General features: G+C 42.4%; 2 pseudogenes; both read left to right on the top strand.

The window, feature by feature from the left end:
• The first annotated feature begins 56,998 nt into the window (after positions 1-56,998).
• On the top strand, positions 56,999-59,218 carry LOC132495825 (male-specific lethal 3 homolog; annotated as a pseudogene).
• A 21-nt stretch (positions 59,219-59,239) lies between these two features.
• LOC132495824 (olfactory receptor 6V1-like) lies at positions 59,240-63,668 on the top strand (annotated as a pseudogene).
• Positions 63,669-72,089: the final 8,421 nt, after the last annotated feature.

Raw genomic sequence — 72,089 nt, 5'->3', positions numbered from 1 at the left:
TTCAGTAGTTGTGGCACACAGGCTCAGTAGTTGTGGCTTGCAGGCTCTAGAATGCAGGCTCAGTAGTTGTGGCACATGGGCTTAGTTGCTCCATGGCATGTGGGGTCTTCCTGGACCAGGGCTTGAACCCATGTCCCCTGCCTTGGCAGGCTGATTCTTAACTACTGCACCACCAGGGAAGCCCAAATTTTTAGTCTTTAAAGTTTTGTAAGTTATATAAACTTGCTATGTAAAAATGTTTGCAAAGCTTATCAACTATCAACTGTCTAGCTTCTATTTTGATTGGTGAAGTATCTCAGCTTGTTTGAAAGCTATTTGAGTTATATTTGTACAAAATTACAATTATCTTTCCACTTCACAGATTTCTTAATTTATTGAGAATATTAGTTTTAATGTGACAATGGGCTCCACTAAAATTTGTGTTCGTATTATTGGCTACCAAACACATAGTTTTTCTCTTCAATGTTTTACCTTTTTAAATGAGTTTGAATAGCACACACCAGAATGTCAGCTATTTCACCTTCAACAGAAAGAACTTCCAAAAGCTTTCATTTTATTTCATGGATCAGATGAACACAATCTAACTATTATTTGAAATAACCAAATTTTCTATTTGAAAGACTGATAAAACTGATATAAAACTGAGATCACATTACTGGGAATTTTTTCTTCTACTAATGGACCCAACACGTTAAGTGCTTTCAGTTCCTTTTTGGTACCTGCACATAAAACTTGCAGTTGAAAATGTAAACCTTACTAAAGGAATTTTACTTCTTCCTTTCCCATTTCGATGCCTTTTATTTCTTGCCTAATTGCTCTGGCTAGGACTTCCAGTACTATGTTGACTAGAAGTGGCAGGAGTGAGCATTCTTGTATTATATTATTCCCGATCTCAGAGGAAAGACTTTCAGTTTTTTACCATTGAGCGTGATGTTAGCTGTGAGCTTGTCATATGTGACCTTTATTATGTTGCAGTACATTTTTTCTATACCTAGTTCTTTGAATGTTTTTATCATGAATGAGTGTTGAATTTTGTCAAATGCTTTTTCTGCATCTATTGAGATGACTGTGTGTTTTTATCCTTCACTCTGTTAATGTGGTGTATTTCATTTATTGGTTTGCATATGTTGAACCATCCTTGCATCCCAGGAATAAATCCATTTAAGCATGGTGTATAATCCTTTTACTGTGTTGTTGAATTTGGTTTGCTAGTATTTTGTTGAGGATTTTTGTATCTGTGTTCATCAGAGATACTTCCCTATAGTTTTCTTTTCTGGTGGTGTCTTTGCCTAACTTTAGAGTAATGGCTAGCCTCAGAAAATGAGTTTGGAAGTGTTCCCTCCTCTTAATTTTTTGGAAGAGTTTTAAAAAGATTCTTTAAAAGTGTGGTAGAAATCACCAGTGAAGCCATTTGGTTCTGGCCTTTTCTTTGTTGGGAGGTTTTTGATTACTGATTCAGTCTCTTTATTTATTACTGGTCTGTTCAGATTTTCTATTTCTTCATGTTTCAGTTTTGGTAGATTGTATGGTTCTAGAAATTTATCCATTTTTTCTAGGTTATCCAATTTGTTGGCATATAATTGTTCATGGTAGTCTCTTACGGTCTTTTTAATTTCTTGGTAACAGTTGTAATGCCTCCTCTTTCATTTCTGATTTTAGTTATTTGGTCTTCTCTCCTTTTTTCTTAGTTTAATCTAGCTAAAGGTATATGACCAAAATGAAAGGTCATGGTCTCCTGAGTGCTATGAATGAAATGTACCTTCTCCACGTGTACACTCATGTCATCTTTAAGTATAGTCCTTTCAAAGTAACAACTAACTTTTGTAGTAGTAGATGCTGATGTTCCTGCAGCACATTTAGGTCTGTGGTTTTCATGTGACCAGTGATACTATTATAGCCCCTGCAGTAGTTGGTAAATGACAACAAACATATTCATTATCAACTTTCTTGAGAAATAAAAATTCAGTACTTAGTTTTTTTTTTTTTTTTGCGGTACGCGGGCCTGTCACTGTTGTGGCCCCTCCCGTTGCGGAGCACAGGCTCCAGACGCACAGGCTCCGTACGCGCAGGCTCAGCGGCCATGGCTCACGGGCCTAGCCGCTCCGTGGCATGTGGGATCTTCCCGGATCGGGGCACGAACCTGTGTCCCCTGCATCGGCAGGCGGACTCTCAACCACTGCGTCACCAGGGAAGCCCCAATACTTAACTTTTTATTACCATACACCTTGTTTCCTTGAGCTCATTATGCTAAAACGTTTATTGCAAAAAAAAGTCAAATCATAAAACAAATAAGTACTCGTAGATTTATACTGGACAGAAAAATGACAAAAGTACCATAGCAGGAACATTCAGACGCCTCTCTACTTGCTCCATGGCAGAACGGCTCAGCTTCTGTTTCCTATACACTTTGCACCTAAGCTATAATTTCTCATTGCCCCCCTACTGTTCTCACCAACTGGTGGCCTGAAGCCTGCTTGCAAATCTCATGCCGCAGCATGAACCATGCTCTGCTGGCGGGTGGAGATGCCCAGAGCAGCAGCATTGTTTTCTTTCCTGCCGCCACTCGAGGCTGGAAGAAGCCACTCATTTATGAGTACACTTTGTTTTCGAAGTAAGTTCCCTGGATATTGTCCTTTAAAAAGAGGTATTAGTCCTGCTATTTCTGGAAACTGTAGGGAATAGCCAGCTGGGTTTTCAGTGGAACATCTCACATTCTACTATGACTTAGGCCCAGGAGACCTTGGCAGAAGTCGGAATACAAAGTGAAAGTACTAAGCCCATCCTGGCATGTTTTAATGCAAATAATCAAAAAATTAAAATATGGGACAAATGCTAAATTGGCCAGGGTGCTGGAGCAAAAGGCATACATTGATACACTTACAGAGCTCTTCTCTAGCACTAGATGAATTCTTCAACACTGTCTTTTAATTTACAAATATTTAATTTATTGAGTCAACTTCACAGTTCTTTTACTTGCACTTTGAAAACTTCGGTGAGTACATATAAGTATTTGCAAGGTTTCTAATTGGTTATTTTTCCTGTTTAGCTCTTATTGTTTCATTTCTGCCTCTTTAGAAAACTCTGCCTCTTTCAAGATAGTTCTGTTAGTTTATAATAGGTTGGCATTTGATTTCTTTTTTAAAAAAATTAATTTTATTGTGGCAAGAATGCTTGAGATGTACCCTCTTAACAAATGTTTAAGTGTACAGTGTAGTATTGTTGACTATAGATATAATTTGAACAGAAAGTCTGTAGAGTTTATTCATCTTGCTTAACTGAAACTGTATGCCCGATGATTAGTTTTTGTTTTGTTTTGTTTTTATTTTGGCTGCACCATGCGGCTTGCAGGATCTCAGTTCCCCCACCAGGGACTGAACCTGGGCCTCTGCAGTGAAAGGGCTGAGTCCTAACCACTAGACCACCAGGGAACTCCCTGGTGATTAGTTCCTATATGTGTTTCACAGTTTGAGTTTGGAGTTTCATCTTGATCCTGGGAGTCTCTCCCCCCTCAGTAGTCACCTCTCCCTGTCTAGCAGTTTTATAGCATTTACGTCACCCATTTCCTGGACCTCTGGTTTCCCAGTCCAGAACTAGAATTCTTGCGTGGTTCTGATATTGTTGGGTATTGCAGATATTTTGTTTCTGTGATTTGTGGCCCTTTTAATGTGTACATTTTGGGTGACTATTTGGCTCCAGCTTTTACATAGTTTTTCTTCACCCCATTTCTGACCCTAATAAATGACTAGAATTTTAGTGTTTTATTTTTGTTTTGTTGTTAGGTCCCATAGAAATGTGACCTTAGCTCAAGTGGCTACACCAAAAGAGTCACGTCAAAATGTTTTGGAAGCATTTTATGGCAGAACTATCTGATGTGATGCAACAGTTTTCTTTCTCCTCTCTTCCTTCCTAGGAGTTGTTGTTGGTCTTCTAGTCATCTGTCCGCATCAATCACTGTTCTTTAACACAGTGAAACGTTTACCTTAGTTTGTGTTCCCCCAGGGGCGGACTTTGAGATGAAGATTTGAATGGAAGTATTTTTTAGCTTTCTGGAAAATCCTGGAAAATCCCACAAGGGAGTGTGGTTATTAGTATAGTCAGAGGAATGTAATAAAGGGTCATTAGGAAGCCAGTTACCACAGTGGAAGACAGACGCTTAATCCTGAGGGTGGTCAGTGTAAAACATGCGGCTCATGATTATGATCCCCCAGAGAGACTTAAGAGCACAGGTGATCTGTGTCAGTTTCCATTGGTCACTGGTTGGAGGTTGCTCCTCGGGTTGTTAGACTTCGCATTCCCACCCAGCCCTTCTAGGCTGCCGTGTGTGTGGGCGGAGTGGTCTTCTGTATTTCTGGAAAAACCCTACCAGCACAGAGATACAGATTGTAATACTGCGATTTAGAAGAAAAATATATTTGGTCATTTAGATGAAAATGCATTTCTCATATATAATATATTTGGTCTTCCTCCGTGGTTCTTGCCCTTGCAGTCCCACCTGCCATGACCTCTGGAGAGGGGAGAGGGGTTGGAAGTTGAATCAATAGCCAATGGCCAATGATTTAATCAATTGTGCCCATGTAATGATGCCACCATAAAACCCCACAAAGATAGGGTCTGGAGAGCTTTCAGGTTGGTGATCGCTTGAGGTGCTGGGGGAGTGGTCCCTGGAGAGGGCTCTGCACCCCTTTCCACATACCTTGCTCTGCACATCTCTTGCATCTGGATGTTCATCTGTATCCTTTATCATATCCTTTGTTTGTTTTTTTTTTTTTTGTGGTACGCGGGCATCTCACTGTTGTGGCCTCTCCCGTTGCAGAGCACAGGCTCCGGACGCGCAGGCTCAGTGGCCATGGCTCATGGGCCCAGCCGCTCCACGGCATGTGGGATCTTCCCAGACTGGGGCACGAACCCGTGTCCCCTGCATCGGTAGGCAGACTCTCAACCACTGTGCCACCAAGGAAGCCGTATCATATCCTTTTATAATAAACCAGTAAACATAAGTAAACTGTTTTCCTAAGTTCTGTGAGCTGCTCTAGCAAATTAATTGAACCTCTGATTTATAGAAGATCCGTCAGAAGCACAGGTGGCAACATGGGCTTGTGACTGGCATCTGAAGTTGGGGTGGGAGAATCTTGTGGAACGGATCCCTTAACCTGTGAGATGGGATGCTATCTCTGAGTAGATGGTGTCAGTATTGAGTTGAATTGGAGGACACCCAGCTGGTGTCACAGAGAATTGCTTGGTGTGGGGAAAGCCCAGCACGTTTGGTGACAGAAGCGTTCTTTGTGAGTGTGGTAGTGTAAAAATAAAGGAGACGCGCAGGAGAAAAACAGAGGAGGAAACGTCTGGGTTTTTCCCTACACAGGTGAAAAACTGAGTTTCCCCTACATGTACAGATAATGGTGGATGGAATTGTTCAGCACGTACAAAAATGGTAGGATCCGAGGGATATGGACAAGGCACTGGCAGTCACTCTAAGGCTTCTTGCTGCAGATACCTGCAACTTGACCCTTGGAGGATCTCTTGGAATGCAGGGGCACAGTGTGCCTGGGAGTTAATGCTCTGGGAAAACAGCTATCAACAGTGGAAGGGAGCCAATGGAAAAATACCCCAACTCTTTGTCCTTCAAGTGGGACAACTTCAGTGATTCGAGCATACTTGGGTTCCACTTGTCCACAGTTGAAACCTGTTCATCAGCTCACTCTGTATTTTCTTCCTCCTATTTCATGTCTCATTTCTTCACTTAAGGTGAGATTCCAGAGTTGTATCAATCCACCCGCTATAGGGCAACAAGAACTCCACTGTCAGTATTAAATGAGATGAAGATAGTTCCTGGCAAACTGTAGCATTAAACTATTTGGACTTTAACTTTTGGTAGGTTGGGATGCTGTGTAGGTAGTGTTTGAATAATATGTGGATGAGGATCATTGTAAGGGTGTGGCATTGGATGCCTGTAGTTATTATTTTTTTTAATATTTATTTGGCTGTGTTGGGTCTTAGTTGCGGCACGTGGGCTCTTCATTGTGGTGCACAGGCTTCTCTCTAGTTGTGGTGCATGGGCTCCAGAGCACGTGGGCTCAGTAGTTGCAACACACGGGTTCTCTAGTTGTGGCATGCGGGCTCTAGAGAATGTGGGCTTGGTTGCCCCGCGGCATGCGGGATCCTAGTTCCCCGACCGGGGATCGAACCTGCGTCCCCTGCAGGAAGGTGGATTTTTAACCACTGGACCACCAGGGAAGTCCTGGCCTGTAGTTACTGATCATAGGAACCTAGAAGAAGTGACAGGGTCAAGCAAGTTGATGATTAATTCAGGATATGATTTCAAAGTCAGAAAGTGTTCACAGCAGTTTAAAGAGATCCTCATCTCTTGCAATTTTCAGTACACCTAATGAAAATCAGGTATACTGAAAATCAGGCCCAGGATTTTGTCATGGTTGCAGATTTTAAAAGAACTGGATTCACAACCCTAGCAAGATTCCTATGATAAAGTCAGGATACTCACAAGGAGTAAATGGATTCTAAGACTTGGGATGGAGAGATTTTGGTAGATGCAAATGAGGACATTTACCCCAAGATAACCCTGAACCTCTGAACTTTGCTAGAAAAGAGCAAACTCCTTTTGCCTAGAGACTATGCACCTGAGATGGATGTTTTTGCCTTGTTCCTCTTGAAATCTACCTCTACATCTCTTCATTGCTTTTAGCCAATAACGGTAGAGTCAATATCAGCTTGGCCCAAGCAAAGAAGGACTGTCTCTGTTCTGGGAAGGGAAGGATTACTCGTCAAAGTGCTGACAGTATGTATCAGCAGGAATGAGGAGAACATGTGTGGAAATGGTTTTAACTGTCTTGTACCACAGAAGACAGAGTATAAGGTTAGAGTTTATTGACGCAGAGGGTGTGTTATCTACTGCTGCATTACAAATTACCACACGTGTCGTGGCTTTAAAACACACACACATTTATTATCTCACAGTTTCTGTGGGTCAGGAATCCTGGGCACAGCTTAGGTTGGTCCTCTGCTTTAGGATCTTTCATAGGCTGCAATCAGTGTCAGGATTCAGTTCCTTGTGAGTTGTTGGACAGAGGGCCTTAGTTCCTTCCAGGCTATTGGTTAGAGGTTATGCTCAGTTCCTTGCCATGTGGGCCTTTCCATAATGGCAGCTTGCTTCATCAAATCAGCAAGGGAGAGAGTCTATTAGCAAGGTTGGAATCACTATCTTATGTGACCTTTGTCGATAAATGACATCTCATCGCCTTTGCTATGTTCTACTAGTTAGAAGCAAGACATAGTTCCTGCCCACTCTCAAGTGAAGGGGATTACACAAAGGCATGAATACCACGAGGCGGGGATCTTGGAAGCTGCCTACCATAGAGGCCTTCTGGCAAAGGATTCTTGTAAGCAGTTTGATATTCTGCTGGTATGGCTCCTTGAAGTCTGGAAATGTGGTGACTTAAAGAAGATTATGTGGATATGGTCAAACTGTCTGGCCAGAGTATCTGGAAAGGATTCAGAAGACTCTGGGAGGGGCTTCCCTGGTGGTGCAGTGGTTAAGAATCCGCTTGCCAATGCAGGGGACATGGGTTCAAGCCCTGGTCCAGGCAGGTCCCACATGCAGCGGAGCAACTAAGCCCGTGCACCGCAACTACTGAGCCTGTGCTCTAGAGCCAGCAAGCCACAACTACTGAGCCTGTGTGCCACAGCTACTGAGCCTGGGCTCTAGAGCCCGTGCTCTGCAACAAGAAAAGCCACCACAATGAGAAGCTCGTGCACTGCAACAAAGAGTAGCCCCTGCTCACCACAACTAGAGAAAGCCCGCGTGCAGCAGTGAAGACCCAATGCAGCCAAAAAAAAAAAAAAAAAAAAAAAAGACTCCGGGAGGTGGACATGTCAGAATGGATATATTATATAAGGCCAGAGAATCAGGAGACATGGTTGCTTGAGAAAGCCCAGAAGACATACCCTTCAGTAAAACAGTGAAAAAAAAATGTGCTAGTGGGAAGGCGGCTGCAGTGCAGGAAGAGAGCCCTCACTAGAACCTGGTCATGCTGGCACCCCGATCTCAGACTTCTAGCCTCCAGAAATGTGAGAAAATAAATTTCTGTCGTTTCACCCACTCAGTTTATGGTATTTTGTTATGGCCGCCTGAGCTAATATAAATCCTTTATTTTGGCCATACTGCTTGGTAGAACCTATGGTGCTAGAGAGATCCATGGTAGATTAAGGACTCTGAGTGTAGTCTCTGCTAAGCCTCAGGAGGAGAGTTGCAGAGCAGACCAGTAGCATTCTGGAGCAAACCTATACCCTCTGCAGCAGAAAACTAATTTTTTTAAAAGGTGCACTTGGGCACTTATAGAGACCCCATACCTGATCAGGAAACACCAAGAAACCAGAGTTCCCTATTATGACTCAGGTATTGGGAGGCCCACAAGTTATATACTTGAGTGGGTACAGCAGCAATCCTTCATACAATGGAAATAGCACAGTTGAAATCGGACCCAACTGGGTCCAGAGGGCTTATGGTACAGAAAAACGTGGTTCATACCCTATGTCAACTACTTTGGCTGCACTAACACCCCCCTTCAGATTGGACCTACAGCCGCACGGGTGGGGGAGTTCCTATATCTAGGTTTCGGAGGAAGTAAACCCAGCTGTGCTTCACAGATTAGTTGGCTCGGTTTGTTTTCGTGAGCTAAAGGTAGATGGTTGGCACACCTGAACTTCACTCAGGGGTGCTGTAGAAAAACAGCTGGGGGAGAATATTCTCAGTGGGCAAAGCTACAAGCAGTATACCCGGTCACCAATTTTGTATACGGAAGGAGAAGTAACTTGAAGTAAAGATATACCATGGACTCTTGAGCAGTGGTAAATCTCTTGGCTGGTTGGTCCAGGGCCTGGTAGGAACAAGGTTAGAATATTTGACCCAGGAGGTCTGGAGGAGAGCCATCAAAAGAACCAGTGGATGTGAACACAGAATGCTTGGTTCTTGGTGTCTCATGTTAGGGCTTGTAAGAAGGGATCTGACACAGAGCAGACGTTGAACAGTTAGAGGGTAGGATGACTGGTTCTGTGGATGTCAGCCAGCTCCTGTCCTCTGCTACTCCAGTGCTTGTGTGCTGGCTAATGAGGTGGGGATTTTTTACTAAATATGCACTTCCTATCACTGCCATTGACATTGACATTGACTCATGCCCTGTGATGTTAAAGTATATGCTAAAATCACAGGGAACTATCCTCACTATTATGTAATAACCTGTAAAGGAAAAGAATCTGAAAAAGAATAGATATAACTGAATCTCTGTGCTGTACACCCCAAACCTACATGATACTGTAAATCAACTATACTTTAATAAAAAATAAAGTATATGCTAAAAGTTTAAAAAATACACTTCCTACCATAAGTGATTTAAATGTTGCAGCTGCCGACCTTTCAAAAACAGACTAAATACTGAGACCGTTAATTGAGTACCATCTCTCAAGGAGACCATTTGATAGAATAATTATTACACTGGATCCTTTTCGCTCTTGAGTGGGCAGTGTCTTGTCTTTCCTGAGAATGATACATATTCTAGGTATGGATCTCTTTCCTGCCTGCAATGTCTTAGCCAGCATCACTGTCTGAGAGCTCACAGAGTATCTGATTTCTAGACCCATCTAACATCTCCTTAGATCAATGGAATCATCTTTTTAAATGAAAGTTGCCACAAGGGACACATGATCAAGGTATGTACTGATTTCTCAAATTAATTGCATTATCAGGAAACTACTGGCCCTATGGCGTGCCAGGAAAAAAATCTCATAAATGAGCAGCTAAGCAAATGACTTGGCAGTCATATTCTTTAGAGGTATGGTGATGTCCTTCAAGATGTGGCATGTATTTGGAAACATCGGCTATTCAGTGGTACTTTGTCTTTGATAGCTAGAATAGATTGGCCCAGGGATCAAAATGGTCTCTCTTACCATCACTTCTGGTTGTGGAAGTGCTGGGTCAGAAGGTATGTACATAATTAAAGTAATGTCAGGTGGTTCTCCAGATGGCTGCACCTATTTATGCACTCCCACTAGCAGCGCTGAACGGTCCTCATAACCCCTCATTGCCCACTAACAATTGGTATCACCTTGCTTTCTGAGTTTTGTCTTATTGTGAGGAAAGGGCATGGGCACAGGGAAGGGACATCATGGTTAGGAGCCTAGCAAACCTGCACTTCTGTGAGTCTTTTCCCTGCCACCAGTTGAAGAGGAGTAAGATGTAATAATTTTAGGACTTCAGATTAGTTGAACTTTCAGATAACTGAGAGGGCAGTAGGATATAATTGGACTGAAACAGGAGGGAAACTTAGAACCATTGCTCAGTTCTACCCTTAATTTTAGCCCTAGGGACAGTTCTCTCTCTCTGGACATTTCCCCTCCTATGTTAAATGGTGAGAATAATTCCTGTCTTCTCTTTCTCCTCATTTGCTAGGGAGTGAATGCTCATGTGTTATATCTGAGAAGGTTTCTTGAAATACCAGTGCTTTAGAACCCTGGAGTGTCTAAGAAGATACAGGACTAAGTTTCGGGGAAAGAACACAGGTAGGACAGTGCGAAGCCAGTAGGAAGTTTATTTTACTGTCCACACAGATGCCTACAAACGCAGGGATAGCAGACTTTCCAGATCAGGGTGTTACGATGACAATGCATGTGACACAAACTTCATAACCAGTGGAGGGGGGCAATTCCACGTCAGAAGGGCATATATTCTCCTCTGACACAACTTGAACCTCCCCTGTTATGATCGCATTTTCTGGAGAGAAGAAGCAAAGCTGTGTCAGGCAACTGGACTCCACTTCTGGTCTTCTCACTTGGGCTCCACCCACAAACCCTCCTATCCTGCCTTTTTTGGGGGGGTGTGTGTGTGAACAAATGCTTACTTTTTAAAAAAAATTTATTTATTTTTGGCTGTGTTGGGTCTTCGTTGCTGTGCGCGGGCTTTCTCTAGTTGCGGCGAGCGGGGGCTACTCTTCATTGTGGTGCGCGGGCTTCTCATTGTGGTGGCTTCTCTTGTTGCAGAGCATGGGCTCTAGGTGCACGGGTGTCAGTAGTTGTAGCACACGGGCTCAGTAGTTGTGGCTCGCGGGCTCTAGAGCACAGGCTCAGTAGTTGGGGCGCATGGGCTTAGTTGCTCCACGGCATGTGGGATCTTCCCGGACCAGGGTTCAAACCTGTGTCCCCTGCATTGGCAGGCAGATTCTTGTCCACTGCACCACCAGGGAAGCCCTATCCTGCCTTTTACTGTTTCTGACGCTCAGTCCCTTTTACTATTTCTCAATCTCCTTTACAAGGCACAGCTGTTACGAGCTCATCTCCCTTCTTTCACACTGAACCCCTTGCCCACACTTCCCCTGTGTCTTGTGTTTTATTCTTACTCCAGTACCTTATTCCTTTTGCTTTCTGCCATGTCTTGGTTTCTCCTTTTCACTTTGACCTCTCCTCTCATTCCCCCTTATCTGACATTAATGCTCAGGCAGGAAGTTTCTTCACTTACCAGATGCTTGTATGTCCCAGAAGAAGTTTTTGGTACTACACAGATGGCTGGTGTCATCAAAATTACCGTAAGGAAAACTGATGTTGTTGGAGGTTAGGGCTGTGGCTTTAACCTGAGTAGAAGAAGATGGAAAGGCTTAAAGAGAGTAGATCTGGCTAAGGCAGCCCTGGGGTAACCATTAAGCAAAATAAGCATGTTTCAGGCCAACACAGAAGGGGGCACCAGGGGTTTCCCCCAGACATCACCCCTTAACACATTCAGGGCCATACTCGACTATAGTCAGCTTTTTAAAAAAATTTTTATTCATTTATTTAATTTTTGGCTGCCTTGGGTCTTCACTGCTGCACGTGGGCTTTCTCTAGTTGTGGCGAGCGGGGGCTACTTTTCCTTGCTGTGCACAGGCTTCTCATTGCAGTGGCTTCTCTTGTTGTAGAGCACAAGCTGTAGAGCCCAGGCTCAGTAGTTGGCACACAGGCTCAGTAGTTGTGGCTCTCAGGCTCTAGAGTGCAGGCTCAGTAGTTGTGGCACATGGGCTTAGTTGCTCCATGGCATGTGGGATCTTCCCGGACCAGGGCTTGAACCCGTGTCCCCTGAATTGGCAGGCGGATTCTTAACCACTGTGCCACCAGGGAGGTCCTAGTCAGCTTTTTTATAGTTCTCTTTATCTGTCAGTTTCCACTTTAATGTGCATTGTTAAGATGTTTTCTTGGTGGGCTTCCCTCGTGGCGCGGTGGTTAAGAATCTGCCTGCTAATACAGGGGACACGGGTTCAAGTCCTGGTCCGGGAAGATCCCACATGCCATGGAGCAACTAAGCCCATGTGCCACAACTACTGAGCCTGTGCTCTAGAGCCCGCGAGCCACAACTGCTGAGCCCATGTGCCACAACTACTGAAGCCCGAGCACCTAGAGCCTGTGCACTGCAACAAGAGAAGCCACCGCATTGAAGAGTAGCCCCTGCTCGCAGCAACTAGAGAAAGCCTGTGCACAGCAATGAAGACCTATCACAGCCAAAAATAAATAAATAAATAAATAAATTTATAAAAAAAGGAAATTTTATATCAACAGAACCAACAGAACCCCCTTAAACCATAAACATCTCAATGCACTGGAGAAGTTTGTAGATTCTTCATTCTTGAAGAGCCTCCTTCTTTGGTTCCTAGTGGGGGCTAGGAATTTGTATTTATTTAGCTCTGTAGGGGATTTGGACACATGGCTATGTTTGGGAACTTTAGGTACCACCCTGCATTCAGGCCACACATCACAATCTGATACAAGAAGGAAATGGAGGCGAAGAGAATAGTCAAGTATTCCTCTTCAGTGAAGACTGGATTCAGGACCAGGAGACTTACTTTCTGTTTCCCAGAAACTCCTGGCTAAACTCCTCTGGGTAGGACAGGAGGGAATTCAGTTTCTTTACTACAGTGCTTCATAGCCCCATTTTCCTGTGGTAAAGCACCCCAGATTTCAGAGAGATTCCATTTCTTGTGCCAGTTGCTTTAGTGCTCAGTGTACAGCAAAGGGGTGTGAAGACTTAAGTATCTTCCAAATGCATCCTGTATGTAAATGAATTTAGAATTGGTAGGATGAACAGTTTAGCTAGAGTGACTGATCATCTTGTTTGCCCCAAAGTGAGGAGCTTACTGGGCTGAGGGGCTTTTGGTGCTAAAACCAAGAAACTCCTGGGCAAACTGGGATGGTTGGTCACCCTAATGAGCACAGCTTATTTCAACACCTTGCTGCCCCTCAGGGCTAAGCAGAGTGATATCTATATCTGAACTTGGACGCACCAAGGGTTTCTTGCTGCCTCCATTATACCAGCTTGTCAAAATTCTAAATGGTTTCTTCCAGGACAGGACATCTGGTCACACTACAGAGGGTGCCACAAGAATCACAATCCAGAAACCCAGTGTCCCAGTCCCCGTTCCTGTAGAGAAAACTCCCGAGATTTGCTGAGTGGTCTTGCTCCTGCCCAGACCCTGGTTCCATTTCCTACTTCATTCTGCTTGCCCCAGTTTTCCTGCTTCTGTCAAACACGGACCCTCAGTGAGCTGGCTTCTAAACCTGTGCTCCCAGGTCTCAGTGTTTGGGGGGTGACTGGTCCTTCCTTCCTCTTTGGGCTTCAGAATAGGAAAAATGTCTAAGCTGCTGGGTCAACGCGGCCTCAGACCATAGGGCCAAGGATCCATGACCACGGCCTCTAATCCTTCCCTGCGTCTTGCCAAAGCTTTCCAAAATATTGTTGGAACTTGCAGACCTGCTAAGGCTTCTCTTCTAGGAGGGAAGGTGTGAGAAGATGACGTTTACCGAGCAGAAGTCTAACAAAGGTGTTGACTATGGACAGGATGTGGATCAGAGCTTTAGAGCAAGACTAATTGTTACTTACAGCCTATATGTACACTGGGAGCCTTGTTTCCATGGGCAACCTAGAAGTGCCTGGCAGCAATGTGAGGGAAATTGATGACTTCCTAAAAGGAGAGAAATGGGACTTGGCATGGGGTTCATGAGAGCTCCTGGGACCAGAGTGAGTTCTGGGAAGTCGAAAGAGTTTTCAGGAAGGGGTATGCAGATTTCCAGGCTAGGAGAGGAGCTCTCCCCCCAACATTTTTGTTAGGAGGAGAGAGGCTTTGCTCATGTGTCTTCCTGAGATTTGTTGGTCCACAGCTGCAGGCGGAGAATCAGGAGCAGGGCAGCAGGGCTGGCCCTGAGCCGGAGGTGGAGAGAGTACATGCTGGAAGAGATGGACTGTGACGTCCTAGGGAAGTAGGATCCCAGGTGCTCAGCACACTCTGTATGCAGATCAAGGACGTGGAGAGCTGCCAAACACATTCATGTTGTCAATCACGCAATTATCCTTCCCACTCATGATCTTTCCTTGTTGAGCTGAAGTTTGTTTTTCTATGGGAAAAGTCAATATTCAGCTAGAACGTTAGAGTCTGGGAGGGGAATTAGATCATCCTTCCTCATTTTCTCACTATCAGAGTTTCTCAGAATGGCCAGGACCTCAAAACATATACCCACCCTTCCCTAGTTAACAGAATGATTTCTTTCCCCTCGTTATTCCATGCCTGTCTGTCCTGCTATACGTAGCCTTAGCTTCAGTCACTGCTCCCCTAGTCTCTGGAGCCAGAGAACCCAGCTGTGGTAGCAGATTTCAGATCACAGTCTAGGACACATTTGCTTGATCCCCTTATAGTAAGTTCAAGAGAACATGTTCAAATAATTTTTTGGGGCGCTAGGGCCTCCCCAAGGGCCACCACTCATTGTGTGGGGGGAGAACTAGAGATGGGCTGCTCTGGATGATGGAAAAGTGAGGCCATAGCACTCACAGCACTGGGTGACCGGAAGATGTTTGTGACTGTTGAGTCCTTCTTAACTTAACGGTAAGTCCTATAGATGCCCAAAGTCCCCAGCTACCCCACAGTTCCCAGTGCAGGCAATATTTTAACTCTAGACAATTTCTGTAAATAGCTGGCATCCCTTAATCAGACATCTTAGCACCGAAGAATCTGCTTATTTCACTACTGATGTGGCCACTTTCTTACTCTTGTGTTACAGCACAAGGTGCATAGGAAGACCTATACAGTGGGAAGGATTCTCTCCATTAGAACTGAGCCCAGTGTCCAGAGATTGCTCTGGCCCTGGCATGAGTGGATTCTCTCCCTGGGATGGGAGGAGGCTGGGTCTTGCTGGCACTGACATTGTGATAGTTTTCTTTACTCAATTAAATCTATTTCTTAACCTATGAGGTATGGCATTGGGGAATTTGTTCCTACCCTTTGCATGACAGATGGCGGCCCAGGAAGATTCTCTCTGCGTGAATGTGAAAATCAGGGTTCTGGGAGTTACCTATGTGTACTTCTATAGCCAGAATTCAGAATTAAATTCTAGGTGTACGCCTCTGTTTCTGAATGTATCTTTATTTTTAAATAAATAAATAAACAAACTTGTTTATTTATTTATTTATTTACTTTTGGCTGCATTGGGTCTTCGTTGCTGCATGCGGGCTTTCTCTAGTTGCAGCGAGTGGGGGCTACTCTTTCTTGTGGTGCGCAGGCTTCTCATTGCAGTGGCTTCTCTTGTTGCGGAGCACGGGCTCTAGGCAGGTGGGCTTCAGTAGTTGTGGCTCGTGGCCTCTAGAACTCAGGCTCAGTAGTTGTGGTGCATGGGCTTAGCTACTCCGCGGCATGTGGGATCTTCCTGGACCAGGGCTCAAACCCGTGTCCTCTTCATTGGCAGGTGGAATCTTAACCCCTGCGCCACCAGGGAAGCCCCTGAGTGTATCTTTATTCATTGCTCTGCCTGCTTATTCTACCCCTGCATTTCCCTTCTCATTCCTTTGCACCTGACGTTATTCATGTCATTCCTCACTTACAACTTCAGCTATTATTGTGATCACATGCTTTCTTCTTTGTTTCCTTTCCATGTACTCAAGAACAATGCTTTCATTCCCCCTCGCCCTGGTCACAATGGCCCTCCTTCATAAACATTCTCCTGTGTTGTAATTTTCTTTACACCTGCTTCTTCTCTTATTTACTTGAATAATTTTCATCAGAGGGACATGCTAGCTGAGATCAGTGAAGTAAGGCAAAAGAATCTAGGAAGTGTCCATGTGGGAAAATCCAGGAAGAGCTCCTTGCTGCGGTTTAACTCCCTTTGAAGGACTAGCCGCATCCTTGAGGACATACCTCTAGCATATTCTCAAGGCAGTGCTCCAAAAGGTGCAGCTGACAATAGGTTGAGAGAATCTATTGAATCTATGTTCTCCCATAGGGCAGCAGGGAACTGCAATATTCAGAACCTTCAGTGCACATGACAAATCTTATGTATTGTGCAGGTCACGGCTAGTTTGATGGTTTATTTTGTATGTCAACTTGACTAGACCATGGTACCTAGTTTTGGGTTAAGTACAAGTCTAGATGTCACTGTGAGCTATTTTTAAATCAATAGACATTGAGTAAAGCTGATAACCCTCCATAATGTGGGTGGGTCTCATCCAATCAGGTGAAAGCCTTTAGAGAAAGGACTAAAGTCCCCAAGGAAGAGGAAATTCTGCCTCCAGAATGCCATCAGACTTGATCTGCAACACCAACTCTTCCCTGGGTCTTCAGTGTGCTGGCCTGCCCTGTAGATTTCGAACTGGCCAGTCTCTACAATTACCTGATTCAGTTCCTTAAAAAAATCTCTTTTTATATATATACACCCTGTTGGTTTTGTTTCTCTTTTGAGAACCCTAATACAGCTGGTGTTTGGAAAGTGATAATACATGTTGAAAGGGTTGGAATTCATATTGGTTAATTGGTATATTTGAAACCTTGCATTGAAATCGGTTTCTAGACACATGATATAGCAGACATTTCACCTGGGAAGGGCTGATGAAGAGTGGAGAAGATATACCACTTAGGCACCTTGGGCTGAATTCTCAGTGCCATTTCTCTGGGCTTCAGGATGTTTCAGTGTTACTTTATTATGCGGTAAAGTCCTGGGATGTAAGATTATTGCCTATTGAGCATAATTTTGAAAGGCACTACATAATGATATTTACCTCTATTTTAGTTTAAAAAATATTATTATTATTATTTTTTAAATGAAACAGTGTAGGGGGATAGAGAATGATGGGGGAGAGGCTATCTTTTTTTTTTTTTTTTTTTTGGCTGTGTTGGGTCTTCGTTTCTGTGCGAGGGCTTTCTCTAGTTGCGGCAAGTGGGGGCCACTCTACATCACGTTGCGTGGGCCTCTCACTATCGCAGCCTCTCTTGTTGCGGAGCACAGGCTCCAGATGTGCAGGCTCAGTAGTTGTGGCTCATGGGCCTAGTTGCTCCACAGCAAGTGGGATCTTCCCAGACCAGGGCTCGAACCCGTGTCCCCTGCATTGGCAGGCAGATTCTCAACCACTGTGCCACCAGGGAAGCCCTAAAAATTATTTTTTTAAAGTGATGGTCACATATTGGTCAAGGACATCATGGAATTTGATGGTCATAGAATAATGGAACATGGTGAGGATGACTTAAGGACCAGTATGAATGACCATCATTTGTCTTTCATTCCATCACATATGTTTGATTATAGGACTCCTGGGTATGTTAGCCTGATTTGAACGTTTTCAGACATTGGTTAAATAATTCTGATGTAAACAGCAATGGATATCTGTTCTGGAAAGTGATGTGGTTTGAGAGCCATTAAGCCAATTAATCATCACAGCATAGTTTCCTCAACTGCTACTCAAACTGCATAGAAGATCTGGATGGAGGGCTTCCCTGGTGGCATGGTGGTTAAGAATCCACCTGCCAATGCAGGGGACATGGGTTCGAGCCCTGGTCCGGAAAGATCCCACATGCTGCAGAGCAACGAAGCCCGTGTGCCACAACTACTGAGCCTGTACTCTAGAGCCGCGAGCCACAACTACTGAAGCCTGCACTCCTAAAGCCTGTGCTCTGCAACAAGATAAGCCTCCATGATGAGAAGCCCGCACACCGCAACGAAGAGTAGCCCTCACTCGCTGCAACTAGAGAAAGCCCGCGAGCGGCAACAAAGACCCAACTCAGCCAAAAATAAATAAATTAATTAATTAAATTTATATAGAAAACACTTCCTTTAAAAGAAAAGATCTGGATGGAGATGTAGATTATCAGGCAAACCTTGCAACACCGTGTTTTCTTTTACGTTTTCACTGGATTTAACTTAAAATCAGGAACTAGGCAAATACATCAGGCAAAAATCTATGTGTCCCAAGTCGGTGCCACAGTTCACACAGAGGTGTCAATATTCATGGGGCTACATATATCTGAAAAGATCGATATTTCAGGGGCAAGATAGAATCTAATTAGCGGCCACAGTTCTGTAGATGGTATGTAGGAATGTTTTCAAAATGTTATGACAAAAGTTTGAGGATACTAAAAATAGAACTACCATATGACCCAGCAATCCCACTACTGGGCATATACCCTGAGAAAACCATAATTCAAAAAGAGTCATGTACCACAATGTTCATTGCAGCTCTATTTACAATAGCCAGGGCATGAAAGCAACCTAAGTGTCCATCGACAGTTGAATGGATGAAGGAGATGTGGCACATATATACAATAGAATATTACTCAGCCATAAAAAGAAATGAAATTGAGTCATTTGTAGTGAGGTGGGTGGACCTAGAGACTGTCATACAGAGTGAAATTAGTCAGAAAGAGAAAAACAAATACCATATGCTAACACATATATATGAAAGCTTAAAAAAAGAAGAAAAGGTTCTGAAGAACCTAATGGCAGGGCAGGAATAAAGATGCAGACATAGAGAATGGACTTGAGGACATGGGGAGGGGGAAGGGTAAGCTGGGACGAAGTGAGAGAGTGGCATGGACATATATATACTATCAAATGTAAAACAGATAGCTAGTGGGAAGCAGCCACATAGCACAGGGAGATCAGCTCGGTACTTTAGGACCACCTAGAGGGTTGGGATAGGGAGGGTGGGAGGGAGACGCAAGAGGGAGGAGATATGGGGATATATGTATACGTATCGCTGATTCACTTTGTTATAAAGCAGAAACTAACACACCATTGTAAAGCAATTATACTCCAATAAAGATGTTAAAAAAAAAAAGTTTGAGGGTAATGCCATCTTCTTCTCCGTGTTATTGTTCAGAAAACCAAGCTAGCAGATGGCTCCTAAAGGGAAAACATGAAACCAAAATTGTCATGTCTTTTAAGTAATGAACAAGTATAGTGGTTTAAGAAACCAAATAGAGGCTGATAAAATCAGATTGTAAACCACTCAGGAGGCTCATCGTGAGAATGTGCTCAAGTGCAAGGGGAAGGGATTAAAGATTAGGGACAAGTTTGCCACAGGCTAAATTTGCAAAGAGAAAGGTGATCCTGGACCTGACAGTGCTGAAAGAAGGAAGAGGAAGTTAAGAGATGACCAAAAAAAGGGAGTTATAGACGCCAACAGCGCATTCAGCAAGTACTGTGTGCATGACATTGTGCTAAGTATTTCACATATACTAACTCACTTCATCTTCATAACAACCCCATAAAGTAGGTTTCCAGTTGTATCCCATTTTACAAGTGGAGATGTGGAGGCACATAGCAGATACATATATTGAGCCCAGGTCCCATAGCCAGTAACTGGTAGAGCCAGTTTTGGACCCAGGTTTTGTGGAATCTGAAAGTTTTGTTTTATAGTATTGGGAATCTCTTTCAGAAGTAGAATACAGGCTTACAAATATGAAATACAGATACAGGACCTTGGAAGAGGCTGTAAGTGAGGGGCCCCGAGTCTTCACGTCATTAACTTTATTGTGAATACATCTTTTGATGGAGCCAGAATTTGAACACAGGCCTTCTGGTTCTAGAACCTGAGCTTTTAGTGATTCCACTGCCTCCTGGTAAGTACAGGGCCCCAGTGAGCCCTCCCAAGCGGAGTGTCCCAGAGTGGGTAGATACAAGGCCCACTCTAAGTGCACGTTTTCCCTTCCATGGCCAACCATGCTAGGGTGTTTCCCCTTAAAGTTGCTGTGAACAATCTCAGCATTTATCCTTTCTTCTATGTATCCATCTCTCCACCCATCATCATCCCAATCCCTTCAGATAATCCATTCTACAAATATTGGTTAAGTACTTATCATTACAGAGAGGCTTTAGGTGATCAGCATTCAGAGATGAATATGACAAAGTGTAGTGGGGGAGAAGAGTCAAAATAACAAATTTAGTAGGTCATGATCAGCACTGTAATAATAGTTTGTTTATTGAGGACTACTAAGTCTTTTGCAGGGTCAACCTAAATGGAACTGGCAGCCTTGGAACCTGTTTCTGTGTGTGTGTGTGTGTGTGTGTGTGTGTGTGTGTGTGTGTGTATTTTTTTTTTCGGTACACGGGCCTCTCACTGTAGTGACCTCTCCCGTTGCAGAGCACAGGCTCCGGATCTGCAGGCTCAGCGGCCATAGCTCACGGGCCCAGCCGCTCCGTGGCATGTGGGATCCTCCCGGACCGGGGCATGAACCTGTGTCCCCTGCATCGGCAGGTGGACTCTCAACCACTGCGCCACCAGGGAAGCCCTATGTGTCCATATATTTTAAAAAGCATCCAAACAAACATACCTAAAAACAATAAAATATGAATGTGATTACAAGTTTGGAATAATATCATAGATTTTTATTCTTTTAGGGGAGATGGAGAAATTTTACATGTTATATTCCACAGACACCTTTCTTAACGTCTTCCCTGATCCCAACATTTCTCTCTTAATGGTAGCTGCTGGACATTTCCCCTTGTCTCTCTCACCTATGTAGTGGCCACTGCCCTGGTGCTTCCCCATTTTTATTACCTTTTTATACACTGAGTACTTTTGACGTATGACCCTCCCTCCCAGTGCGAAAGACCTCAGAAGTAGAGTTCAGTTCCTTTTGTCTCCTTTTCTCATGAGAATCACACACCCTGGAATTACCATGTATAGCTTCTACAAACACCAAAAATAACAGCAAGAACAAATACTTACAGAGCGCTTACTATACGTCAGACTCTGTTCTAAGTGCTTAACATATTAATTCACCTATTCCTTAAACAATCGTGTAATTTAAGTATTATCCCATTTTATGGATGAGGAATTTGAGGCCTAGAGGGATAAAGTAACTGGCTCCAGTTGGCAAAATTAGTAACGGACAGAATTGGGGTTCAAAACTAAGTTATCTGATACCAGATCCTAAGTCCTTAAGCACATTAACTGTGTCTTAATGTGACAACATTATAGCCGAGGAAAGGAAACTCAGCAGAGGTTTAATAACTTGTTCAAGTCATACAGCCAACAAATAAAAAAGACGATATTCACATATGATATCACTTTTATGTGGAATCTAAAAAATTGATACAAATGAACTTATTTACAAAACAGAAATAGGCCCACTGACATAGAAAACAAACTTACAGTTACCAAAGGGGAAAGGAGTTGGGGAGGGATAAATTAGGAATTCGGGATTAAAAGATACACACTACTATGTATAAAATAGATAACCAACAAGGCCCTACTGTATAGCACAGGGAATTGTATTCAATATCTTGTAACAATCTATAGCGGAAAACAGTCTGAAAAAGAATATACGTGTGTGTGTGTGTTTATATATATATCTGAATCACTTTGCTGTATACCTGAAACATTGTAAGTAAACTCTACTTCAGTAAAAAATAAAAATTAAAATAAAAAGGTGATATTCAAACCCAGATAGAAGCAAATCTAGAGTTGGTATTCATAATGACTATCTTAAATTGCCTCCTAATTAATAAAAGCATGAGTGCTATAAAAATTGCACAGAGGGCATTTAACTCATACTGAGGATGTAATGAATTTCCAGAGGAAGCTGCAACCAAGCTGAGTTTTGAAGTGTTGCAATGTGAGTCCTAACCAGCCTGAGATAAGCATAAGTGTGTGTGTGTGTGTGTGTGTGTGTGCGCGCGTGCGTGCGCGCACACGCACGTGTGTATCAGCAACTATAGTGCTAGCTGCCTTAAAACCTATCAGAGGTGAGAGACGGCAAGGGTGTGACTCTGTTATTAAACACTGTCATCTTTAATGTCATTTCTAAGGTCATCTTGGCATTAATATCTAGCTGGTAAAAGGTGAGAGAGAGAATTGAGGATTGAGGGTTATGGAGGATTATTTTTTATGGGCCAGATTTGGAAGTAGTTTACGTCATTCATCCTATATCCCCATGGTCACAGCTTAATCATATGGCCACACCACACTGCAAGGGAGATGGGAAATGTAGACCACCTGTGTGCCTAGGAGGAAAAGGAAATGGTTTTGGTGAAACTGCTGTGTTACTATATACATATGGTGTGTGTATCTTCATTACTAGTAGATAATACCAAAATGTTTTCCAAAGTTGTACCAATATGCACACCAGCAGGGTGTAAGAATTCCCATCTCATTACAACCTCAGCAATATTTGATATCGTCAGTCCTTGGCTATTCTGGTGGGTGTAGTGGAGCTCATACACATTTTACTTTGAACTTTTGTAATTATCGTATGTTTTCTGGGTATTGTATATTCTGTTTTTTAAGGTGCCTGTTCCAAGGTTCTTCTCCATTTTTCAGTTGGGTTGCTTGTCTTTCCTTATTGATTGCAAGATTTCTGTATATATTGCCTTTTGCTCTTTTAATAATGTCTTTTGATGAACAGATGTTCTTAATTTTAATTTGTACATGCATCAATCTTTTGCTTTATGGTTAATGTTTTCTCTACTCCTAGTTCACGAAAATACTCATTTTAATTATCTTCTAGAAGGTTATTGTTTTGTTTCTTTAGACATTTAGATTTACTATTCACTAGATGGCTTTTGTGTTTGGTGTGAAAAGGGACCAAGATAAATATATTTCCATATATTCAATTATCTCTCTACTGTTGTTGAAAATTTTATTTTCTCATGGCTTTGCAATGCCAACCTCTTTGCATATCAAATGTCCATGTTTTATCATTGTTCTATTTGTTTTCTTTATACCAGTTTTACTCTTTTAATGATTATAATGTTAAGACAAAAATTACTTATGTCACCTGCTCCAGTAATTCTTTCAGACCGGCTCTTCTTCAAGATTTTATCTTGTCCTTATTCTTGACCATTTGCATTTCATGCGTATTTAAAAATCAGCTTGTATAATTCTGCAAATAAAAAGTTGGTATTTTGATTGGGAATACATTGATTCCATAGATCAGTGTTGGGGGATTAATATTTTCACAGTATTGAGTTTAGAGTCTATGAAGATAGTATATCTTTTCATTTATTTAGGCCTTCTTTAATTTCTCTCAGTAATATACCCTGTGGAAAATCTTTTGTTAGATTTTTTTTTTCTTGAGTACTTGACATTTTATGCCACTGTAGATGGTATGGTTTAAAAATGTTCATATTCCAATAGTTTGTTATTGGTATATAGAAACACACTTGTTTTTTTAAATTGATCATGTGTCCAGAAATCTTGCAATCACTTAGTAATTCTCATAATTTCTCATTAATTCTTTTGAGTCTTCAAGATCCACAAATACATCGCTTACAAATATAACAAGTTTTTTATTCTTACCGTATACTTTTATATCTTTTCCTGACTTATTAAACCACTCAGAATTTCCGGTCCAGTGTTCCATAGGAGTAACTATAAAGGATGCCCAGTGGTGTTTCTGGTTGCAAAGTGAAAGCTGCTAATAGTTCAATGTGAAATTTAATACGTGGTGTGGATTTTTTTAGGTATTCTTCGTAAGAGTAGAGAATTTCCCTTTCATACTAGTTGTGATAGGCAGAATAGTGCCTCCACCCCCCAAAGATGTCCAAGTCCTCCCCTGCAGAGCCTGGGAATGTGTTACACGGCAAAGGGACTTGGCAGATGTGATTAATGTTAAAGATCTTGAGATGGGGAGATTAGCCTGGATCTTGCAGGTGGGCCGAATATAATCTTGTGAATTGTTAAAATCAGAGAATATTTCTTAGCTTGGGTCAGTTAGAAAGATGTGAAGATGGAAGAAAAGTCAGGGAGACGTAACATGGCTGGCTTTGAAAATGGAGAAAGGGAACCGTGAGCCAAGGCATCAGGACAGCCTCAGCTGGAAAAGGGAAAGAAATGGATTCTCCCTTCATGCCTCCAGGAAATAATGCAGGCTTTGGATACCTTGATTTTAACCCAGTGAGACCTGTTTGGGACTTCTAACCTACAACAGTCAAAGATAATACATTTGACTGTTTAAACCACTAACGTTGTGGCAGTTTTTCTGTGGTAGCCGTAGAAAACTAATTCACTAGTGTAATAAGAGTTTTAAAAAATCAGAGAGAATAAATTTTATCAAATTTTTTTTTCAGTTGAGATGATTATATGATTTGCACCTTAATATGGAGCATTACATTGCTTTTTGAATGTTAAAACAACCTTTTGTTGCAGACAAAAGCTCAGACACAATATGTTATATATAATATATATGCACATATATAGATATGTAAACATATATAGATACATGTAGGTGGATATAGATATATACATAGGTAGATAAATAGATGGATTTAGTTTGATCGAATTTTCTTGGTATCTTTGATTATCTGTCCATGAGTGATATTGACCTGTAATTTTACTTTCTCATAATTTATTTGTCAGAATTTGTTATCTGGGTTAGGCTGGTCTCATAAATTGAGTTGGGAAGTATGGTTCTTCTATTCTCTGAAATAATTGTGTATAATTGTTATTTGTTCCTAAAATACTTGGTAGAAGTGGTTGGTGAAGATAACAGGGCTTGGTGTTCTCTTTCTGGAAAGATTTTATAGTTTCAGTGCTTTTATAATTAATTATTGGCTTATTCAGACTATTCTTCACTTTTTAAAGCTATGTTTTATTAAGCTGTGTTGACAAAAAGAAATTGTCTATATCATATTATTTTTAAGATTTATTGGCATAAAGTTGTACATATATTCTGATTATATTGTTAATGTCAGCAGGATCTTTAATTATATCCCTCACGTGTGTATTTTTTGTCCTTTTAAAAATTAGTCTCACCAGGTATTTATTAATTTTATTAGCCTTAAAGAAACTCTTGACATTGTAAATTTTTTTTAGTTTGTTCTTTTATTTCTCTCATTTATTTATTACCACTTTATGTTTAACTTGCTTTCCCCGTGCCCAATTTCTTGGGATGCATTCTTGATTGATTTTCATCTTCTTCTTTTGTTATATATATAACAACAACAACAACAACAACAAAATATATATATATATATATATATATATATATATATATATTTTAAAGCTATAAATTTGTTTCAGAATGTAGCTTTAGCTGCATCCTGTAAGTTTATATGTTGAATTTTAATCGTCACTTAGTTTAAAATACTTTCTAATTTTCATTGTGATTTCTTCTTTGATATATGTCTTATTTAGGAGTATGCCTTTCTTACTTTCCACATATAGGATTTTTCTTAAGGTTTTACCGAGGTAATAGTTGATATACAAAAAATACTGCACATATTTAATTATACAGTTTTTTTTTTTTTTTTTTTTCTGTACGCGGGCCTCTCACTGCTGTGGCCTCTCCCGTTGCGGAGCACAGGCTCTGGACACACAGGCTCCGCGGCCATGGCTCGCGGGCCCAGCCACTCCGCGGCATGTGGGATCTTCCGGGATCGGGGCATGAACCCGTGTCCCCTGCATTGGCAGGCGGACTCTCAACCACTGCGCCACCAGGGAAGCCCTAATTATACAGTTTTATGAGTTTGGACATATGCATATACATGTGAAACTATCACCACAATCAAGGTACTAGATATAGAATTTTTTATTTTTGACTTTAGCTTATTTATATTGAATTTGAAGGGTATACAGTAAGTGGTAGAAAGAATAATGGCACCCCCAATTGTCCATGTCCTAATCTCTGGAACCTGTGTGTTACCTTGTATGGCAAAAAGGACTTTCTAGATATCATTAAATTAAGGACCTTGAGATGGGGAGATTATCCTAGGTTACCTTGCTGGGCTCATTGTGATCACAAAATTACTTATAAGGGAAAGAATGAGGCAGGAGTGTTAGAGTGAGAGGAGATAGGATGACAGAAGCAGAGGTCAGAGCGATACAAGGAAGGGGCCACAAGCCAAGGGATGTAGGTGGCTTCTATTGACAGAATCTGGAAAAGGAAATATTACATTCTCCAGTAGAGTCTTCAGAAGGAACACAGGCCTTCTGACACCTTAATTTAGGACTTATGAGCTCCAGACCTATAAGATAATAAATTTGTGTTGTTTTAATCCACTAAATTTATGGTAGGGCCTCCCTGGTGGCGCAAGTGGTTGAGAGTCCGCCTGCCGATGCAGGGGATACGGGTTCGTGCCCCGGTCTGGGAGGATCCCATATGCCGCGGAGCGGCTGGGCCCGTGAGCCATGGCCGCTGAGCCTGCGCGTCCGGAGCCTGCGCGTCCGGAGCCTGTGCTCCGCAACGGGGGAGGCCACAGCAGTGAGAGGCCCGCATACCGCAAAAAAAAAAAAAAAAAAAAAAAATTTATGGTAACTTGTTACAGCAACATTGGGAAACTAATATATGCTGCATAATTTCCATCATTTTATCCATATTGAAATTTTTTTTTTAGTTTCTATGATGTTATTTGTGTGCTTGAAAAGAATGTGTATTTTTTTTTTTTTTTTTTTCTTTTTGCGGTATGCGGGCCTCTCACTGTTGTGGCCTCTCCTGTTGCGGAGCACAGGCTCCGGGTGCGCAGGCCCAGCGGCCATGGCTCATGGGCCCAGCTGCTCCGCGGCATATGGGATCCTCCCAGACTGGGGCACGAACCCGTATCCCCTGCATCGGCAGGCGGACTCTTAACCACTGCGCCACCAGGGAGGCCCAAGAATGTGTATTTTTGAGTATCATGTTTTTTCTGTATCTAATAGGACAAGTTTTAGAAAATTGTCATCAAATAGTCTACTTGCTTACTAAATTTATATTAATTTTTTCTATAAATTACTAATAGTGGTGTGCTGGAATCTTTTTACAGTCAAAGATTTTAATTTTTCATTTTTATTCTGTAAAAGTTTGCTTTATGCATTTTGAGCCTGTGTTATTAGGTATGTATATATTCAAGATAGTTATATTTTCCTGTTGAACTAAACTTTTGTCAATAAAATTTTATTTTTTTACTTTAGTAATTTTTTGGCTGTAAGTTCTATTCTATCTCATATTAACATAGTGATATAAGCTATATTTGGTTAGTTATTGTCTGTTGTCCTCTTATATGCTTTCATTTTCAGTATTTTCATACTCATATTTGAGATGTGTCTTTGATAAGCAGTATGTCATTGAGTTTTGGAATGCTTATACAGTCTGAAAATATTAGTGTTCTAATTTAGACATTTAATTAATTTACACCTGGCATAATAATTGATATATTTGGGTTTTAACTAGTATCAAACTATATAATTTATATTTTTCTATCTCCTCTATGTTCCCTTTTCCATTCTTTTTTGTTTTCTTTAGAATTGATAACACTTCTTATTATTCAATATCTTTTCTGTATTAGCTTTCATGTTATATAGGCTATTACTGTTTTTGTGGTTATGCTAGAAATTTTAACAGGCATATGTAACAAGACAGAGTCTAATATTAATTACGTCAACTTTCTCTGAACAGTACAAAGCCTTAGATAATTTTAATTCCTTTACCTGTACCTGCGACTTTGTATGCCATTGTTGTGGTGTATTTTAATTCTCTTTATATATTTTTGAATACAGTTTTCCTGTAAACATTTTTATTGAGTTATACATAAAATGCCCAGATTTCAAGTAGAGCTTAATGAATTTTTTACAAAGGAATACCCCTCTGAAACCACCATCCAAATTAAGATACAGATTATTCCTTGTACACTAGAAACCTCATTTGTGCCCCCTTCAAGGCAATAGCCCCAACGTTAAACCGAAATTCCTATTTCTATCACCTAAGACTGTTTTTTTTTCTTTTCCTGAGCTTCATATAAATAGAATCTATCTATCTATCTATCTATCTATCTATCTATCTATCTATCTATCTATCTATATCAATCTCCACTTGTTGGCTTCTGGGCTTCTTTCTGTCAACATAATTTCTGTAAATTATTGCACTTAGCAGTAATTAAATCTTTTCCATTGTCATTTAATACTACATTATATAAACGTACCATTATTTTTCATTCTACTCTTGATGCGCAATTGAGATTTTTTCCCCCATTTTTGCTATTTTGAAGAAAACTGTTATTTTTTTTTTCATACATGGTTTTAGTACAGACCAGAACCTAGCTGCAACACTTACAGATCCCTGTGGCCCTGCCCAGGTCCAGTTCAGAGCTCTGCCCCAGACACAACTCACTACCACAGATCCACTCATTTATCTTGACTATATACAGTCAGAGCTACTATACTGTGACACATGTATTCCTAAAAATTACTACGCCATGCAAAATGTCACAACAAAACCCATAAGACTTACGAGAAAAATGAGAGTAAGGGCATAACACTCAAAAACATTGTCAGTAATACATAAAAGGAGGAACCTAATAAAAGAATGGTATAATATTACATATGTCAGATGGTTAAGAAATATAAATATAAACACTGCAATAAATATGACACAGCCTTAAAAAAAGACATGATGTTTGCTTGTGGAAGTAGATATCAGAGGGTGGCAGCTTGTCAGTTATTGTGAAATCGTGGGAGGAGGATTATCTGAAATCAGACAGAAAGTTGTAACACTGGATGTGGGTGGGTAGGTGTGATTCATTTTCCTTGCTTTGGTATTGGCTTCTGATCTTTTACAACCCTTAAATCCTTGAGCATGTTTTTTTTTTTTGCCTTTGGATTATAGGTCTTTTAAGGTTTATAATGGATGCCTGTTTCATCAAAATTGCAATTTTTGATCCACTGTGTAGCCTCCTTCTTCAATTAACTTTAGTGTTACTGCTGGAAAGTGACAGTTTCTTTTTGTGGCTTTTTTAGCTGCATTCATGATTTCACCTGAGAGCTGAAGACTTTGGAAACTGTAGTGATATTTGAAGTCATCAAACTAGCAACTAATAGCACTTAAAGGAGCGACTTCTGCAGAATTTGGCAATTTCTGTTTAAAGTTCTCAGATATAAATAGTATTGTCTTTTTTTAGTTTGCATCGCTTGGCATTTTGAGCCAGGTCACTTAGATATGTTTGGGATGTTGAGTGTGTATTTATTTATATAGAAAAGTTTGTGAATACAAAGGCATAATAGAATACAACCTTGTAAGATAACACACCCAGTGAACTGGGGTAGCTGGTAGACCTTTGAGGTATGTGAGTGTGTTTTGTGTATTCCTATGTGGATTGGTTCAGCTGGGTGCAGTTTCTACTTCATCTTGTGGTTCTTGCTGGTGAAACTGTCTGCAAGGAAATGTGAAATTCTCATTATGCTCAAGTTGTTTTCCAATAATTAATCAAACTGAAAAAATTCAAGTTTTCAAAACAAGTGTTACAGCATAATTGACTGTATTTGAGAATGGAATAGACCAGTCATGAAGCATCCAGTATTCAGAGGGTATCCAGTTGTTCAGCTTTGGCTATTGCCAAAAAAGTTTTCTAGTATTCATCCCAACAGCAATGTGTTCTGTGGCTCTACATCGTCACCAGCAATATTTTGTCACTTTTCCCCCCCTTAGCTATTCTGTAATGTGTGCAATGAAATCTGATGGTAGTTTTTATTTGTATTTACCCAGGGACAAATAGTAACGAGGCCATTTTCATAAGATTATTGCCCATTTGTACACACTCAATTGTGGAATACCTATATAAGTCTTTTCCATGCTATTATATATTCTTATTCATTTGGGATCAGGCAAAGTAGCAGAGTAGTCAAGAACACAGGTCTTGAAATCAGACAGACTTGAGTTTAAAGCCTTGTTCTGCCTCTAACTGGTAGTGTGATTCTGTACTAATTTCTTTACCTTTCATATTAAGTACTCAAAAATGTTACTTATCCCTATTTTTAATGGAAGCTCATAGTTTCATCACATGGATGTACCCTAATTTTCATGAAGAAGCTATATCAAGGGATTTATCTCAGGTTGGAACCAGAATAGTTATTATGGCACAAGGTCTTTTGGAACCTTTCTCAGATTTGAGTGTGTGGTCAAATATTTAATAGTGGTTAGAGGATTCCAACTGTGGAGGGGTTTGTAGGCCTGAATAAAGCAGAGCTGTCCCTAGGTAACAAAATCATAGTACTTGCTTATTTGTAGAAGTTTGTGCTTCTATGAATATTTTGTTAGAATTTGCAGGATTTCTTCTTGTACAGTAGATTTCCTAGAAGAAGATAGGCCATCATTCTCAACGCGACCTAACCCACAGAGATTTATTTATTCCATACAGGTGTTGACTAAGTCCAGGAACTGTTTGGCTTCAGGGATTTATATTTTCCTGAGTGTTACATTGATATTTCAGGGCACTACATATTTGGTGTTGTGTGAGAATAGGGTACCATCCCACCCCACAGACTGAGTATGTCACCCGTTCCCTCTTCAGTTATTAGGAAGCAATTTAAACTGTCAAACAGGGGCTTCTCTGGTGGCGCAGTGGTTGGGAGTCCGCCTGCCGATGCAGGGGACGTGGGTTCGTGCCCCAGTCCGGGAGGATCCCACATGCCGTGGAGCGGCTGGGCCCGTGAGCCATGGCCGCTGGGCCTGCGCTCTGCAGTGGGAGAGGCCACAACAGTGAGAGGCCTATGTACTGCAAAATAAATAAATAAACTGTCGAACATTGCCTTTCGATTTGAGATGATTTTAAGTGTTTTTGAACTTTCCTTGGAATAATGATAGCTCCCATTCAGATGATGTGCCTGTTGGGTTAGTGATGCAAGAGTCAGAAGGATTTACTCTAAGTCCTAGTTGCTCCTTGCCAGAGATGCCATATTCTTTGATTGGCTGACACTGTCCTCTCTTTGGGCCGTTATACTTATGCGTATCGTTTGGCATTCTTCAAATTCCTCTCGAATTATTATTTTTTCATCATCTCGAAGAGATATAGTACCTCAAAGTTGATGTTACTAGACATGCTTATATAGTCACATTTTAAAAAATTTATTTATTTGGCTGTGTTGGGTCTTCGTTGCTGCGCGTGGGCTTCTCTCTAGTTGTGACGGACGAGCGGGGGCTACTCTTTGTTGAGGTGTGCAGGCTTCTCACTGCAGTGGCTTCTCTTGTTGCAGAGCATGGGCTCTAGGTGCGCGGGCCTCAGTAGTGTGGTGTGTGGACTCTAGGACACGTCGGCTTCAGTAGTTGTGGCTCACGGGTTCAGTTGCTCCGCATGTGGGATCTTCCCTGACCAGGACTTGAACCCGTGTCTCCTGCATTGGCAGGCAGATTCTTAACTATTGCCCCACCAGGGAAGTCCCTATAGTCACATTTTTTAATCAACCAGAGATTTTAGTGCCCGAGGTTGAGAAAACTGTATTCTTCATGTTGAGTTATACAAGGTACCATGTTCATGGAAGAATGAAAACTTCACAGTGAAGTGAATGAAATAATAAAGAAAACTACATTCTTTATGGGGATGGGAACCTGGAAAGTACCTAGTTGGTTGAATCTGGAGAAGAAGGTTAAGGTATAAATGGGTCATGGAGAGGTGGGCAGAGGTCAAATTAGAAGGATTCGGGGTTCAGAAAGGAAGAAGTCTGAATGGCTCAGGTCCAGAAGAACCCGTTTGGCAGACTCTGTTTGCGCCCAAAGTAGAAGCTGTTTAATACTATGGCCAGTAGGCAAGTGTTGGGCTGGTTGTATCTTTAAACATAAAACAGATTCCTGGACTCCATACACATTGATTTTGATTCGGGAGTTTGGTAAAATGATATAGGAATTAGGTATTTTGATAAAAACCTCTAGGAGATTCTGATGTGCTACCAATGATACAGAAAACCTAAAATACATAGATTAGGGTGGGGGGTCATATTCTTAGGGAGCAGCAATTTGAGGGAAACCTGAAAGCTAAAAAGATAGCCAGGGGCTTCCCTGGTGCACAGTGGTTGAGAGTCTGCCTGCCGATGCAGGGGACACGGGTTCGTGCCCCCGTCCGGGAAGATCGCACATGCCGCGGAGCGGCTGGGCCCGTGAGCCATGGCCACTGAGCCTGCGTGTCCAGAGCCTGTGCTCTGCAACGGGAGAGGCCACAACAGTGAGAGGACCGCATACTGCAAAAAAAAAAAAAAAAAAGTAGCCAGGAAGATGGACATCTCCCAGCGTGGTCTAAAATAAGCCTAAAGATATTATAACCCTGCCCTGAGGTTCAATCCATTCTCCCCTGCTGATGTTTTTTAAGGAGTTTTTAGTTACAAATTTAGGCTGAAGCTCTAATGAAGTTGGAGCATTAGAATTTAATAAACCATAGGTTCTCAAATCCCCATGTGATTAAGCATTGAGTGAGCAGTTAAAAAAAAAAAATTGAGGCCCATCTAAGAGATCTGAATCAAAATCTCTGGGTATGCAGGGCTTTGGCATTTTAAAATTTAGACTAATGTACTTACATTTCAAATACAGATATTGTTTGTTAAGGAAACAGTTTGACGTGATTATGCCATGATTTTATTGACCTTGGAGGAAGCCATGTGGAAGCAAGATGAGAGATGTAGGGAGGGAGATGAGGGAAGTATTTGTGTGTGCTTCTCCCCTCTGCCCAGCACCGTCACACACAGGGACCCCACCTTCAGGCAAACTGCCTTGGATGTTATCAACAGGATGTGCACGTGCCATAGACGGAATCTGTGTTCCAAACAAACCGAGCTTCTGAACATCCTGAACGTGGTTTGGAGCCATCATTGATGGTGCTCTTTCTGTTGTAACCCACATCCAGTCGACCAGCAAATCCTGTGGTTTCTGCCTTAAAAGTGCCTAGAATGCCATCACATTTCCCATCTCTGATGCTACTCCCTCAGTCAAGTCCTAAGCACCCGTCACCTGGGCAGCATTTGCTAACAGCTCTCCTTGCTTCCACTTTTGCCCTCATATATTCTAGTCTATGGGTAGGAGCCAGAGTGTGATCCTTTAAACAAAAAAGAAGTCAGATTTTGTACTACCCCTTCAAAACAACAGCAAAACCCTTCCTGATGGCTTTCCATTATATGTAGAACAAATGTCAATTCCCCATCCCCTGTCATGGCCTAGGAAGCCCTAGGAAATCTGGTCACTACGAAATTTTCCAATCCCAACACCTATTGCTGTTCCTCTTACTTATTCTGCTTCATTTGCCTTGACCTCTTGCTCTTCGTTAAACAATCCAAAGCAAATTCTTGCTTCGGGACCTCTGTCCTACATGTCAGCCTCTCCCTTAGGTGTGGGAATGGCTGGCTCACTCTGCTCACATGGTTCACTTTCTGGGAGCTCTTCCATCAAAATCTTTTTAACAGGGTCACTTCCAGTCTCTTCACCCTTTGCCTTACTTTGTTTTTCTCCGTCGTGCTTATTTATTTAATTTATTTATTTATGGCTGTGTTGGGTCTCCGTTGCTGCGCGCAGGCTTTCTCATCACCGTGGCAACTGCCAACTCCTGGAAGTAGAGGGATGAATGAGATGCCCTCTGGCAAGTACAGGGATATGAGGAGAAGGCTGAAAGAGAGAGGTGTACTGAATTAGGATTCTCAGCCCTCCACCGCGGCCAATGTTTCTCTAGTGGCAGGGATAAGAATTTGAGAAAAAAAACTTTCTTTTCATCAAAATGTCTGAGCCCTACTTCCTGCCTTCACCGTGTGGGTTCACCCTTGGGCGTCTCCTATGCCAGGAGGGGAGCTTCCCTTCTTCCCCTAGATAGAGACAAGAGCAATGGGACTGACTAGGTCATCTCCTAAAGGAATTACACTTCCTTCTCCATAGGCAAAGGCATCACATCCCTGGATGTGTAGGATAATAGCTAAGGAGGTGAGAAAGGAGGAGAAGTAGACAGCTTTAGTTGCTCACCATATTCTCCTCTGACACACATTTGTGCAAGTGTTGATAATGAGTCATGGAATGGGGGGTAGGGAATGATATTCTAGTACGTGTGTGTGTGACTTCACGTGTTAGCTGAGTGTGGGTGATCACAGTCTGATGTGCCTGTGCATGGACCTGTGTATTGATGTTTCTAATGTAAGTCAGTGTCTTTCTGCACATGGGTCTGTGAGTTCTGTATATGCCTGTGCACCCCCAGAGCTGTCTTTCTGCTGCTTTGCCTCACTTCCATATGTTGACCCTGGAAGTCCAAGACCAGAATAGATATCTGGATGCTGGGCCAAGCCAAGAAACATTGGCTTAATCCTACAATGTTGTTTTTGGATGATTCGGGAGACATGAATCTTTGGGACAGAAAATTAACCTTGTGACTGCTGGTCCTGGAAGAGCCTGGACAGGACTGAGTCACCCCAGTAGCTACTGAAGGAGGAACTGTTTCTCAAACTCCTGAGAGGGGCATCCCAGGAAACATACCCACCCCCTATAGTGTTCTTCAACCAGGCAGATAATCCATACGGAGAGATGACTACCTGTTTCTCTAATTTAATGACTATGTTAGGGGCTGGGGAAGAGTGAGATAAAAAGATGTCCCTCGGGCTTCCCTGGTGGCGCAGTGGTTGAGAGTCCGCCTGCCGATGCAGGGGACACGGGTTCGTGCCCCAGTCTGGGAGGATCCCACATGCCGCGGAGCGGCTGGGCCCGTGAGCCATGGCTGCTGAGCCTGCGCTTCCGGAGCCTGTGCTCTGCAACGGGAGAGGCCACAACAATGAGAGGCCCACGTACCGCAAAAAGAAAAAAAGAAAAAAAAAAAAAAAAGATGTCCCTCACTGAGCCTTGAAGGAACTGTTTCTGCACCAAAGAGGGAGAAATACTGAGGGACCTGAGGTCATAGGGAGGAAGGGTGCTGCCTGTCAAGCTCAGCTGCCTTGGGATCACTGCATAAGCCATATACATAGCTAATGTCACCACCGGTTAACAGAGTACAGGAAATCCACTGAGAATTTAACCTATCACACACTGTCCTGTCTTCTCCATTCGCTTATTCCCTATTCTATAATCTGCCATGTCTGCATTTCTGAAGGGAGAGATATAAGTATGAGGGAATAAGCTGCTTCCTTCCCTCGAGGTAATACTGTCTGGTTTTGGCAATTCTGTGCCTAAGGGATGATCAGCTGGAAGTTGTCAAAGAGGATCTGGGTACGTGGCTGATGACGATGACCAAAGCTGTAAGGGCTTCATTAGTCGCTGACCCAGGAAGCTGATCACCTCCTTTCCCACAGTGCACTAAGGTTCTGGTTCTTGATGTGTGTGCACAATAGAGTCACCTGGGGAGCCTCACTCCATGACCAATTAATGACATCAGAATTTCTGGGGATGTATGTAAGTCCCAAGGTATGGGACTTGGGTCAGGGTTCTAAGGGTTTTTTGTTTTTGTTTATTTTTAAATCGATGCATGTCCAATTGCTCCAGCACTATTAATTGAAAAAGCTATCTTTCCTTCATTAAATTGCTTTTGCACCTTTGTGAAAAATCGGTTGGACATATTTGTGTGGATCTATTTCTGGGTTATCTGTTCTGTTCCCTTTATCTGTGTGTCTACTTGAATGCCAATATCACATAGTCTTGATTATTGTAACTATATAATAAGTCTTGAAATTGGGTAGAACATTTCCTGCCACTTTATTCTTTTCCAGAATTGTTTGCGCTTTTCTAATTCCTTTGCATTTCCATGTAAATTTTAGAATAATCTTGTTGATATCTATAAAAAATCTTGCTGGAAATTTGATGAGTTGTGCTAAATCTGTATACCAATTTGAGAAGAATTGACATCTTCACTATGCTGAGACTTCCCATCCACTCACATGCCTGTCTGTTTAGATCTTTTGATTCTTTTCATCAGTATTATGTAGTTTTCAGCATACAATTCCTATATGTATTTTGTTAGATTTACACCTATGTATTTTACTTTTTTAGGAAATTGTACATGGTATTAGATTTTAAATTTCAGTATCTTCTATGTGTTCACTGCTAGCATATAAAATATAATTGATATTTGCATATTTATCTTGTATCCTGCAACCTCTGAACTCACTTTTTAGTTCTAGGTGGGCTTTGGGGGAAGATTTCTTAGGAGTTGTACATAGACAAATATGTCATTTGCAAGTAAAAGCATTTTAATCTATTCATTTATGACATAAATGCCTTTTATTGCCTTTTTGTATTGGTTAGAACTTGTATTGGTGCTATGTTGAATAAGAGTAGTGAGAGCAGATATCTGTGCCTTATTCCCAGTCTTAAGGGCAAAGCATTCAGTCTTTCACCATTAAACACAATGTTAGCTACAGGTTTTTTTCCTGCAGATGCACTTTATCAGGTTGAGGTAGTTTCCCCTCTGTTTCTATTTTTTTGAGAGTTCTTATTATAAATGAGTGTTGAACTTTTCACATGCTTTTTTCTGCACTGGTTGATATAATTTTTCTTTTTTAGCTTGTTAATGTGGTAGATTACATTGATTTTTGAATATTGAATCCTGATATCACTGGAATAATTCCCACTTGGTCATTTTGATAATTCTTTTTACATATTGCTTAATTCTCTTTGCTAATATTGTGTTGGGGATTTTTGAGTATATGTTCATGAAGGATATTAGTTTGTGGTTTTCTTGCAGTGTCTTTACCTGGTTTTAGTATTAGGGTAATATTAGCTTCATAGAGTGCATTGAGACATATCCCCTTTCCATCTACTTTCTGAATGAGGCTGTATAGAACTGATACCAATTCTCTAAATTTTTGGTAGAATTATCCAGTTAAACCATCTGGGCCTGAAAGTTTCTTTTTGGAGAGTTTTAAAATGATGACTTCAACTTCCTTAATAGTAATTAGGTATTCAGAATTCACACCTATTTTATATTGGGTGAGTTGTGCTAGTTTGTGCTTTTTGAGGAAGAGGTCTATCTTGTATAAATTGTCAAATTTATGTGTGTAGAGTTGTTTGTAGTAGTTTGTTATTATCCTTGTAAGTCTTCAGTGTCCATAGTGATATCTCTTGCTTCGTTCCTAATACTGGTAATTATGTCTTCTCTTTTTATTGTCTGCATTTTTAGAAATTTGCCAATTTTATTGATGTTTTCAAAGAAGCAGATCTTCTTTTCATTGATGTTCTCTACTGCTTTTCTGTTTTCAATTTTATTTATTTATGCTCTTGGTTTATTTCATTTCTTCTTTTGCTTTGGGTTTATTTTACTTTTCTTTTTCTAGGTTCTTTTTTTTTTGTTTTTTCCATCATGCTACTCAGAACCACACACAATATAAAACTTTTATAGGAGTCTATTCAAGTCGTTTGCTCATTTTTAATTGTCTTGTCTATTTGTTGTTGAGTTTTAGGAATTCTTAATTCTGGAAATGAAACTTTTATTTTTTTCTTTTTCTCTTTTTTTCAAAAAAATTTTTCTTTTAATTGGGGTATAGTTGTTTTACAATATTGTGTTAGTTTCTACTGTGCAGCGAAGTGGAGTTCCCTGTATTATACAGCAGGTTCTTTTTTTAGGTTCTTAAGGTGGGAGCTTAGATTATTGATGTAGGACTTTTTCTCTTTTCTAGTGCATACATTTTAGTGCTATAAATTTCCCTTTCAGCACTGCTTTATCTGTGTCTCACAGCTCTGTTCATTTTTTTTCTGTCCATTTTCTTTTTTGTTCTGTTTTCCAGTTCACTGCTTCATTCCTCTGTTTCCTCCATTCTGCTGATGAGCTCATCTGCTGAGCTTTTTATTTTGGTTTCTTTATTTTTTTATGTCTAAAAAAACCTAATTGTTAAATAAATATTAATTAAATGAACAAATTGTTAATTTTAATGAAATAAATGCAATACCTATACATATTAAATTATTTCAGCAAGATTAAAATAAGTAGAAATAAATACTATTTTGTTTAGAAATTAAAATAAATTTTTTCTAAAATAGTAAACTTCTAATATGTCCATTTAGTTTTTCTGTAGTGTTTTCCCGGTTGATTTCTTTGGTCATGGAGCTAGCATCAGTTCTCGTTCTTTTTCATAGAAAAAGGAAGATAAATCAGAAACATAATCATAATAGAACAATATGCTGTAACACTGCCCTGTTTCTACTAGCATCTTTGCTAGTAGAAACAGGAGGACTTTAAAAAAGATAAGATTATATTTAGAGATGCAGTTGCAACACCATAGCTCTCAGCAAGATTCTTCTGATAGCTGTCCCCTACTATTCATGCTAAAGAATTAACACAGAGCTACTTCCCAAAAGGAGAGAGGAGCTTTCAGAGAAGGCAAAGTTCAAAGGTATATTACATAATAGGCTAGATGATGCTATAGTAACAAACATAATAAAAATAGGAGTGGATTAACGCACCCAAAGTCTCTCACTATGCAAAATCTACCATGAGTCCAGGGCAGCTATCTTCTGTATGGATATGGCTCAAGATTCTAGGTGCCTTTCTTGTGCATCTCAATACAATTATATGTTTCCTTAGTTAATGTGGTAGGGGAATAGAACATGGAGTCTCTTAAATGTGTGCACCATGATTGAGTCATGACATTTCTATTCATATGTGCCTGGTCCAAGCAAGTCACCTGACCATGCTCAAATTCAGGAGTGTGAGAAGAGAGAGAGGGAAACAGAAAAAGAGACAGAGAAAGAAAACCCTACTGTATATAATGCACCTTGTTAGGTAATTGTATACATATTACAGTGCAAATTGCTTTTAATTTATGCAACATTCTTGTGGTGTGTTTATTTTCTCCACTACTACAGAGAAGGGAATGGAGGCTCAAAGAGGTTGCCTAAATTGTAAAGTCAGGATTTGACTTTGTAAAGCCACCCAGGGCTCTCCGACTTCAACACTCATGCTTTTTAACATTTACAGCAATAAACAACCTATAATGCTCAACCCAACATTCTCTCCACTAATTCTAACTTGGTTGAGCATCATGGAATAGGCGAGGCGTGAAAATTAATCACACTAGATGGAGGCAGTACAGTATAGTAGAAGAGTTCAAGTTAACAAATTTTTAGTCAGCCCCTTCTATGTACGAGTTACCAGGAAAGCTCATAGTCTAAGAGAGATGTAACCTAATGGACACCACTTGGCATGTAATACAGTAGAAATTTTCACAGAGTGCCATGCAGACATTCAAAGATTCATTTAGTACAATAAGTGGAGGTGGAGTCGGTGCATTCTTCTTGGAAAAGATGATGTCTGAGTTTAGTCTTTTAAACTTGATTATCTCTGCTACTTTGGGGCTAATTTCATTCATTATATTCTCCTTTATCACTCCTCCCTGTAACCTGTCGATCTCCCAGACATCAGCGAAGACTTTGGCATCTGGCTGGGAATTATCTTTCTCACCCCCTGTTAATGCCATCATTCCAGGTAATGAGTATGTCTATGTGGATAATCCATTTAACACCTTGGCCTCTAGTGATCTTCTCAACCCCACTGACTTCTTACTGAACTCCACTTCAGTGACTTGCTTTCATCGTTGTCATTAAGCGCTCAGAACTGTGGGTATTTAAGTTACAGATCAAGTCTATAAATTATAATTCTATCAATTAGCTGGACCATTCAGATTGTGTCCTATTCCACCATTCTCTAACTCCACAATTCATTATTTCTAATCAGGCACCTGAAAGATAGAGGGACTACAGGGTTTTGTCAGGCAGGCTGAAGCTTGGGGGTATGGCCCCTACAGATGCATCATTTTATTTAGAGATAACAGCAAGAAAGATGAAGAAGTTGATAAGACATTTAGTCTATAACCTGTAGTAGCTGTGGCAGAGTTTCAACGCCACTTCTTTACTGTAACATCTTCTGAGTTGCTTTCCTAGTCCAACCAAAAATGGTTCTCGATCCAGCTAGGTGAACTGTCAAAAGAATACGAAATAAATTATCAAAGAATGAGGAATAATAAACAGGCATTCCAAATTTCATGAAAGGAAAAAATTTGCTAAAAAGTGTGTACGTTTCTTCTTTAATTTATACCACACCTCCCCAGAGAAGAATGGGGTGAAGTTTCCAAAAAAAGTCTTAGGGCTAAATAAACTTAAAACTGAACTGAAAACATATTCTTTTTTTAAATACAACACTTGTAATTAAGCAAAACTGAAGAACAATAAATTGAACCTAGAAAAAAGAGTGTCCTGTGTGGAAAGTTGGAAAAAATAGATTAATAAACAGAGAATGAGGACAGAGATGGGAAATTTCCTGGTTCTCTGAAGAGATCTTCTATGCATGTGCAAGGAGCTGTGGGATGATTTCTCAGACCTGGCATTTTGAATTTGATTCAAAACCTATGATTTTCCAAAATGGTGACTCTCATTTTCTTTGGGTAGATGGATAACAGGCAATTTTTATTTCTATCTTTTGGTAATCAGAAAAAAAAAAGCACAAATTATTTCTAAAAGAAACTGTTTTTCTTTTTTCTTGTTAGACACAATAACTACCATTACTCTTGTGCATCTTGGTCTTGACTTGGGTAGTTTGGACACATAGAAAGGAGGTAGAGAAAAGGAGTGCTATCTGAGCTCAGAAATTGGAACAAAAGAAGACCTGTTGTGATGTAAGCATGAGAAAGAATGCCTGAGGACTGTAAGAGGTGAAAGGCAAGGTGAGGAAGTGGGAGACAATGGTTTACGTGTAGCTCCTCTGTGTAGAGAGAAAGTAGGTGATCGGAAAGATGCTCATCGGATAATTCTTCATTTCAGCTCCTACATGAGGAGAGGTGGGTGTGTTTGGAGGGGTAGAGATCAACAGGCCCTTTATGTTTATAAGACAGTTATAAATTTTCACAATCACAGTCTTATAACGTGTACTTTTAAAAAATATCTTATTGTACAAATTTAATGCCTTTTCCACTTTTTTTTTTTTAGATGTTGGGGGTAGGAGTTTATTAATTAATTAATTTATTTTTACTGTGTTGGGTCTTCGTTTCTGTGCGAGGACTTTCTCTAGTTGTGGCAAGCGGGGGCCACTCTTCATCGCAGTGTGCAGGCCTCTCACTATCGCGGCCTCTCTTGTTGCAGAGCACAGGGCTCCAGACGCGCAGGCTCAGTAGTTGTGGCTCACGGGCCTAGTTGCACCGCGGCATGTGGGATTCTCCCAGACCAGGGCTCGAACCCATGTCCCCTGCATTAGCAGGCAGATTCTCAACCACTGCGCCACCAGGGAAGCCCCCATAACTTGTACTTTTGTTGTTTGGACCTAAGTTTCCTTAATCAAAGCTGTTATTGCATTAAATTCTTGAACTTTCCATTTATTTCTAAGTGTTTTTCCTAAATAATGTTCAGTTATTTGCCAGAAAGCTACAGGCAGACGTACACCATTTTGCTGCCATAAGTGTTTAGCACCCTTTTGGGACAGCATGCTTCTCTGCAGCCATTTCACTGTCAGGGGGTGTAATACATGGTGATGAGGATGCTTTGCTCCTTTAGAAATAGTCCTGTGGGCTGGTACCTAAGAGCTTAGTGAAGAGCTGCAGAGGCCTGCCTCTTCAGGAGGCTCTGTCTGTGGATTGCTTGGGATGAGGAAAATGCTTCATGAGCACTTTATTCTCATTATGAGATAAGTTAATTTTCTGGGTATCGAAGAACAACAGTACACGAGCACCTTTGTTAATTCTCAGCAATTTATAATTTCCTGCTAGTTGCATTTTCTTCTTTCCTCCCAGCCTCTCTAAGATGCGAAAGTGGGTTTGACCCCTGTGTAATCTAAGCCCCTGAGTGCTATATGGAAGATCAAAATGAAGTGACATTAGCAGTTAGGATTTTTATGATCATGGGAAGAGACTGGCAAGTGTTGTTATGTGTGGTAGAATGTGAGGCGAGGAAGGATGTGATGCAGAACTTCTAGGAGGAGGAAGCGACCAAATAGTATCAGTAGTTCCAAGACAGGAAAGAACCTGTCATAATAAAGAAGGTAAACTGATCTACTTGAACAGGCACGGAGATTCTGCTGGTGACATGGATGAGGGATGTTGTTGGATCAGGGAGTGGTAAAGAGGCAGTTATCGTAGAGCGTCTGCCAGACCGAGGCTGGTGAATTTGACTTAAGGGTTAATAAGAAACCTGAATCCGTTTTGAGCTGGTGATGCTGCGGCTGTGCACTCAAGGTTACCTAGAGGACTATGGAGGAAGGACATCCGATGTCTCAGCCTTGTGGATAAGAGAACCAGGGCCCCAGGAAGAAGGTGGAATCAAATGCGCGTGTGTGTACAGATGCATAGAGGGAAGGGTGGTTGTTATTATTTCAGAAGGGGGGAATATGCAAAGGTGTGTTTCTAAAATAAAGTTAAAAAAAACACTGCTGTATTTAAAAAGGATAACCAACAAGGACCTACCGTATAGCGCAGGGAACTCTGCTCAATGTTATGTGGCAGCCTGGATGGGAGGGGAGTGTGGGGGAGAATGGATACATGTATATGTATGGCTGAGTCACTTTGCTGTGCCCCTGAAACTATCACAACATTGTTAATCGGCTATACTCCAATATAAAATAAAAGGTTTAAAAAAAAAAAGGTGTGTTCCATCTCAGAGGAGATCATTGCTCCCACTTATTTCTTTAGATTCTAAGTCCACACAAAGTGAGAGTAATTAGTCTTATGAGAGACAGCATAGATATTGTACGCATTTATGGGCCCATCTCCACCATCCCCCAAGCGCCCCAAATTCCTAAGGTAATTCTCAACCATACACTTGTTACTGGACGAGTTTCATTTGCTCAATGTGCAGCAAGTCAAATGCTGAGACACGGAGGTTTGCAACAGAGAAAGGGTTTATTCACGAGGTAGCCAAGTGAGGAGACAGGAGAACAAATCTCAGATCTTCCTCCCCGAAGGTGAGGGGCTCATGCTATTTATGGGCTAGAGCTGAGGCATGGAGAATGTGGGGAAGGGTGATTAGAAGTAAGAAAAATTGGAGATAATGGAAACCGAGCAAAGGGCTCATGTGCCCGTGGCACAGAAAGCTGCACTCTTGACAGCAGGAGTTTGCAGCAAAGTAAGGATTTTATCGCAGGGCGCCAAGTGAGGGAGTGGGAGTCTCAGACCCACTCCATTTTGGTCTTTGTGTCAGGGGGTTTAAAGGGGAAGAACAAAAAAGCTAGTGATTAATCATCTTCTTGTGCTATTTCTTCATCTGTTACGTGTTTTTGGTCTACTGGTCCATGACCTGAGGTCTGACCCTACTTAATCTGTGAAGGTCACCTTACTCAAAGATAACTCAGAACAGCACATAAACAGGGATGCTTATCAGAAAGCTGTGTCTCAAGACACCTGACATTCATTACTCCTTACTGATTAGGCAAACGTGATCAAACAGGCATGGGCTAGGACAAAAGGGGACAAAAGGGAACAAAAGAGGAACGGGAGGAACAAGAGCATAAATCCAGGCATTAGCTTTAATTATAAACTAGTCATAGGACTCAGTTTCATAATGGTCGTTCTGTGCAGGTGCAGCTAAGCTACAGGATTCTTCACGGGGTGCATGTTTAGAAAATGGTGGCATTAGCGTGTTCTGAGTGTGGAATTGTTGGCCCTCTAAAGTCAAAAGGTCACCGAGACAGGCACCCACGCATGCCCAGTTGGAGGGTCAGTGGTTCCAACCAGCTTCAACCGGCCAAACTTGAACTGGATGCAGCTGACTCCAAGTTCCTGGAAAACAACTTGGACAAACAGCTTATTGTTTAGGCTACATTATGCTTGAAGGACATGCAAGGCTTTTGTAGCAGCAGTTAAAGTGAGCTTGATCAGTGAAGGCAGGTTCCAGCTCATTATTTATTAAGCAAGTTACAGTTTAATGGATCTGATAACTACCCTTTGGTTTCACATTCACCCACCTACCAAGTATTCCCCTCCAAGGAGGCCAGAAAGTGACCAAATTCTCCTTGAGCAGCCCCAAACTCAAGATGCTCTTCCAGGCAGATTTTTCACCCCATCAGCTTTGGGACATTTTTCTATTGCCTCTACAATAAGAAGGGGGATGACATCAGAGGGTGACGTTCTTTTTCTAAAACAATGTCCTGTAGTTCCTGACTTTCTCTGTTTCTCTTATTTACGGTTTATCTAACCATCCACAAACCCCCAGGAAGTGTAACAAGCTCAGAATCTGCTCGAAGGCAAAACAGCTTAAGGAAAATGTAAGCAGAGATTACATACAGTTGAGATTAATTATAGGTGCCTCATCTTTACTGAGTGTAAGCTTGAAGAGTCAGACAATCACTGGTGGACTCCCTGATTTCATTCTCCCTTTAGCATGGTTTGGGGTCATTTTTTTTTTTTTTTTTTTTTGGGGTACGCGGGCCTCCCACTATTGTGGCCTCTCCCGTTGCGGAGCACAGGCTCCGGACGCGCAGGCTCAGCGGCCATGGCTCACGGGCCCAGCCGCTCTGCGGCATGTGGGATTCTCCCGGACCGGGGCACGAACCCGTGTCCCCTGCATCGGCAGGCGGACTCAACCACTGTGCCACCAGGGAAGCCCAGGGGTCCTTTTTTTAAGTCAGGAAATCACTCACTCTCACACTCAGGAAGAGCTTGTTTACCTGTTAATGTTATTTCTCTCTCTGTTGCTTTCACTCTTTTTTTTCTAGTCTTCTCCTCCTCCTCACAAATCTATGAGAAAAATACATTTTTCCTGCTGGAGCTGCAAATCCATCCATGAGCTTTGCCCTCAGACTTTTCCTTGGATTTTTGAGCAGCATCTCTTCAGAATCTGGGCACTCAGAACAGTTACTTACATTTGATTTGCCAAATGTCTTACCTTAGCATAAAGCAGAATCTCTTTGGTAGTATTTCTTCATGGATTCTCTTGTTCTATCTTTGATATTTTTTCTTGTGGGATGATTATCGCAGCACCTCCACTTTATTCAGCTCTTCTTGTGTTCCTTGTGATGACTTTCTAAACCCAGTTTCTTTAAACATTCCCCACTCCCCCAATTTCTCCACCTCACCTCATTCTCTCTCTACCACCATTTCTTTAGCCTCAGATGGATCACTCACAGCTTCTAGATACAAGTAAAATATGTTACAAAATTGCTTATAAATGATTTGTGGGGGGAGGGGGAAGGGTAAGCTGGGACGAAGTGAGAGAGTGGCGTGGACATATATACACTACCATATGTAAAATAGAGAGCTAGTGGGAAGCAGCCACATAGCACAGGGAGATTAGCTTGTTGCTTTGTGACCACCTAGAGGGGTGGGATAGGGAGGGTGGGAGGGAGACGCAAGAGGGAGGAGATACGGGGATGTATGTATATGTATAGCTGATTCACTTTGTTATACAGCAGCAACTAACACACCATTGTAAAGCAATTATGCTCCAATAAAGATGTTAAAAAAATTAAAGAAAAAAATGATTTGGGGGTTCAAAACCCTCTCCATTTTTGTTACACTTTATCATTTGAACATTAAAGTGATGATAGTTGTGCCCATCACCATATTTAAGTGCTCATGAACTTAATGAGGTATTTGCAGCTCCAGCATGAAAAACTTATTTTTCCCATAGATTGGGCAAAAGGATGAGAATTGTAGAAAAAGAGAATGACAGATATCTCACAGAAGCACGGCTGTCGTATTTCCTTTAAATTCTGCCTTCAGATCTTTTCTTCCAGAGCTTAGACAAATGTTCATGGGACTCTATCCTGGAATCAGCCTTTGAGATAGATGTACTGTGTTTCCCCCCCCCCCAGAATTCTTATGTAAATTCATCATGAAAGTAGAAGTTCACCAAGCTTGGACTATTTCTCCCACAGATCTATGGGGAACATACTCTGTAAACCAGATCTTTGGGTGGGTAGAGCTATGCTATGTCAGGTTATGGGGAGTTAAAGAGCAAAAAGGGTGATTAGGGGACCAGGAGAAGATAAGCCAAATGGAAACAGAAGAGTTTTGAATAGAGGATGGAGAATGAAGAAGAAAAGGCAAGAATGGGAAGTCTTGCCGAGAATTCTAAATATCAACAGTGGATTCCAAAGTATGATTCCAAATGACAGATCAACAATTTCATCATTACTTGCAACTCAGAGGTGTCTCATTTGAGGCGTAGGATGGGATATTAGGGGTAACCATACAGTATCTTCTGGATATATGTAAAAACCTAACAGTGGAAAATCAGGAGGTTCCTCTTTGGTTCTTCCAGGAAAGTCCAAGGAATCCTGGAATAAGAGAAGTGTATCACCAGGGATGTAATTGAGGAAAGTTGGAGAAAGAAAATAAGTCCAGTGCAAGTTAAGTACCAGGATTGAAAACCTACCCTGTTTTTGTGATGAAATGGAATAGGAAATCCTAAATGACTTCTCAGTAGCTATCCCCACATATGAGGGTGGGGCTGAGGGTAGTCTCCAGTCTTTGGTTGTAGGGTAGCAAACACAGAGAAGCCTACCCATGGGCACGACTCATGATCTCGCCTTCACTCTGCACCATGTGTTATCTTTCCATCGTGGCCTTAACAGCCATCATGTCTACCCATTTCCCTTCATAAAATGCTGTTAGACACCCCGCACCCACCCACTTGGTTGCATGGTCTCAGGGAAGTGTACTCCTGTTTCTCCTTAGCTATGCTTCTGATTTCTAACACTTGGGAAGTTAGGGAGTAGGTGGTGTGTTCTTTTCACAATGTGCAATCCTAAGCACCTGTTCCTTCTTACTGGGCTCCACCTGCATAGCAGTTAGCCCAAGTAATAGACTTGGGTGTCACCCAACACACTACTTGGGTGACAGAAGGACTTTAGCTGCATATGAGGAGATTTGGGGACAGAGTAAGCTTAGCTTAGTCACTGAATCCAATTAGACATGGTTCTGGCCTTTCCTGTGTTCATCTCATCACATCTTTAGTGTGATGTTTTCTTCCTTTTCTACCTCTATTGATGAATTCCACCAAAAAAGACACCCCTACTCTCAAACTATTTCTAGCTGATCTATCAGCTGATGTATCTGGTTACATTATGCATTCCAGGATTTTTAAAATGTTATTTAATTTTGTTCTTTCTTCTTTGAACATAGAGTCAAGCAGCTTTGGGTTGAAGCCAAAAATGCTCCACTCTTACTGTGCCTAATATTTCTCAACATTGCTTTACTTGATTACATTTATGAGATTTATACTTTTTTATCACAGGCATCATCACTTTTCAGTTTTCCATGTTCTCCTTTTATTATTTTCCCATTAAAATACTTAAATAATTACACAGACAAAACTGAACTGTTAGATGGCATGGGATGCTGTATGAGATACTTGAAATGTTCATAGATCTGCAGATATATGAACTTGGCAATGTTAAAGGTGAGTTAGGTATGAGTGTGTGCAAGGTCATGTCTACAAAAGTCTAAAGTACACAAATCAAAGATCACTTGTTCTCTGCTCTTTGGGGTTCAAACTCAGGTGCTACCACCTAGGTGCATCCTAGAGTAACGGCTTACTTTGTACTATCAGCAAGGAAGTGAAGACACCAATAACAGCTGCTTCACGGGGTTGTTTAGTGACTCAGATGAGACAGTGCCTGTGAGAAGCACATGATAAAGGTGTTATTGCTGTGAGAGAGATCAGGAACAAGGGAGAAGTATGTAATTCCCTGAGTCCTTAGGCAGTAGAGGGTGATGCATGTCCTTGGGTTGGTGAAGAAGTCAGGGAAGCTGGTCTTGCTGATAAAGAAGTACAAGATGCCTTTGGTTTTGGTTTTCACAAGGATGGAATTCTACCTCTATTAAAATATTTCTTTGCAATATTTTTTCATTTCTTCATGAACTTATGTGATATACAAAATTATAAATAGTACATGTGTATGCATGTATAATTACAATTTCATAATTGTAAGCACATCCTCAATTTCTCGCTTTGGTTTCAGTTGATATCTTTTCTCTGCTAACCATGACCATGATTCCTTCATCCATGGATTCCTGTCCTCCCAGTACCAACTCAGACATGTGCATTTAGGACTCATGTCCCCTGCTTAAGTGGGCAAACTGAAGCCCTGGGAGAAGATGCTCTGAAGAGCCTTCTTGGGCAGGAGAGTAAACCTCCCCCAATATCTTGATGCTCAGGTCCTGGTGATTCCTTTTTTTCTAAAAGAGATGTTTTTAGTACGTCAGCATCTCTCTCATTCCCAGTTTATAAGAAAAGACAGTTGCATCCAGTTTTTCCCTCTGGGTTGACCAGAGATGAAGAGATTTCTTAGCTCATTGTCTTTGCTCCTGAGTTTTCTGCGTCTAAAGCAACTGGTGCCCATTGCTTTGCCCCTACTCCCTCTCTGCCTCACCCCAGAGCCCAGATCGCAGGGCTGTTGGGCTGGTCTGAGCCCCGTGCCCAGAGGGGACAGCAGAGGGAGAGGAGAGCTGGGTGCGTCCACTTTTCCCAGTGCGTTTTGGGTTCAGATCTTCCAGCCAGGAGTGCCTGGATAGCAGGATGAAGGGAGTACAGAGAAAGGGGCCCGAGCAGGGTGAGGTGTCTCCACCCTGGTGTTGTGTTGATTCTGTCTACTCTGGTCTGCCCCACAGGTCCCGGGTTTGGCAACTGCACCCACAGAAGTGTGAGAGGGACCTCTTTGCTCCCTTCAACCTATTGCACGTGCGCTGTTGTCCACCGGGTGCGACTACCATGCCGAGCCCTGCATCTGGACTTGGGTGGCAGGATGGGACCTTACATGGGTGAGTAACCTGCCTTCCCCCTAGTCTCTGTCATGCCTCTTTCATTGCCTTCATAGCACTTGGTCATAGTTTGTCATTTTAAACTTCTCTATTGTCTGTCTTCCCAATTTGCCTGTAAGTTCTGGGTCTGTTTTGTTCACCACTGCATTCCTAGAGCACTGGTAGTACCGACCACACTCAGTCAGATTTTCCCGAATGAATGAGTGAAGGGTGAATATGATGAATGATTCGAGTTGTCTTTGTCCTCTTGCTCCCTGTGCTGTTGCTGATTTGGGGTGCAGCAGTGAAGCTCATGGCGACAAGACTCCATTCCCTGCAATGGTCTCATCTTGCCCCCCCTCTTGGGGAGGAGCTAAAGGTCTTCTGTGCCATCCCACCCCTTCTGGTCCTTCTTTAGAGACCTGGGTTCAGGGGACGCTCAGCCTAGATTCCTTCCTGATGCGTCTCTGTCCTCTCTTCGAGCCTTCGCAGACCTTTCGCTGCCCGACACGTCGTCCTCTTGCGTCATTCTTCCTCCAGTTCTGGCTGCCGGCGGGTCTGCTGGCCCCAGTTTGCTGTTTCCCTCTGTGTCCTTCCTCTGTCACCGCCCCTTGCAAAGGCCTGTGAACCACAAGGGAATATCCATCTGTCCACTCTGTCCATCCCTCTGTTCCATTCTTCATCCCCACGTTTTCATTCTCTTGAGAAGCTGGACATGTCCCAAGACACTGATGATCAGAGTCATCGCTACAAGAAACCGTGGTGGTGGTACTGTCGCCCCCGTCTGCCTTCCCAGTTATGTTTTTTTTTTTTTTTAAGAGTCATTTTCTGGGGTAGGAAGAGAAGCCAAAATGCATAGGAATAACTCAGCCAGGAGAACTGAGAAGATTGATGTGGAGAGAGAAAGATGTGTAACAAGGAGGGGTCTTTCAGATGGCTTCCAAGTCTCCAGAGGATTAGTGTATGGAGACAACAGCTTATGATACCTGCTCTTTGACATTTTAACAGAAATCTGACCTATAAAACCTACAGCATGAATGACTGGAATAGGATGAACAGGATCTCTTACCAGTGAGAACGCTCACCGGGAGTGAGTAAGGGAGACTGAGGACACGTCGGGGACCCCAGCCTGTCGAGTACAGACAACGTGTGGCCTGGTCCAAAGCACGCACTAAATGGCCAACCAAGGCCTTGACCAGCCTGCTTTGTAATGTCTAAGGTGACACCTGGCCTGGTTTGATGGGGCACCGCATTATCTCCCGACTGAAGTTGAGTTTGCCTGGGTCACAGGGATGCAGGACTCCTGGGCCTGAGAGAGGTTTTGTTCTGTAGCAAGGGCTTCTACAGAGCCGACACCGAGGAAACTCTGGTCTGCAGAAGACCCCGATGCAGAGAAAAGTCGATTCTACATTCAATTTAAACTTCACCTATGTTAATTTGGCAGTATCGTAAACAAAAACTTGAAACGTAAAATGACTCAACAAGTCCCCCACCGCGTGCGCTCCGCCCACCCCAGAGCCTCGCCTTCCACCACGATGAGCCCATGAGTGGCAGCGAGGGCATGAAATATAAATTCCACTCAGGGGAGGAAGTGCTGTGCCTCGAGCCTGACCCCACCAAGGCACGAGTGCTGGACGGATGCCAAGATTATCGATGTTATTGTTGGGAAAGACGAAAAAGGCAGAAAGATCCCGGAATATCTGATCCATTTTAGTGGTTGGAACAGAAGCTGGGATAGATGGGCAGCTGAAGATCATGTCCTTTGTGACACTGATGAAAATCAGAGATTACAGCGTAAATTGGCAAGAAAAGCTGTAGCTCGCCTGAGAAGCACGGGAAGAAAGAGGAAGCGCTGCAGGTTGCCTGGTGTGGATTCTGTCTTAAAAAGCCTCCCTGCTGGGCCTCCCTGGTGGCGCAGTGGTTGAGAGTCCGCCTGCCGATGCAGGGGATACGGGTTCGTGCCCCGGTCTGGGAGGATCCCATATGCCGCGGAGCGGCTGGGCCCGTGAGCCATGGCCGCTGGGCCTGCGCGTCCGGAGCCTGTGCTCCGCAAGGGGAGAGGCCACAACAGTGAGAGGCCCACATACCGCAAAAAGAAAAAAAAAAAAAAAAAAAAAAAAAGCCTCCCTGCTGGGCTTCCCTGGTGGCACAGTGGTTGAGAGTCCGCCTGCTGATGCAGGGGACACGGGTTCGTGCCCCGGTCCGGGAAGATCCCACATGCCGCGGAACAGCTGGGCCCGTGAGCCATGGCCGCTGAGCCTGCGCGTCCGGGGCCTGGGCTCCGCAATGGGAGAGGCCACAACAGGGAGAGGCCCGCGTACCGCAAAAAAAAAAAAGCCTCCCTGCTGAAGAAAAAGATGAAAATGTTGAAAACTAATTCAGCAGTTCTTCTGATGACAATAGTGAAGAAAAGGATGAAGAAATAAGTGAAGAAAGTGATCTTGAAGAAAAGACTGAAGTGAAGGAAGATCCAGAGCTGCACGCACAAAAGGAAATGGAAGAAAGAACAGTAACGATAGAAAATCCTGAAGTTCTTTCAGGACACTGGTCCACAAGAGACCTCCCAGCTCCACATAATATCAAACGGCGAAAATATTCCACAGATCTCCATCTCAACATCAGCACCCAGCTTCACTCAACGACCAGCAAGCTACAGTGCTGGACACCCTATGCCAAACAACTAGCAAGACAGGAACACAACACCACCCATTAGCAGAGAGGCTGCCTCAAATCATAAAAAGTCCGCAAACACCCCAAAACACACCACCAGACGTGGACCTGCCCACCAGAAAGACAAGATCCAGCCTCATCCACCAGAACACAGGCAGTAGTCCCCTCCACCAAGAAGCCTACACAACCCACTAAACCAACCTTAGCCACTGGGGACAGACACCAAAAACAACGGGAACTACGAACCTGCAGCCTGCAAAGAGGAGACCCCAAACACAGTAACATAAGCAAAATGAGAAGACAGAAAAACACACAGCAGGAGAAGGAGCAAGATAAAAACCCACCAGACCTAACAAATGAAGAGGTAATAGGCAGTCTATCTGAAAAAGAATTCAGAATAATGATGGTAAAGATGATCCAAAATCTTGGAAATAGAATAGACAAAATGCAAGAAACAGTTAACAAGGACCTAGAAGAACTAAAGACGAATCAAGCATCGATTAAAAACACAGTAAATGAAATAAAAAATACTCTAGATGGGATCAATAGCAGAATAACTGAGGCAGAAGAAAGGATAAGTGAGGTGGAAGATAAAATAGTGGAAATAACTGCTGCACAGCAAAATAAAGAAAAAAGAATGAAAAGAACAGAGGACAGTCTCAGAGACCTCTGGGACAACATTAAACGCACCAACATTCGAATTATAGGGGTTCCAGAAGAAGAAGAGAAAAAGAAAGGGACTGAGAAAATATTTGAAGAGATTATAGTTGAAAACTTCCCTAATATGGGAAAGGAAATAGTTAATCAAGTCCAGGAGGCACAGAGAGTCCCATACAGAATAAATCCAAGGAGAAATACACCAAGACACATATTAATCAAACTGTCAAAAATTAAACACAAAGAAATCATATTAAAAGCAGCAAGGCAAAAACAACAAATAACACACAAGGGAATCCCCATCAGGATAACAGCTGATCTCTCAGCAGAAACTCTACAAGCCAGAAGGGAGTGGCAGGACATACTTAAAGTGATGAAGGAGAAAAACCTGCAACCAAGATTACTCTACCCAGCAAGGATCTCATTCAGATTTGATGGAGAAATTAAAACCTTTACAGACAAGCAAAAGCTGAGAGAGTTCAGCACCACCAAACCAGCTTTACAACAAATGCTAAAGGAACTTCTCTAGGCAAGAAACACAACAGAAGGAAAATAACTACAATAACGAACCCAAAACAATTAAGAAAATGGGAATAGGAACATACATATCAATAATTACCTTAAATGTAAATGGACTAAATGCTCCCACCAAAAGACACAGACTGGCTGAATGGATACAAAAACAAGACCCATATATATGCTGTCTACAAGAGACCCACTTCAGACCTAGAGATACATACAGACTGAAAGTAAGGGGATGGAAAAAGATATTCCATGCAAATGGAAACCAAAAGAAAGCTGGAGTAGCAATTCTCATATCAGACAAAATAGACTTTAAAATAAAGACTACTAGAAGAGACAAAGAAGGACACTACATAATGATCAAGGGATCAATCCAAGAAGAAGATATAACAATTGTAAATATTTATGCACCAAACATAGGAGCACCTCAATACATAAGGGAAATATTAACAGCCATAAAAGGAGAAATCGACAGTAACACAATCATAGTAGGGGACTTTAACACCCCACTTTCACCAATGGACAGGTCATCCAAAATGAAAATAAATAAGGAAACACAAGCTTTAAATGATACATTAAACAAGATGGACTTAATTGATATTTATAGGACATTCCATCCAAAAACAACAGAATACACATTTTTCTCAAGTGCTCATGGAACATTCTCCAGGATAGATCATATCTTGGGTCACAAATCAAGCCTTGGTAAATTTAAGAAAATTGAAATTGTATCAAGTATCTTTTCCGACCACAATGCTATGAGACTAGATATCAATTACAGGAAAAAAGCTGTAAAACATACAAACACATGGAGGCTAAACAATACACTACTTAATAACGAAGTGATCACTGAAGAAATCAAAGAGGAAATTAAAAAATACCTAGAAACAAATGACAATGGAGACACGACGACCCAAAACCTATGGGATGCAGCAAAAGCAGTTCTAAGAGGGAAGTTTATGGCAATACAATCACACCTTAAGAAACAGGAAATATCTCGAATAAACAACCTAACCTTGCACCTAAAGCAATTAGAGAAAGAAGAACAAAAACATCCCAAAGTTAGCAGAAGGAAAGAAATCATAAAAATCAGATCAGAAATAAATGAAAAAGAAATGAAGGAAACGATAGCAAAGATCAATAAAACTAAAAGCTGGTTCTTTGAGAAGATAAACAAAATTGATAAACCATTAGCCAGACTCATCAAGAAAAAAAGGGAGAAGACTCAAATCAATAGAATTAGAAATGAAAAAGGAGAAGTAACAACTGACACTGCAGAAATACAAAAGATCATGAGAGATTACTATAAGCAACTCTATGCCAATAAAATGGACAACCTGGAAGAAATGGACAAATTCTTAGAAATGCACAACCTGCCAAGACTGACTCAGGAAGAAATAGAAAATATGAATAGACCAATCACAAGCACTGAAATTGAAACTGTGATTAAAAATCTTCCAACAAACAAAAGCCCAGGACCAGATGGCTTCACAGGCGAATTCTATCAAGCATTTAGAGAAGAGCTAACACCTATCCTTCTCAAACTCTTCCAAAATATAGCAGAGGGAGGAACACTCCCAAACTCATTCTACGAGGCCACCATCACCTTGATACCAAAACCAGACAAGGATGTCACAAAGAAAGAAAACTACAGGCCAATATCACTGATGAACATAGATGCAAAAATCCTCAACAAAATACTAGCAAACAGAATCCAACAGCACATTAAAAGGATCATACACCATGATCAAGTGGGGTTTATTCCAGGAATGCAAGGATTCTTCAATATACGCAAATCAATCAATGTGATACACCATATTAACAAGTTGAAGGAGAAAAACCATATGATCATCTCAATAGATGCAGAGAAAGCTTTTGACAAAATTCAACACCCATTTATGATAAAAACCCTGCAGAAAGTAGGCATAGAGGGAACTTTCCTCAACATAATAAAGGCCATATATGACAAACCCACAGCCAGCATCGTCCTCAATGGTGAAAAACTGAAACCATTTCCACTAAGATCAGGAACAAGACAAGGTTGCCCACTCTCACCACTCTTATTCAACATAGTTTTGGAAGTTTTAGCCACAGCAATCAGAGAAGAAAAGGAAATAAAAGGAATCCAAATGGGAAAAGAAGAAGTAAAGCTGTCACTGTTTGCAGATGACATGATACTATACATAGAGAATCCTAAAGATGCTACCAGAAAACTACTAGAGCTAATCAATGAATTTGGTAAAGTTGCAGGATACAAAATTAATGCACAGAAATCTCTGGCATTCCTATATACTAATGATGAAAAATCTGAAAGTGAAATCAAGGAAACACTCCCATTTACCATTGCAACAAAAAGAATAAAATATCTAGGAATAAACCTCCCTAAGGAGACAAAAGACCTGTATGCAGAAAATTATAAGACACTGATGAAAGAAATTAAAGATGATACAAATAGATGGAGAGATGTACCATGTTCTTGGATTGGAAGAATCAACATTGTGAAAATGACTCTACTACCCAAAGCAATCTACAGATTCAATGCAATACCTATCAAACTACCAATGACATTTTTCACAGAACTAGAACAAAAAATTTCACAATTTGTATGGAAACACAAAAGACCCCGAATAGCCAAAACAATCTTGAGAACGAAAAATGGAGCTGGAGGAATCAGGCTCCCTGACTTCAGACTATACTACAAAGCTACAGTAATCAAGACAGTATGGTACTGGCACAAAAACAGAAAGATAGATCAATGGAACAGGATAGAAAGCCCAGAGATAAACCCACGGACATATGGTCACCTTATCTTTGATAAAGGAGGCAGGAATGTACAGTGGAGAAAGGACAGTCTCTTCAATAAGTGGTGCTGGGAAAACTGGACAGGGACATGTAAAAGTATGAGATTAGATCACTCCCTAACACCATACACAAAAATTAGCTCAAAATGGATTAAAGACCTAAATGTAAGGCCAGACACTATCAAACTCCTAGAGGAAAACATAGGCAGAACACTCTATGACATAAATCACAGCAAGATCCTTTTTGACCCATCTCCTAGAGAAATGGAAATAAAGACAAAAATAAACACATGGGACCTAATGAAACTTCAAAGCTTTTGCACAGCAAAGGAAACCATAAACAAGACCAAAAGACAACCTTCAGAATGGGAGAAAATATTTGCAAATGAAGCAACTGACAAAGGATTAATCTCCAAAATTTATAAGCAGCTCATGCAGCTCAATAGCAAAAAAACAAACAACCCAATCCAAAAATGGGCAGAAGACCTAAATAGACATTTTTCCACAGAAGATATACAGACAGCCAACAAACACATGAAAGGATGCTCAACATCTTTACTCATTAGAGAAATGCAAATCAAAACTACAATGAGATATCATCTCACACCAGTCAGAATGGCCATCATCAAAAAATCTAGAAACAATAAATGCTGGAGAGGGTGTGGAAAAAAGGGAACACTCTTGCACTGCTGGTGGGAATGTGAATTGGTACAGCCACTATGGAGAACAGTATGGAGGTTCCTTAAAAAACTACAAATAGAACTACCATATGACCCAGCAATCCCACTACTGGGCATATACCCTGAGAAAACCATAATTCAAAAAGAGACATGTACCAAAATGTTCATAGCAGCCCTATTTACAATAGCCCGGAGATGGAAACAACCTAAGTGTCCATCATCGGATGAATGGATAAAGAAGATGTGGCACATATATACAATGGAATATTACTCAGCCATAAAAAGAAATGAAATTGAGCTATTTGTAATGAGGTGGATGGACCTAGAGTCTGTCATACAGAGTGAAGTAAGTCAGAAAGAGAAAGACAAATACTGTATGCTGACACATATATATGGAATTTAAGAAAAAAATGTCATCAAGAACATAGGGGTAAGACAGGAATAAAGACACAGACCTACTAGAGCATGGACTTGAGGATATGGGGAGGGGGAAGGGTAAGCTGTGACAAAGTGAAAGAGCGGCATGGACATATATACACTACCAAATGTAAGGTAGATAGCTAGTGGGAAGCAGCCGCATAGCACAGGGAGATCAGCTCGGTTCTTTGTGACCGCCTGGAGGGGTGGGATAGGGAGGGTGGGAGGGAGACGCAAAAGGGAGGGGATATGGGAACATATGTATATGTATAACTGATTAAATTTGTAAAATTAAAAAAAATAAAAAAAATAAAAAGAGGGAGGGGATATGGGGATGTATGTATGCATGTGGGTGATTCACTTTGTTGTGCAACAGTGGCTAGTGCAGTATTGTGAAGCAGTTATACTCCAATAAAGATCTAGTAAAAAATAAATAAATAAAAGAAAATCCTGAAGTTCTGAAGAAGAAGCTTGAGGACGATGGTTACTGTATCAACAGGAGGAAGCGGTTAGTGAAACTTCCGTGCCAGACCAACATCAGAACTATTTTGGAATCGTATGTGAAGCATTTTGCTATCAATGCAGCCTTTTCAGCCAACGAGAGGCCTCGTCATCATTACGCTATGCCACACGCCAACATGAATGTGCAGTATATCCCAGCAGAAAAGAACGTTGACCTTTGTAAGGAGATTGTGGATGGATTAAGAATAACCTTTGAGGGGCTTCCCTGGTGGTGCAGTGGTTAAGAATCCACCTGCCAATGCAGGGGACATGGGTTCGAGTCCTGGTCCTGGAAGATCCCACATGCCGTGGAGCAACTAAGCCCATGCGCCACAACTACTGAGCCCGCGCTCCACAAAAAGAGAAGCCACCACAGTGAGAAGCCCGCGCACTGCAATGAAGAGTAGCCCCCGCTCGCAGCAACTAGAGAAAGCCCGCGTGCAGCAGCGAAGACCCAACACAGACAGAAATCAATAAATAAAATTAATTAATTAATTTAAAAAATATATTTAAAAAAACAAAACAAAAAAGAATAACCTTTGATTACACTCTCCCATTGGTTTTGCTCTATCCATATGAACAAGTTCAGTATAAAAAGGTGACTTGGTCCAAATTTTTTCTTCTGATTAAGGAAAGTACCACAAACACTAATGGGAACGCGGAGGATCTCTCTCCAGGCCCACCTTTGTTGAATCCATCCACACCACAGTCCACAGAGAGTCAGCGAACCACAGGCGAACCGGCCACCCCCAAAAGGCGCAAAGCCGAGCCGGAAGCCTTGCAGTCTCGGAGACGGTCCACACGCCACTTTGCCAATCGCGACAGGCTGTCTGAGAGCAGCGCCTCGCCTCAGCCCAAGCGCCGACAGCAGGACACGTCTGCCAGCATGCCCAGGCTGTTCCTGCACCTGGAAGAGAAGACGCCTGTTCGTAGCAGATCATCCTCACCTGTTCCTCTGACCCCGAGCAAGGAACGGAGTGCGGTGTTTGCTGCCTTTAAAGGCAGAAGAACTAATGAAATAAATGAGGTCCTCTCCTGGAAACTTGTACCCGACAGTTACCCCCCAGGGGACCAGCCACCTCCACCCTCTTACATTTATGGGGCACAGCACTTGCTGCGATTGTTCGTGAAACTTCCAGAAATCCTTGGAAAGATGTCCTTTTCTGAGAAGAATCTGAAGCCTTTGATCTGAAGCACTTGGATCTCTTTCTGAGGTTTTTAGCAGAATACCATGATGACTTTTCCCCAGAGTCTGCCTGTGTTGCCGCCTGTGAAGCGCACGACAGCACGAAGAACCCCAGGGCGATTTATGAAGGCTTTGATGGTTCTGGAAGAACAGCTTCTCTGTCTAGCTTTGCGCGCTTGGTTCCCAGTAAAGAACTAGGGAGTTGGTGGGCCTTCCTTACAGGCAGAGCCAATGCAACACCCACCTTGGGGCGGGTGTGGCAGAGGCGGGCCCATTTGTTTGAGCTGCTTACCTACCGTAGTTATTTCTGTTAAGGATTACTTCCTAGGTGCCTGAACGGCCTCCAGCATCTGACCCTTGCCACGGTACCTGCCATCTGTGACGGCGGGAAAAGAGCAGTTGTGTTCACAGTGAAATGTTCACCAAAGTGTGTGTGGGTCGGGCTGTTTCAGTAGACGGAGTTACTTGTTAGCAATAACCACATTGTTTAGTTATTTGTTAGCATTAAACAAAATTGTTTTGCAAACCGTTTTCATTCTTGTGATGACGCTGAGCAATAAACATTAGTTTTGCTTGAAACCGAAAAGTAGTCCCAGAATATTTTAGAGGAGGTTGATATTGATGGCAAAAGAAAATTTGCAGCTGTACATTTGCTTGTTACAGTTCCTTTCCTTTAAAACCTTATTTTTGGTGATTTAAATAAAGCATTGCCTGAATGTTAAAAAAAAAAAATTACTCAACAAGTACTGTGGGTCCTAAAACATACTCCAGGGGGCTTGTCCTGAGCTGTGGGCTCCAGTTTGCTGAATTGGAGTCTGGGGGGGCCGTGGCTCAGAGTCTTGAATGAACATGAAGGGACAGGCATGCATCGTGGACAAGGAGGGGGGCACCAGTCATCAACGCTGAGAGGGGATGTGAGACCGTAAACAGGGAGAGGAATGTCTAAGGGTGAGAAGTCCAGAAGACAGGAGAGAGGTTGGCAGGAGGAAGGCAAGATGGGTTGGGGTGAGGGTATAAATAGGAGGTCAGTTTGAAAAGGATGCTGGCTAGTGTGAGGTGGAGTGAAGCCTGCTGCACTGAATGGAGTACTCCTGACTCCAGGGTCATCCCTGAATTAACTCTTTCACCTCTGATTTCAGGACTTCAGATGTTTTAGGACGTTGAACCTCCGGAGGCGATGTCATGGAAACCTATCGGGTAAGAAAGATATTGCTTTCTGGGTGGCAGTGATGGTGAATCAAACATAAAATGGGCCCATGCGTTGAATTCCTCATTATGGCTCATGCATTTATAACACCCACAGAATGTGACACACATCAGTATGGGGCCGGGTAGGGTGAGATCACAATCGGAGAAGTGGTCAGTGGAGGGCCAGCAGCCCCCTGAAAGCCTGCCTGTCGTGGCTTCCCCATGAGTGACCGAACACTCAGGGCTGGACCTCTGACTAGTTCCACAGTAATGGCTGAGACCCAAGTTAGATCCTTTCTTTGAGGAAAGGGATACCCTCCCTGTTTCCTCCCCATCACTGCCTCTTACTCATCACTGACGGTCAACAGCCGATCCTGGGAATTTATTCTTTAGTACATTCCTTTATTTACCATGTATTAAATACTCTCCCTGTTTGCAGACCTAAGCAATAGACTTTGAATCCTGTGTTCAGAGATCGGTATGGCACTGTTTGAAAATTGGGAAGATTTCACGTTTGGCATTTCAATGACTGTAAATGAGTAGGTATTGGAGTTAGAAGACTCTGGGTTCAAATCCCAGCTGTACATTTATTAACTATATGACTTGGGGTGGAGATCCTTAAACATCTTGAGTCTCGGTTTTTATCACCTATGATATGGAGAGGGCAACTTTCACAGTCGTTTTGCAGTGTAGGAACCAGTACGTGGTGGGCACTCAGTGAATGAGGTCTAACCATTCACAGCCCCTGATCTATAATGCTGTCATCAAAAATGCTTTGACAACTGAAAGTTCTTTTCTAATTTTGGGTCAAACTAACTAGGTAGTGAAACCTGATCTGAACTTACTGTGAGGCCATTTATTGCCTTTATTTATTCTATTTAGTGTGCATATTCGTGTATTTTGCTGCAGAAGTAGTAGTGTATTTGATTACAGGGTGTACCCAGACCCTTCTGGGATTGGATTCTGAAACATATCTGGTCTCATCGTATCTTTCTGATAAGAACTTGTCAGGCCATGCTTGCCCCCTTACCAGCTATTGAAGTCTATAATGCACACATTCAAATAATCATGAACGAAAACGTGAGTTTCCATTTGGCGAGACTTTTCTTCTCAGGACTAGGAATGAAAACCCAACAGATGTACTCATTAATTTGTTTAACCAAAATTTACGAAGTCCTTACACTTTGTAAGACGTGTTGCTGCAGGGTGTTGTGAGGGCTATAATGATGAAAAGAGAGGCCTGCCACTGAGAAATGAGGAATCTAGTGTTTGGGGATGAGGCTGGCACAAGAAAAATTATCACGCAAGGCGGAGCATGCTAACTTCCCTCGTTGAGAATTCCTGGCAGGACAAGTTCACATCTGGATAGAGGATGAAGCTTCATAAAGGAGAGACATTTGAAGTGTGGGTAAGAATCTGCCAGGCAGAGATGGCAGGACAGGGTATTCTGAGCATAGGGAAGAATAAGGAAAGGGTGTGCAAGCAGAGGGTGGTCTTAATATTTGGAGAATAGCAAGTGGTCCAGCTTGGTGGAAGCACAATCATGCAGTAAGAAGGAGGTGAATGTTAGGCTGGAGGGGTAGATGGGTAGAGCTGTAGAAAGCTGGGATTGCCAGGGAGAGTTTGTGCTTGATTTATAGACAAGGGAGGGAATAGATGTTGTTTAAAACATTTTTTTCTGATACTGATATAATGTGTGTTCAAATAAAAAGAATTTGAAAAACAAGATATATATACATATGAAAACATTTAGATGCCTATAATCCACACCTAGAGATAGCCATTGTTAATATTTTTTTGTTTTTTTTTAACAACTTTATTGGAGTATAATTGCTTTACAATGTTGTGTTAGTTTCTGCTGTATAACAGAGTGAATCAGCTATATGTATACATATATCCCCATATCCCCTCACTGTTAATATTTTAAAATGTGTCCTTGTAGTCTTTTTCTGTATGAAGGTAGATGACATTGAAAGTAATGTATAAATGAAATAACATTGCCTCAGATTATTAAAAAAAACAGCCTATGGACATAATACTTTAGAAAAATAAATATAACAGCAGTATATGGATAGGTTGGATCCAATACAGAAATGTACAAATACATATATAGAAATGTACAAGTAAGAAAGCCATTAAGAATGCTGTTGTGATGATTAAGAGGAAGTGAATCCTTGAGCCTAGTTGGTGGCTATGAAAAAAGAAAGGGGACAGGATGAGAAAAAATATATTTCTAAGGATAACAATTCAAGTGGTTTAGAAGAAAGAAGGAGAACTCAGAAATAACCTCCCAGGGACTTCCCTGGTGGCACAGTGGTTAAGAATCCGTCTGCCAATGCAGGGAACACGGGTTCGACTCCTGGCCCAGGAAGATCCCACGTGCCACGGAGCACTAAGCCCGTGCGCCACAACTACTGAGCCCGCGCACCTAGAGCCTGTGCTCTACAACAAGAGAGGCCACTGCAGTGAGAAGCTCACGTACTGCAACGAAGAGTAGCCCCCGCTCACCACAACTAGAGAAAGCCCGTGTGCAGCAACGAAGACCCAACACAGCCCAAAATAAATAAAATAAATAAATTTAGAAAAACAAAACAAAACAACAACAAAAAAAGAAATACCTCCCAGGTTTCAAGTCTGGATAACGGGGGGTTTGGGAGGCCATGAACATGATATTGGCTTTGGGGGAGGAGATGATTATGTGTGTATTTTTTACACATGTTGAGTATGTGGTAGTGTGAGATGTGGGCTGAGAACAAAAAGGCAGAGCCTCTCTTACATTTTCAAGATTGCTCTCGTTAAGGGAGAACGTGAGTTTTCTGAAGGAGAGACCAGAGAGAGAAAAGAAGGATGAGAAGAGAGATGCGGGGACATTCGTATTTAGAAAACAGCAGAAAGACGAGCTAGAGAAGGAGCCAGCCAAGAAAAACCTCAAGAGTTACTGGACAATTAAGAGTAGAGTGTCTCCACAGTCAGGGGTGGAAGCTATTTCAAAAATGTGTGATTCACAGCGTGAAATGTCACAGAGAAGGCAAGGAGGATGAGGACTGAGCCCAAAGGGTGAAAAGAAGTAATGTGTAAGGTACCAGATACTGAGACATGGAAAGAACTCTGCTAATGGCAGGTGTTATTCTGATTGAAAGGCTATTACATTTGGCAGTTGGGAAGGGTTTACCAGACCCAGCCAGAAGTCTGGCCCAGAGACAGAGCTTAACAAATGTGTTGAATGAAATAATGAATGAGTCGAAGAGGCGTGATGGTGATGTGGGAGTAGCCAGTTCCTAAATCTGTCCAGCAGAACCACTCAGTTCCTTGTGCCTTGGGAACTTCTGCCCTTTGGGAATGTGTCTCCGGGACATTGAACTTCACCATGCATACGGGCCAGTCTGCTTGGGAAGCCAGGCCAGCCACCAGGGAGCAAGGTCAAGAGAGCGGCAGGTGGTGATTTCCCACTAAGACTTCCTGGCTTCTCACACGTGGTACAGAGAATGGGTGTCAAGTGCGGTGAGTAACTTCAGCGTCGTCAGGGAGTTTGTGCTTCTGGGATTTTCTCATCTGCATGAGTTCCAGACCCTCCTGTTTGCTTTTATCCTATTGATGTATGTGCTGACGGTGCTGGGGAAGCTGGCCATTGTCACCCTGGACTTCCGCCTCCACTCACCCATGTACTGCTTCCTCTGCAACTTCTCCCTCGTGGAGGCGCTGGTCACCTCCACTGTGGTCCCTAGGATGCTGGCTGACCTGCTGTCCACTCACAGGACCATGTCCCTGGCTGAACGCCTGAGCCAGTCTTTCTTTTACTTCTCCCTGGGCTCCACCAACTTCCTGACCCTCACAGCCATGGCCTTCGATTGCTACGTGGCCATCTGCCATCCTCTGCACCACGCGACTATCACGAACAGGACAGTCTGTGTGAAGCTGGTGGGGGTCAGCTGGGTGGTTGGGTTCCTTTCCATCATCTCCCTGACCCTGCGGAAAACCCAGCTCTGGTTCTGTGGCCGCAACATCATTGACCGCTACTTGTGTGACTGCCCCGCTGCTCAAGCTGTCCTGCTCCGCCACCCAGCACGTCGAGCTCGTGGACTTCTTCCTGTCCTTTCCTCGCTCTTCGTGCTGGCTGCCCCGCTGCTCTTCACGGCCTCGTACATCCTCATTGCGGCCGCAGAGCTGCGCACGCCCTCCTCCTCCGGGCACCAGAGGCCTTTCCACCTGCACCTCCCACCTCACGGTGGTGGTTCTGGGCTACGGCAGCGCCATCTTTATCTACCTGAGGCCAGGCAAGGGCTACTCCACGCAGCTCAACAAGGTGGTGGCCCCACTCCTCCACCTCTTCATCTTCACCTTCCCGAATGAGAAGGTCAGAGGTCCTTGAGGATATGTCCGAAAAGATCCTCCTCAGAGACCCAGCCACCCACAGATGAGAACCAAAAATGAGGACCATCTACTGCAGGTGGCACCAAGGTGCCCAGGCTGGAGCTTCTCAGTCTCCTTCTTTCTAGTCTCTCCTGCTCCCTCACCCCCACAGAAGTCTCTGTTCACTCTCTACAGGGAGCTGATGAGCTCACATTGTCTGAATGTCTCAAAGGCAACGGTCTGTGAGCCTGCGCTAGCTAAGGAGAGGATGATTTCAAGGAAGCTGGGCGTGAAAACAGTGTGATGATGTCAATTAAAAGAGATAATCCAAATCAAGCTCTTAGCACAGGGTCTGGTATGTACTAAGAACTCAGTAAACGTAGCTATTAGTATGAAATGTGCTATTAAAATCTCTCCTCCCTGGTCCTGCTCTGTGGTTTTGTTCGCATTCCTTTATGTTTCTTTGTGTGCACATTTTTGGGGGGTGTGTTCTTTTCCCAGGAACTGGCTTCAGAGTCTAGGATGAGATTCTGAAAGTGGGAGATTCTTGGAGAAGAGCAGAGAGGCCTGGCATCCTCAAAACAGAAATAACAATGTGCCTTTTGTTGGGACCCCCCTGTGGGATTGCTCCTGGAGTAGAAGCAGCGCTCACACCCAGGCTGCCCACTACCCACTCCTGGCCCCCAGACCCCTTACCTTTAAAGAGAAATGACTCTCTGGGGGCCACTTTCTCAATCCCCATATACAGCAAGGTCATGAGGGCCCCATGCCTAGAAAGAAGGGCATGCAATTTATTCTTTTTTTTTTTTTCCTTTTTTTCAATCCTTGCTATGCACTCAGGGAAGGGGGGAAAGCTGGATCATTGACCCCAGACTTGGTACCGTCGTCTTCTCAAGGGCTAGCACTCCGCTTCCCCCACAGAACCTTAGGTCCGTGGCCCAGAGGGAGCGCCCTCTAAGGTTCGGTTTCCTGGAAGCCACCTGGCCAGGAGATTGCCAGCAGCCCTGCGGGGTAAGGCAGAGGTGATAGAAGGCTGGTGAGGAAGAAGTGGAACAGGATGGGTACTGTGGGTGATGGGCTGTGGGCAGATGAGGGAAGGCGTTCCTTGGAAATCTGGGAATGGTTTAGGAAGTCATGGAAGGAGAGTGTGAGTGGGAATAGCTCTGGCATCTGATTTCTTATACCAGATTGAATCTGGACTGGGCTGGGATTAGCAAAATAAGACAAAGAGTACATGCAAACTTCTCTGACTTCTGGAGCTAGCTCTGCCTACAGGGTGTCTAGAGAGGCCCTGGGTCCTCGTTTGCAGTGCGGACAGTCACAGTGTGGGGACCACCCGACAGACCCAAGCCTGTGAAGAAAGGGGGTGGTGGGAGGGGCAAGCATCCCCCTACAGGGTGTGTGGCCTGGAGGCCCGAGTCCCCTCTTATTGTCTGGAAGCTTGGTCTCCAATTAAGCTTTTTTTTTAAAAAAAAATAACTACCATGGGACACATTCCCATTTGTGGGCCTCTCCAAAAAAGTGGGCAGATACTTTTGATTCTGCAGTAAAGGCCAGCTGGGAAAACATTTTTTTCATCCTGAGAACTTTCTTTCCTCTAAGTCTCTAGGGACTAATTACTTACCCTCCTTGCAAATTTTGTGAAAAACTGAAAAACGACATGGGAGGCAATTATCTCCTTCTGATATGCAAACACTTTCCTTCAGCTTTTTCCTTCTCAATCAGCACACAAATCCACTCAGATTTTCCTCCTGAGAGACTCTCTTCTGTGACTCTCATCTCTGCACGTTTCCGCCTAAAAATTTAAAAATAACCAACAGCCTACAGCAGTCTCTTGCCTGTTTTTCACAGTGTTCCTGTAGGAGTGGGGTCTCTGGCCACATTTAGAGAAGGTATCCCATGCTTTATTCCTCCACAGTGACTGCCCTGTCATAGTTAGCATCTCACAGGCGTGGCATTCTTAAAAAACTTGCCTGTGGTCCCTTGCTACTCAAAGTGTGATCCCTGGAACCACATTGGCATCTCCTGGGAGCTTTTTGGAAATGCAGAATCTGGGCCCCCATCCCAGACCTGCTGAATCCGAATCTGCATTTTTAATAGGACCCCAGGGTGATTCACAATGCACAGTAATATGTGAGAAGTGCTGATCTAGACAATTAGCTGGTGGGGTTTCCAATCAGGGAATTGTATAAAAAGCCCTTGTCCCAATCTCAACAGTGTGAAGGACACTGGAAGAGGGAATTTGAGGGTGTACTTGCTGTTATCGGAGCCATCCTTTCTTAATGACTTTTATCCCAGGTCCTATTTCTGGAGACCGTAACCAGGACTCAGATCCCCAAGATTTTCATCCCAGTTTGACTTTAGACTTCTTGAGTGACTTTAGCCTAATGGTCCAGCTTCCTACTTGCTGTTAGAATCCTGCGAGGACATGACCTGGAGATATTTTGGTTCCACACATCTGTCTGGATGTGACAGGGACCCTCGGTGTATACAGTGTCAAATGAGGCAACTGCATAGACATAATCTGGAAAGTAATTTGAACTTACTTTTCCAGCTTGCTGGAAGGAATATGGGGATCCCAGTTCTAAAACAGAGTGTCTGTACGAAAGTCTCCCTAGGTTTAGAGTCATGATGTAACTAAACCACTGCCTCATGGAATTGCAGGGGAGTGCGTAGGTCATCCAGGCCCACCTCCCCTGAGCTCAGGCATCCCCACGGCAGCACACACAGAGGCCCTGCTGGAACCCAGTCTAGAGATGGAGCCCTCACAGCCGTGAGGCGGTCCCTCTCTTCGCTGCTGTGTGCTAATGTTTAGGATGAAGCCCTTATATCCAGCCTCACTGTGATTCCCTCTAACATTCACCCACTGCGCAATTTTGGTTCACACAGGCAGACCAGCAAATAAGTGAAGGCAGCTAGATATTCCCCCATAAAATATTCAGATTTACTAGTGAAGTGTTGCCACTGAACACTTTCTAGACCTCTCACTATCCACATTGCTTCCTCTTGTGCCTGTTGTTATGTGGGTCTTAACAACTAGTGCTAGTTTAGACAACTAACTGGGATAGAGGTGCAGTGGGGTAACTTCTTCCTGTGCTTTGGTTACTACACATCTATTACTGTCAACTAAGATGGCCTTCCGTGTTTTCGTTTACAGCATCGGCTCATATTCCAAATTCATCTACAAACCTCATTGCTAAAGACAGCTGGCATTTACTGAACATCTCTGTTGTTGGTACAGGAGATACAGAGGTAGAGAAGGCATGATGCCTAACTTGAAGAGCTGAGAATTTAGTGTGGGAAGACTAAACTATGTATTAGTTACTAGGATATGCAAAGCACTCTGGGAATACAGGGAGGGAGTTGGTTAAATTGAGTCTTTTCAAACGTGGTGTCATTTGATTCGAGCTTTGAAGTATAGAGCAACTTCACAGGCCGAGAAAGGGAAAAGTGAATTCCAGAGAGAGACAACTTAATATATAAAGTAACGTAGAAATAAAAATAGCACATTGTGTAGGCAGTGCAAGCCTGGGAGATGGAATTAATGAATGCTCTCTGGAGAGTGGTCATGGGTATCTTCACTAATCAAATCCAGGTCTCTTGGGGGTTTGCAAGTGTCCTCTGAAAGATGCTCCACTCACTGAAATCACAAGATGACAAATTTTATAGTGGGTACAGAGGGTATTGATGTGGAAACCTTTGCATGCCAGGGCAACTCTACTGTATTCACAAAGGTATTATTTACGGTCAGTGCTGGAATTTCATCGCCTTAAATTTTGAAAATGACCTAAGTAAGTTCATAGAGAGCTTAAGAATAGTTCTTTTAAAGGGCAATTCCATGAGGTTTCCTTCCATAGCATTTGATGCTTGTCTAACTCAAGGGAAGGAGAATGACAAAGATGCTGGGTTGAATGCAGAATAGGATCTAAGGGAAAACCCCGAGGCAGAATACTACACTGATGGCCTGGAGCCCTGCTGAAAATTGATTGTTAAATTTTCAGGAATTAAACATAGTTAGTCATTATCAAAAATTAAATAATAGACACTTACAATCAAATAGATTGTTAAGGACAAAGGTAATCAAAACTCAAAACTCCTAATTATTTTACTGCATTTTACTTTGGTCTATTCCACTGAAGTTGTGTGACTTGTGTCAGTATGGTAGAAATACTGTATATAGTAGAGTGGGAAGCTGCCACGTAGCACAGGGAGATCAGCTCGATGCTTTGTGACTACCTAGAGGGGTGGGATAGGGAGGGTGGGAGGGAGGCTCAAGAAACAGGGGATACGGGGATACATGTATACATATAGCTGATTCACTTTGTTGTACAGCAGAAACTAACACAACATTGTAAAGCTATTATACTCCAATAAAGATTTTTTTTAAATCAAAAAAAAAAAAAAGAGAAATACTGTATAATGGTGAGAATCTCTTCCCATCTCCAAGCTCAGTGACGTCATGTTGGTCGCTTGAAACTAGACATGATGAGAGTGAAACTGACACCATGGAAACTGGTGAATGCTGCAAGTCAGCAAAGGCTACAGCTGGGGAGCCAGTGATTAAATATTTATCAGCAGACTACTGGGTCACTGTCACTTTTCTTCTGTATTCATCAGGCATGGTTGCAAGGACCCTACTTACATCAGGAAATTTAAAGCTGAAAGATTTGGTGAAACTAGATCGATATGAACATGGTGCTCCACAGGCAACACTCACATTTCCCAACTTGGGCTTAGAAAGTTTTGCGCTTCACCTAACTCCTAAAATCCCATATATGCAGCACGTTCATGGCACCACTGGTCATTCTAGGACCCAGGCCTGACTTTTATATGAAAATGATTTGATTCCTTTATCTTCCTTCATCAGAACTTGCATGCCTTTGATTTCTTGCTCCCTAGTCCTCTCAGCTGCTAGGAATAAACCTACTTTTATTTCCCGCTGGGATTTCCATGTGTGACAATGGGCTCTTGTGGTAGCTCTTCAGAACCTTGTATTCCTAATGGTTGCTTACTGGGAGGACGCTGTATCTCTGGGGCTGGAATGTCAGACAAATGAAGGGAAGATGGGGGAGGTGTCAGGAAATCTGCCACTGATTCTACCTCTATTTAAATTAGCTCTGGGTGGGGAGGGATAGATTGGGAGTTTGGAATTGACATGTACGCACTGCTATATTTAACATAGATAACCAACAAGGACCTACTGTATAGCACAGGGAACCCTGCTCCACATTCTGTAATAACCTAAACGGGAAAAGACTTTGAAAAAGAATAGATACATGTATAACTGAATCACTATGCGCTACACCTGAAACTAATACGACATTGTTAATCAACTGTACTCCGATACAAGATTTTAAAAAAATCATCATCATATGAAGAGACAGAAAAGAATCTAGACATTGACCTTACACTTTCACAAGGTTCAAAATGGCTCATAGACCTAAATATAAAATGCAAAAATAAAGATTCCTGGAATATATATACATATAGCTAGCTCTGCATGTTACAAACAATGCCATCCTACCTGCTGGCAATTATGTTCCAGTGTAAGTTACTTCTTTGGAGTGAGAAGGGTGTTGCCTTCAGTTAAATGACCTTACATCAAGTGACTTTATGTAGGCTAAGGATCAGATCAATTGTTCCCATTTCCTTGCATTAACATTGCAAGTAGACTGAATACAAATATTTCTTGCATATGTAAGTGTTACTTGCTGTCTTTCAAGTGCTTGTGAATACTATGTGATAAATGAAATGAAAATTTTTAAAAGTGACACTGAATCTATATAGTTACTTTCTAACAGTATGTGTTCCTTTCAAGGGAGGAATGTAAACATACAGTGACTGTTATGAAGGAGTTACTAGTATTATTGCCATGACAAGTCTATAAATTTGATGGGAACTTGATGGATACACATTTAATAAGGGGCTAGAGGAGTCTATACGGAGTGACTTTAGATCCTGGAGATTCCAACTTCTAATTTATCCAACTTTGATCTGGACGGGAGAATTTCCGAGGATGGAGAGGTGGAAAAGAAGTTTGAAAAACCAGATTCTGTTGTCAGTTCTGCCATTGGTTTGACCAACTGGTTTTTTTCTCTCAACCATGTCTCCTTTATCCATTAGTGGGTCAGAAAACACTGCTCGGATGCAGCCCAAGAATCAGTATTTCTCTTCTGGGCTCTTGAGGCACTGTGTTAGAATTAATTGTACTTTTCCTTTCTCTCACAGATGGAGACCTCTTTGAGGTTAGAATCCACATTTCTTTGATTTTTAATGGCTAGTTAAAAATAGGGCAAGGGTGGTTGATGAAGAGGGCATTCTTATTGTCAGTTCAACAGACATTAGAAAGTCATTTGTTAAAATTCAAAGCCCCTGTCCATTTTAATTTTATTTATTTATTTTAAATCATTTTATTTATTTCTTTGGCTGCATTGGGTCTTTGTTGCTGTGTGCGGGCTTTCTCTAGTTGTGACGAGCGGGGGCTACTGTTCGTTGCGGTGCGCGGGCTTCTCATTGTGGTGGCTTCTCTTATTGCGGAGCACGGGCTCTAGGTGCGCAGGCTCAGTAGTTGTGGCACGTGGGCTCAGTAGTTGTGGCTCATGGACTCTAGAGCGCAGGCTCAGTAGTTGTGGCGCATGGGCTTAGTTGCTCCATGGCATGTGGGATCTTCCTGGACCAGGGCTCGAACCCATGTCCCCTGTATTGGCAGGCGGCTTCTTAACCACTGCACCTCCAGGGAAGTCCTTCATAAGTTTTTAAATTAAATTCTGTACATTGTATATAGGACAGTTGAGACTGAGGTTAATAGTCTTTATTCCTCAATATGGACAAACCTTTTTTGGGGGGGAGGTCCACCTGTAAGTCTGAGGGGTTCAGTCAATATGATGAGGAAGCTGAGCTGGATTGGGGGTATCTTGTTGCCTTTGGTGAACCACATGCTTCAGGTTTCTTTAGTGGTGGGCTGCTGTCTTGGCCTTAGGATTTCTAGACTGGGTATATGCATTATTTGGATTTAACACAAGACAATCATTGCCTTAATACTTTATATTTGTGAAGTATTTAAAAATCCTGAAGTGTTATCACAACTCTTCCTGACTCTGTGGACCAGATAGCTGTGTTTGTATGAGGAATAGTTCCCCTATCCCCTGGTCATTGTTCTCAAACAGTTGTTGCTGAGACAGTCTTGTCCTGGCGAAACAATATTTTTACTACCCTTTCTCCCAAACTTATTTTCTATTGTTCCCAAGGCCACAGATGTGCTAAGGCTGCTAACAGGAAAGAGGTAACATACATCAAAGCTGCGCCAGGAACTGCCTAACACACACTGGCAAGCACTGGGCAAGCCTGCTTGGGAGTGGATCTAGAGGGAGGTGAATCAGGGTGGTTGGAATGTAAAGCTAAATCAGGGAGAGTCTGTTGATACGGAGACAGTCTGCCATCATGCAGGATTAACACCTTGGCAAGGATCCTGGGAAGTGGGTCTCCTGTAAACTATTTGCTGACTCGTGGAATTTTGAAAAAAGTGCCAGCCTTCATTAAATTAAGTAGAGATGCCAAAAATTGCCTTGCAAGACTCTGAAGGAAGGGATCAGAGGTTTAGAAAAGTGGAAATGCTATTATGGGGCTATTACATAACACTGAAAAATCCACAGTTGACCATGTTCTTTGGGAGGGAGGCCTGGAGGACCCTTTGCTTATTAACAAGATGATAAAAATGCATGGCTAAGGAGGACATCAGCTGAGGCTGTTGTTAGGAGATGCTGTTACAGAACTGGACATCCTAGTGGCCAAGGGATACAGGTAACCAGAGTAGCAGAGGCCATGTGGCAGCCCTTAACTGTCAGATGAGAGTATGCACACTTGCCCTATTAGTCAGCAAGGTCGAAAGGGCAAACAGGTGGAGCCTGAACTGCATGGACCTTTGTGTATAGCAAATAGAACATGGTATTCATGGGGCAAGAGATAAGGGTGATGAGCAAGAGTACTGCTTAGTGTACATAATTGAAAGAAATCAAGAATGAATGAGAGGGCTTCCCTGGTGGCGCAGTGGTTGAGAGTCCGCCTGCTGATGCAGGGGACACGGGTTCGTGCCCCGGTCCAGGAAGATCCCACATGCCGCGGAGCGGCTGGGCCCGTGAGCCATGGCCGCTGAGCTTGCACATCCGGAGCCTGTGCTCCGCAACGGGAGAGGCCACAGCAGTGAGAGGCCCGCGTACTGCAAAAAAAAAAAAAAAAAAAAAAAAAAAAGAAAGAATGAGAAGAAGGCTCAGACCAGCAACCCCAAAGAAGTCACGATCCCTTTGCCCAGTCTTCAGATTGGAACCGGCTCTCAGACCCAGCATCATCAATTGTAAGAATCTGAGGCCCCAGAAGTAGGGCCCTGTGATGCCACGACAAGTATTTGTACTGGCCAGCAAGTTCGTTCGGGGTTTTCTGTACCGTCCTCTGGAAAAACCCGAATGAACTTTTGGGCCAACCCAGTATATCCA

This window comes from Mesoplodon densirostris, chromosome 9, assembly GCF_025265405.1.
Source record: "Mesoplodon densirostris isolate mMesDen1 chromosome 9, mMesDen1 primary haplotype, whole genome shotgun sequence".
Taxonomy (NCBI): Eukaryota; Metazoa; Chordata; class Mammalia; order Artiodactyla; family Ziphiidae; genus Mesoplodon; species Mesoplodon densirostris.
The sequence above is the reverse complement of the archived record's forward strand: the minus strand, read 5'-3'. Positions and strand labels throughout refer to the sequence as shown.